This window comes from Triticum aestivum, chromosome 1B, assembly GCF_018294505.1.
Source record: "Triticum aestivum cultivar Chinese Spring chromosome 1B, IWGSC CS RefSeq v2.1, whole genome shotgun sequence".
In the NCBI taxonomy this organism is placed as follows: domain Eukaryota; kingdom Viridiplantae; phylum Streptophyta; class Magnoliopsida; order Poales; family Poaceae; genus Triticum; species Triticum aestivum.
The window spans coordinates 258,999,341-259,071,429 of NC_057795.1; positions in this window are offsets into that span (position 1 = coordinate 258,999,341).

Below are 72,089 nucleotides of genomic sequence, written 5' to 3' on the forward strand. Positions count from 1 at the left end.
TTTCTACTCTGAGGGAGAAGCTGATCAACTCACCACCAGTAAGATGCATGCGGGCAAAGAAACGGGCCCATCCATCTCCTCCAATCTACAACATATTGCGTCCTTTCTTGGCCTCCATAGTGTACGGCCCCCAGGAGCCTCAAATGTCACAGTGTCTCCTATCAGCATGTTGAATTTCAACCTCACATTGCATGGGACGATCTATGTAAAAAAAGCAAAATGACACAATGCAGTAATGCCAACACTAAAAATAAAATTGTTGTTACATTTCATATAATTTCTTACCGCCGCATGACGAAAACTCGGCTGGAAGTAGATGCTGAACAGCTTGCTAGTTGCAAGGTTGTTGATGCACCTTGACTTTCACAATCAACATGGTGGTGGTGATGGTGGCGCCATTTTCCTAAAGCAATATGAGCAAAGGATTAACGATCCACTTCACAGGAAAGAAAAACAGTAGCATGTGATTTTTTTGGTTCTTCTTCAGTTATATTTTCATAGCTTACTAACACCTTCTAGAATAGAACCAACAGCTAGCAGGCAAATTAACTAGCCTGTTAAATCAACTTGCTTACTAAATGAACTTGCCTACTAAATCAACTAAATCAAAATGTTCTATAAATCAACTAAATGAACTAGCCTACTAGATCAACTTGCCTACTAAATCAACTAAATCAAGATGTTCTAAATCAACTAAATCCACTAGCCTACTAAATCAACTAAATCATATGAACTAGATCAAAATGTTGCATATGAACTAGCCTACTAAATCAAAATGTAGCAGGAAGGAGGGGTTGTGGATGGAGGAGGGAGGAGGGAGAAGGAGGGGCGACTGGAGGAGGGATGAGAGAGTAGGACGGAGGCGGAAGGGCTGGGCGAGGAGGGCACTACCGAGTCCAGCAAGGAGGAGGAGGTGACGGCGGTGCAGAGGGAGGAGGGGTAGGCGACGGCGACTGGTGGGGGCGACGACGGCCGGCGGGGGAGGACTGGCGCGGGGGTGGGGGGTTGAGTGGGATATCGAGTGAGTGTGAGTGTGAGTGTGGATCGGATAGAGGAGAGCGTGGGTGGTGGGAGATAGCTAGTTTTAACAGTAGCGCGCTATAGGTAAAGGCGCTACTGCTAAACTACCTAGCAGTAGCGCACTTCGAACTAGCACGCTGCTGCTATAACTAGCTTTGCGGCGGGGTCATGGGAATTATAACAAATGCAGCTTAGAGGAGGTGTGCTACTGCTATGTTTATTTCAGCAGCGAGTTCTGATGGAGCACGCTAGTGCTACATTGCAGCAGCGCCTTATTTTAAAACGCGTTGCTGGTAAGATCCTGTGTATAGGCTTTTCCCTAGTAGTGTATATTAGTATCATTGTTAGTGGCCAACCAGTGCAAGTTCTAGCCCCGGGTGTTTTAACCTTTTTTTAGTAATGATATCTTGCGATTGTTTAGCACAAGTGCAATCCTGGTGAATGCGCACATAACCGTCAGATTTCCATCCGACGGTGGCCTTTTTTTAAGCCACAGTATTTAACAAAACTGCCACCCTTACACATGTACTATAACTGCGACGCGTGCGTTTGCAACTGCCATGTCTCCTAGCAAACGTTTGTTGGGGATTGGCGTTAGCATAGATGGATGTTCGTAGTTGTTCCACGCTCCAATGCTAATTGTAGAGCAGAGTCCTACTCCACTGTACTACTCGGGCATATAGTGGTAGGTACTGTAGTTTATTGTACTAGTACTATGATCACTCAAGTTGTCTAGCATCGATATGACCCTACGTTGCTGGGATGTGTCTCTTAAGCCAAGCGGCGTGCTGCTGCTACATTCTCATCATCACCTGTCTACTTCCCGTAGCATATCTTCGCTTCTCCATCCTTGTCCACACATAATCGCCCAATCTTCCATCCCCGCTAGGCGCCTCCCCCCTCTTCCGAAACCCAGGCACTAACGATGGCAAAACCGAGCAGCGTGCGCCGAAAGAGTGGCTGGAATTCGCTCCCCACAGAGGTAATCAAACTCATCGTTTCGCATGTGGACAATCTCAGTACCATGCCGCTTGCCATGTGCTCATCGGGGCTATACCGTTTACTCAAAGACCCCTTAGGCTGGAGCTTTTTAAGCCAACTCCCTACTTGCCGATGCCGCCCGATCTTAAAAAATGGCGTGGTCCACAGCATAATGATCTTAGGTTGGCAAGCATCAACCCCCTCCACTGCGATTCAATCCCCATCACTTTCAACTACATTAATGGTATGTACTGGGCTGACATGAACACGTCTTGGATGGTGCTCATCGACGGTCGCGGCAACTGGATGCTCGTGGAGGTCTACACCCGGTGATTGATCCCCCTTCCTTCGATTAACACTACACTACTTTGGAACCACGGTCGAGAATACTCGAATCTTACAGTAGCCAACATGATACCAACTTTGATTTGCTCAAGGTTGTAATCTGCCAAGTACCCACAAGATCTTCGAATTATAAAGACTTCAGGCTAATTGCATTCTTCAACCATGGTCTTGCCTATCTGACAGGTCACTGCGGTAAGTGGATAAATCTGCACATCCATCGCAGGATCATGCATCCTCCATGGCTCTCTCATGCCATTGAACACAAGGGCTTCATTTACACTGTGGACTCCTTCTATGGCTGGACGTATTGCTGGCCTACTCCAGTCATCGCTACAAACTGCTGTTACAGCAGTATGTTACTTTCCTATGATATCATGATGGCTTGCTTATATTACTATCAACATTTACTGAAAAAATCTTTATGCTCATAAAATGTTGTTCTTCATATTGACTACAGTATGAGCCCTTTTTTATTTGACTCCAACTTGATATGATGTTGTAGGCCGCTTGGTGTCCCTACCCTTCCTAATCCTAGAACCTTTTAAAGAAAAGCGGCACGACAGTTGCAGGTGGTTCCTGGCTCGATCAGACGACGGCAAACGATTGATGATCGTTCGCACGTACCATACATGTTGTTTCGCGGAATACAATCACATTCACTGCATGGTCTTTGAGCAGGATCCCAGTTTCTCTCGGCCTTCAGGAACTTTTCATTTGAGGCCGGTAAGTAGCCTTGGTACACACTCTCTGTTTCCCGGACTGAATTAGCTGATTAACCAGGAGATAACCGATGACAAGGATCATGATGGCAGTGTGGTTTCATTCATCGGGCAAAACTGTGTCTACACAACGTACCATGCATCTCTCCATGCACCATACCCTTATATGTGCCGCCATGCTCTGCAGCCCAAAGTAGGAGAGAGGTCCCAAGTATCAGACTGTGACCTGCTGGCTAGAGTTTCCCTCGTCAGGCACCCATATGGTTCAAGCCGTCAGCCCATCTTTGCATCTTAATAAATAGTAACGTCTAACCGAGCCAGTTAGTTAGATGCGTACACTTGGTGTAGTTGAATCTTTAGTTAGTTTGATGCATACACTTGTTCTTTTTTGGTAGCCCTTTTGTAATGTTGGATGATGTTTGGTTTGGAAGAGAGAGAGTTGTATCTTTACTCTTTTGGCCTGCTTACTGCTTCTATTGCACACCCAGCCCTGGTTGCCGCTACCGTTGTTTTCGATGTACAATCAGTAATATATTTTGTCTGTTGGTTGAATAAATGTGTTGTTGGAACGATAAACACAATGTTTTGGAAGTCTTTGCATGGTCCAATTCTTTAGTGTCAAGTACGTAGCGCATACTATTTGGCACGCAATACATTTTCTACTTGTCGATCTCATGCAGCCCAGTGACGACGGCCCAATAGAGGAGCCCATAATTAACTGGGAGGGAGGCTCTCACATGAACCCGGCCCAGGTACATGTTCATGGTCCCCTAAACATAAATAAATAAATAAATCTATATGCTCACGCACCGCTTCTTTAAATTTATGATTTAAAAAGTCAAATTTTAACAGGAGGATATTATTTCCTATGAGAGTGTCGTTACATTTAGTCGATATTATTCTTAGGCAAAGATAGCGACCAGTCCTTATTCTCCCACCATTTTCTTCCTACAACCAGCGGACCCATGCAAATCGTAGTCAACATGGTAAATAGTTCCGATCCATTATTATTTTTCCATAAGAATGCCCAACCCAGCCCAACACATTGGCAACATCACTTTATCCCAGGGCTTATGAATGTGCTCGGCTTCACACCTTAGAAAGAAAAATGATTTTAAAAACCTCAAGAATAAAAAGGTGCTCCACAACATTTTACAATAAGTTGTAGCCATATAAAATTAATTCTTGTAATCCAACATAATGAGTTTTTGGGTCTGACCGGTCCAACTGCCAAAACCAAACCTGCTCCTGTTCCCGCCTTCTATGGTTGGTTGCCCTGCCGTGCATGCATCTCCGCCCCGTCATACCCCAAAATGCTAGCCAGGCCATCCCTCCACTCCCCCCGACATCATATTCTTCTCCGACGACGGCATCCCACCCCGCACCAGAACCAGTGAACCCTCGTACTCCCCTCCGCCTACGAGCACAATGTCGCATCTTCCTCGACTCCTGTCCATTCCCGTCCGAGGCCTCGCCATTGTCCTCCATCTTGGTGCGCTCATAGCGCCGCCGCCGTCCGACCTTATCAACATAGTGAATCGGGAGAGGACTGTAGTTGTGAGTATGATAGTATGGACCCACCAGGTCCACTCTCGAATGCAAGCAACTGCCTCTTTACTATGCAGATGCACCCCTTGATTATTTTTACTCTAACCCACCCTGATGATATCTGGGACCCACATCATTGTCAATGTATAGTCAATCAACAAGAGAATTTCACAGTGTACAATCAATTAACAACAGAATTGCATAACGCATTTTTTTAGGATTTGTTTAGACGGAATAGGGTATAAACTGGTTTGTGCGGTCTCTGTGGCCCGTCTAACAACATGACCAGCCCATCACTGTTTTCTTTGGGAAAATGGCAGCCCACCATTTCTTTTTGAAGAATACCCAACCTAGGCCTATTTGTTTTCTCTGACTTATTGGGCTGCAAATCTTTCAAGACGAGGAGGGATGCATTCCGGCCTGGCCAGAATATGGGTAGTAAATATTAAAACTAATATGAAATGGGCCGCAAATTCCAAAAAAAACATATAGCAAATGGGCAATTAGTTTTGTCTTTTGTTTCCGTTCTTCACTGATATTTTATATTTCATTAGATTTTGACATAACATATTATTACTTTATTTTTAAACTAGTTTTAGTATGGTTCCAAATTTTGGGATTAAAAATATTTCATACCGCAGCAAAAATATGCGAAGTTTTAAAATTTCACATATTTTGTAGTTCAAAATTTTAATCCTGGTACTGACGAGAAAATGGGCAACAATTCTAAAAATGGAAAATGGGCTACAATAAATTCCATATGAATTAGCGAATGGACTGTAAATTATAAAAATAATAGCAAATCGGATGTACACGCCATAGATTTTGAGACTGGCTTGTTTATGCAAGGCTTTGTCAACCTATAGTCACCACACGATTCTAGTAGAAGTGACTGTTGGATGTCCATCCAATGGCCGACATGCTTCTTCAATCGCTGATCTTCCTGCTCCAGCCGCCTAAACCAGCAGCGACAGGACTGCTTGTTCTCTCCTCTTGTGGTCGGTTGTGATGTCGCGCAGGCTTCACCGGCCCACCCTATTCCATCCGCTTGCATGGCCATCCCTCTACCCACCCGCACCTCCTGTTATTCTCCAGTGGCGGTAGCATCATGCCGTAGCCGAACCAGTCAACTGTCATACTCCCCAGCATGGGCATCCACTGTTGTGTCTTCGTCGGCTCCCGGTCGTTCCATTCCAAGGCCTCATCATCATCTACTGCATTGGTGCTCTAGGCGCGGCATGCTCAACATGGTGAACATTCAACAAACGACAACCATTGAAATAGGGATGTACGTGGAGAGGCTGGCAGTAGGGACCCCCATGGTCCATGGCCGCACACAAGCAACTTCCTCCTTATTACGCTAAAAAAATGATTCCTCCCCTTGACATCTGGGGTGAACCGGTTTGGAGGCTGACCTTTGGGCCTACTAAGTTGATGCGTACTTAGGGCATTGTCAACTTAGTCAACAAACGATTCTAGCAGCAGAGACCGTTGGATGTTAATCGGACAGCCCTGGTGCTTTTCAATCTCTGATCGTCTTGCACCAGCCAAAATCAGCACCGGCGGGACCGCATGCTCGTGCCTCCAGTGGTCGGCTGTGCTGCCACGCAAGCCTCCCCGCTCCGCCCTAATCCCACTGCTGGCCAGGCCTTCTCTCTACTCACCCACACCCCCTGTTATTCTCTGGCGACGGCAGCCTCAAACTGTAGCCGAACCAGTCAACCCTCGTACCCCCCCCCTCCACGTGGGCATCCACTTCCGCATATTCCCTGGCTCCGGGTCGTTCCCTTCCTAGGTCGCGCTGTTGTCCGCCACCTTGGTGCTCTCGGACGGTACGACATCATCAACGTGGTCAATGAACGAAAACCATTAGAAAGAGGACTGTACGGTGAAGGCTGACAGTTGGATCCATGGCCACACGCAAAGAAGTGCCTCCTTATTACGTGCAAAATATGATTCCTCCACCTGACAGTGGGGACCCACCGTAAGGGCATCTGTATTTCATGAAAAATGTTCCTCCAGCTGACAGCTCGGACCCACCAGCTATTCGCACGCAAGGAAGTGCCTCCTTATTCCTGCCCCTGACACCTCGGACCCACCAACAACATCTTTGCACGCAAGGAAGTGCCTCCTTAGTATGAAAAAATTATGATTCTTCCCCCTGACAGTTGGGACCCACCAGCTATATCTTCGCACGCAAGGAAGTGCCTCCTTATCCTTCCTTACAACTGGGACCCACCAGATCAAAGCATACGTAGTGTTATCTATCTGGTCGCGACCGTGTATGTACATATTGGTCGATTGGTCTCTCACCATGGCCAAGTAAGGAGAGGCACGTGTCATAGTAAAGGCGCGGACGTAACATGTCACGCAGTCCCGTCTATATCGTCTACACGTACGTACAACCACGCTACAAGAAAGGAAATACGACTGTGTACGTACATACAGGCGGGGTCTCGAACGCGTACTCGTGCATATTTACGGCCAGGGCTCACGAACATGGAGAGGCAATGGATGGCAGCAACGGTGTCCTATTCATCGGCAGCCAACCGGCTGGGTCGAAACAGAGGAAACAACATTGTGTTCATTGGGAGGCAACCGACTAGGTCAGAATATATCCTATTCATCAAGAACCAACCAGCTTGAACAGAACAGCCGAAACGAGGTCAGGCATACCGCAGAACAAAGGAAATGGCCTTTTGTTCAAGTGCCTACGGTCAAAATGGGGTCCTGTTGATCGGGAGGGGTGTGGCGTACCGCAAAATGGAGAAAACAAACTTGTGTTGGAGCGCCTACGGTCGAAACGGGGTCCTGTTGATCGGGAGGAGTGTGGCATACCGCAAAACGGAGGAAACGAACTTGTGTTGGAGCGCCTATGGTCAAAACGGGGTCCTGTTGATCGGGAGGGGTGTGGTGTACCGCAAAACGAGACTCCATGGGCTACTATTCATCCATCGTCTACTGCCTCGCTCCAGCCTCCACCTGCTACTGTTCATCCACCGTTGACTTCCTCCAGCCTCCACCTGCTACTGTTCATCCATAGTGTCTTCCTCCTGCCTCCACCAGCTACTGTTCATCCACAGTCTACTGTTCATCCAGCCTCCACCGACTACTGTTCAACCAGCCCTCCACGGGGCCTGTTCATCCACCCCCAACCGGCTCGGGTGTGGCGGCCTTCTTGATCGGGGTCATGTTCATCCAATGACAATAGCCTCTACTACCACGGGGTCCTGTTCATCCAACCCCCACAAGGAACTATTCGTCCAACCCCCAACAACGATCAGTGTTCATCACAAGAGGCTGGTTCGGTCTGCTTCAGTTCGCAGTAGTAGCGAAGGAGTTGATCAGGTTCAGTTAATAGCCAAGTGATCGATCGCTCGGGTTCAATAGCGTAGCTAGTGCAATCGCTTGGGTTCAGTAAGTGAACGCCTCACTCGGGTTCAGTTAGAGCCCAATGCCTCGCGCACATGCGTGTACATGTACGAGAGAAACACGCAAACCTCCATGCATCACTCGACCATGACCACCCACCATAACCAGGAACTCCCTGAAATTTTCCTTGCCCTCGCTTCTACCACAATTTTTTCTGTCATGGACGGGCCAAAGAATGTCATGGAGGTGCGTCCCTGGCCCACCCAGGATGAAAAGCCCACTTTCTGTCATGATTTTTTGTCATAGAAACAAGAGCCCACCACATCTCTGATGATACGTGGTTTTGTCACAATTATCGTCATATAAGTGTCATAAGCATGCAGATTTTTTTTGTTCGAGCCAAAATGTCACGCATGTGTCTTTTTTAGTAGTGGATGGTACAGCTGCAGCCAGTTGGCATTTCAATGTTGTGTATCAGGACTTGGGAGAACCTGTTGATGGTGATCTATCTACTGGAGGATTTACGGGTCAAAATAGTGTAAATCCAGCCTAATTCAGGACATAAGGAGGCATGATGGTGCTGAGAACATCTTGGGGAAGAGGACAACAAATGATACTCTTGTTGATAGGAATGGTGCAACATCTGGTCTAGGATACGGTGCAAACTCAGCACTTGTCCCTGTACCGTCATGCATGCCTAACCATGATAGTACATCAAATGTTTTGGCAAAAGTGGACAAAATTGAGGCAAGCCAGACAGGCCAAGATGAAGGCAGTGGCTCAACTAATGGTCAGGATGTCACTCCTCAGAACTCAAAGAATAAAAACAAGCAGAGAACAGGTGAAAGTGATGTTGTAAGAAGCCTCAATGATAAGATATCGACGGCCTGTGATGTGGAGGTCGGCCGGACACACTAAAAATACTACCTTGCAACTCTTGGGGTCTTAGAATGAACTGAGAGTTCGTGCTTTGCTGAACGTCTAGAAAAGAGTGCATCATGATGAATTGTTTTTGTCGGAGACACACTTGGATAGCTATCCGGCTGAGTGCTTGAGGAGAGCGATTGAAAAAGGATAAAAAATGGTTTGTACTAGTAATGGAAGAAAGGGTGGGTTGGGGAAATGCATTGGAGCACCCGGGTGCGACACACCCATATATGAAAATAGCATTAGTAAATATCAGGAAATTTTAGCATTAGTAAATATCAAGAAATTTCAATAAATTCTAAGATTTTGGGATATCAGACATGGGAGCCCATTGTACACTCGTGCTCATTTTCATGGGTAATGGGTGCCCATGGTATCCGCGGCGCAGGAATTATGGCCTGACATACGATACATCCATTTTTTTATACATACAATTTTTTTACTGACATTACCACGGGGACCCATATTCCCCATGGAACTTAATAGGGATGTACAACGGGCACCCAGGTTTCATATCCCAAAATTTCAGAATTTTTGAAATTTACTAATAAGTTTTTAGTGCTATATTCATATAGAGGTGTGTAGCACCCGAGAACCACAAAGATTTTTCCGGGTGGGTTGTAATACTGGAATAATGAAATCACAATCCAACTATTAGAACTTGACCCAATGTTTATGGATGTCAAAATTTCAGATGGCAATGCTACAACATGGAGGTTGACTGGAATGTATGGAGAACTTGGATGGGCGAATAAGCACATGACATGGGAAAGAATGAGGCCTTTACATCAATACCATGATTTTCCTTGGTTACTAATTGGTGATTTAAATGAAATAAAATTGTTGCATGAGAAAGATGGGGGTAATCTGAGACCCGACAATATATGAATGCTTTCCAAGAGCATTGATGACTGTGATTTCAGTGATGTGGGTTTCATTGGAGATCCCTTTACCTGGCATAGGTGGACGATAAGAGAAAGATTGGGCAGAGGGCTTGTTAATCCAGCATGGTCCCAGTTATTTCCTCTAGCTCTATTGGAAAACTTATAGTCTTAATCACTCTGATCATCATACCCTATTGGTTGATACGAAATGCTACACAAATCTACAACAAGGCTCGGTTAAGCAACCTATTAGGTTTGAGGCTCGTTGGCTAAAGGAGAGAAATATTTGTGAGGTGGTCAAAGAGGCATGTGATCAACTAGGAGTTGAATAGGCGAATTTCAATATTTACGAGAACTTGAACCACATGAATAACATCTTCCATGATTAGGACCAACATGTCCTCAAGAAACCCAAAAAATGGCTTAGGGAACTTGAAGAGGTTATGGCTTGATTGATGGTAGATGGAAATGAAGAGAAAAGGAAGGAACTTGTTGAACTTGTAAATTTTCTTTTGGAACTTGATGAAATCTATTGGAATTAGCAAGCACGTGCTAACTGGCTTCAGTTTGGCGATCTTAATAGAGCCTTCTTCTTTGCATATGCTTCGGCTGGGAGGAAACACAACTTTATCAAGAAGCTGAAAGATGAGAATGATATTTGTCTGGAAGGTATAGATTTGTTAAACCCATAAATTCAGGATTTTTTACAAATCAGTTTACTTTCCAAGTTGTACAAACAGATCCTAGTCCCTGGATAAAGTTGAAACAAAAGTAATTGATCATATGAATGACATACTCATGGCCCCGTTTATAGTTGATAATGTTTGGAAAGATGTTTTTAGTATTGGCGATCTCAAGGCTCAAGGGAGAGATCGTCTCCATGTGATCTTTTCTAAATGGTATTGGCATATTTTGAGGGATCGAATCACGCAAGAGGTTCTTTTTGCTATTAACTCAAGGCAGATACCACCTGAATGGAATGATACACCGATTGTTATGATTCTGAAGGTGGACTCTCCGGAATTGGTAACTCAATTTAGACCTATTAGCGTTTGTAATGTTCTTTACAAAATTATCTCAAATAGGTTGGCTGCTAGATGGAAACTTATTTTGTTAGATATTATATGTCCTACTCAAAGTGCATTTTTTCCTGGTAGATTGATTACGTATAATATCCTTGTAGCATATAAATGCATACATTACTCCTATAAAGGATGCTGGAGCACCCGCCTCCTTGTGCTCCTTGTGCCCGAGAGCGACTCTGGGTCATCCGTTTCGGGTTGGCTTGCTACGGGAGCCTCTTAGGGTGGCTATGTGTCGTTTGATCTGCTGGGATAACATGCACCCGAGCGACCTGGCTAGAGTGTCCATGATGGGTGGACCTCTCAAGGTGCATTTCATCCATGCATCATTGGGTAGCATAAGGTGCAACCGTGGGTGAGGTACTGCGTGTTTTCTTATGCGTGAAGCCATGCCCGGACCCGCCTAACGATGTGTATACCCTTTGTTGGGATGAAGCCGCAAGGCTGGGCCGAGTCGCGTCAGGCCCAGGGAATTTCACTGGAAGGTCCATGACGGATGGACCTTTTGCGTGCCTGAGCCACTGACCTAGGGGCTGGGTGATACGTCTCCAACGTATCTATAATTTTTTATTGTTCCATGCTATTATATTACCCCTTTTGGATGTTTATGGGCTTTATTTTACACATTTATATCATTTTTGGGACTAACCTACTAACCGGAGGCCCAGCCCATATTGCTGTTTTTTTGCCTATTTCAGTATTTCGAAGAAAAGGAATATCAAATGGAGTCCAAACGGAATGAAACCTTCGGGAGCGTTATTTTTGGAACAAATCTGATCTGGAGAGCGTGGAGTGCAAGTCAAGAAAGCTCCGAGGGCCCCACGAGATAGTAGGGTGCGCCCCCCTTGTAGGGCGCGCCCCCCTGTCTCGTGGGCCCCTCGGGCGGCCACCGACGTACTTCTTCCTCCTATATATACCTATGTACCCCGAAAACATCCATGAGCACCATGAAACACAATTTCCACCGCCGTAACCTTCTGTATCCGCGAGATCCCATCTTGGAGCCCTTGTCGGCACTCTGCCGGAGGGGGAAGTAACCATGGAGGGCCTCTACATCAACATCCTTGCCCCTCCGATGAGTTGTGAGTAGTTTACCACAGACCTATGGGTCCATAGTTATTAGCTCGATGGCTTCTTCTCTCTTTTTGGATCTCAATACAATGTTCTCCCCCTCTCTTGCGAAGATCTATTCGATGTAATCTCTTTTTGCGGTGTGTTTGTCGAGATCCGATGAATTGTGGGTTTATGATCAAGTTTATCTTTGAATAATATTTGAATCTTCTCTGAATTCTTTTATGTATGATTGAGTTATCTTTGCAAGTCTCTTCGAATTATCAGTTTGGTTTGGCCTACTAGATTGGTCTTTCTTGCCATGGGAGAAGTGCTTAGCTTTGGGTTCAATCTTGCGGTGTTCTTACCCAATGACAGAAAGGGTTGCAAGACACGTATTGTATTGTTGCCATCGAGGATAACAAGATGGGGTTTATATCATATTGCATGTGTTTATCCCTCTACATCATGTCATCTTGCTTAATGTGTTGCTCTGTTCTTATGAACTTAATACTCTAGATGCATGCTGGATAGCGGTTGATGTGTGGAGTAATAGTAGTAGATGCAGGCAGGAGTCGGTCTAGTTGTTATGGACGTGATGCCTATATACATGATCATGCCTAGATAATCTCATAACTATGCGCTTTTCTATCAATTGATCGACAGTAATTTGTTCACCCACCGTAATACTTATGCTATCCTGAGAGAAGCCTCTAGTGAAACCTATGGCCCCCGGGTCTATCTCTTATCATATTTTCTTTCCATCTACTTTTATTTGCATCTTTACTTTTCGCATCTATATCAAAAATACCAAAAATATATTTATCTTATCATACTATCTTTATTAGATCTCACTTCCGCAAGTGGCCGTGAAGGGATTGACAACCCCTTTATTGCGTTGGTTGCGAGTTCTTAGTTTGTTTGTGTAGGTGCGTGGGACTTTTGAGGAGCCTCCTACTGGATTGATACCTTGGTTCTCAAAACTGAGGGAAATACTTACGCTACACTTTGCTGCATCACCCTCTCCTCTTCGAGGAAAACCAACGCACGCTCAAGACATAACAAGAAGGATTTCTAGCGCTGTTGCCGGGGAGGTCTTCGCTCAAGTCAAGACATACCAAGTACCCATCACAAACCCATCTCCCTCGCATTTACATTATTTGCCATTTGCCTCTCATTTTCCTCTCCCCCACTTCACCCTTGCCGTTTCATTCGCCCTCTCTTTCCCAATCTCCTCCTCTCTTTTGCTTGCCCTTTTGTTTGCTCGTTTGGTTGGATTATATGCTTATTTATTGCTAAACAGAGAGCCTAAGATCTATGGATCCTCATCCTCTTGCTAATCGTTTTAAGAGATCCAATTATGATGAACCAATTTCTAGTGAGTTTTGTGCACTAGATTATCTTTATGAAGTTTTGCTTGAAATTCGTGAATCTGAAAATTGTGATGAAGAACTTTATGAAGTGATTCACGATAGATCTTTGAATAAAAAGCATGATTGCAATGATTTTCCTATAAATTCTCTTGATGTCAATTGTGCTAATAATTTGCAAAACCCTAAGCTTGGGGATGCTAGTTTTGCTATGTCTACTACTTGTTTCAATGATCATGATTAGGGTGATTCTTCTTATAACCTAGAAAATTTATTTAAGCCCCATGATGAACATGAGATTGATAATAATGTTTGCAATAATATTAAAAGTGGGTTTGGAAGAGTGTCAACTTTAGATCCCACATATTTGGAGTATGTTCAATCTTATGATATTTTTGATAAAAGTGGGTTCGGAAAGGTCATGACTTTAGCTAGTGTTAATCCCACTATCTTGGAAGAGTGTCAACTTTTCATGCATGTGGATCATGTTAAGAATATGTTTGGTGATAGATATTTTGTTTAATTTTCCTATGATCCTACATGTAATTATTATTAGAGAGGAAAATATGGTTGTAGAAATTTTTATCTTGTTAAATTACCTCTCGTTATGTTGAGATTGCTATCGTCTCTTTCTTCTTCCTTGCTTATGCTAGTTTTTGCTTGCCTTGCAAATTTGTTTGCTTATAATATGCCTATGCATAGGAAGTATGTTAGACTTAGATGTGTTTGTCACGTGTTTTATGATGCTCTCTTTGTGCTTCAATTCTTGTCTTTCATGTGAGCATCATTGAAATCTCAATGCCTAGCTAAAAAGGCTTTAAAGAAAAGCGCTTGTTGGGAGGCAACCCAATATTTTTCCTTGCTGTTATTTAATAAATCTTGCATCTACCTTCTGGTTAGATGTGTTTTAATCTTTTAATTAGTGTTTGTGCCAAGTAGAACCTATAGGATAACCTACGATGATAGTTGATTTGATTCTGCTGAAAAACAAAAACTTTGCGCGCACGAATATAATTTTGTTAAATCACAGGGACGTGCTTTTGTGTTGATTCTTTTTGCTGCTATTCAATAGAAAAATTGAACAGGACTTCCTATGTTGGTAGGATTTTTAGAGTTCCAGAAGTTTTCGTTTGTTACAGATTGATACAGACTGTTCTGTTTTTGACAGATTCTGTTTTTCGAGTGTTGTTTGCTTATTTCAATGCATCTATGGCTAGTAAATTAGTTTATAAACCATAAACAAGTTGGAATACAATAGGTTTAACACCAATATAAATAAAGAATGAGTTCATTACAGTACCTTATGTGGTGGTTTTGTTTTCTTTCACTAACGGAGCTTATAAGATTTCCTGTTGAGTTTTGTGTTGTGAAGTTTTCAAGTTTTGGGTAAAGCTTTTATGGACTATGGAATAAAGGGTGGCAAGAGCCTAAGCTTGGGGATGCCCATGGCACCCCAAGATATTCAAGAATAGCCAAAAGCCTAAGCTTGGGATGCCCCGGGAAGGCTTCCCCTCTTTCGCCTTCGTTCATTGGTAACTTTACTTGGAGCTATATTTTTATTCGCTACATGATATGTGTTTTGCTTGGAGCGTCGTGTATTATATTAGTCTTTGCTTTTTAGTTTACCACAATCATACTTGTTGTACACACCTTTTGGGATAAGCCTATTTGATTAGAATTTGCTAGAATACTCTATGTACTTCACTTATATCTTTTGAGCTTGATAGTTTTTGCTCTAGTGCTTCACTTATATCTTTTAGAGCACGGTGGTGCCTTAATTTTGAAGAAATTGCTAGTCTCTCATGCTTCACTTATATCATTTTGAGAGTCTTTTAGAACAGCATGGTATTTGCTATGATCATAATGTTGGTCCTAGAATGATGAGCATCCAAGTTGGGTATAATAAAAACTATCATCGAAAGTGAATTGGATGCTATGATCAATTTGATGCTTGATAATTGTTTTGAGATATGGAGGTAGTGATATTAAAGTCATGCTAGTTGGGTGATTATGAATTTAAAGAATGCTTGTGTTGAAGCTTGTGATTCCCGTAGCATGCACGTATGGTGAACCGCTTTGTGATGAAGTTGGAGCACAATTTTATTTATTGATTGTCTTCCTTATGAGTGGCGGTCGGGGACGAGCGATGGTCTTTTCCTACCAATCTATCCCCCTAGGAGCATGCGCGTAGTACTTTGGTTTTTGATGACTTCTAAATTTTTGCAACAAGTATATGAGTTCTTTTGATTAATGTTGAGTCCATGGATTATACGCACTCTTTCACCTTTCCACCATTGCTAGCCTCTCTTGTACCGCGCAACTTTCGCCGGTACCATCCACCCACTATTTACCTTCCTCAAAATAGCCACCATACCTACCTATTATGGCATTTCCATAACCATTCCGAGATATATTGCCATGCAACTTTCCACCGTTCCGTTCATATGACACGCATTACTTTTGTCATATTGCTTTTTGCATGATCATGTAGTTGACATTGTATTTGTGGCAAGGCCACCTTCATAATTTTCATACATGTCGCTCTTGATTCATTGCATATCCCGGTACACCGTCGGAGGCATTCATATAGAGTCATATCTTGTTCTAGCTTTGAGTTGTAAATCCATAGAAGTGTGATGATCTTCATTATTAGAGCATTGTCCTAGTGAGGAAAGGATGATGAAGACTATGATTCCCCCACAAGTCGGGATGAGACTTCGGACTTTACAAAAAGAAAAAAAGGGAAAAAAAGAGAAAGGCCAAAGAAAAAAAAGATAGGCCAAAGAAAAAAAAAGAGAAAAAGGAAAAAAAATGAGAGAAAAAGAGAGAAAGGACAATGCTACTATCTCTTTTTCCACACTTGTGCTTCAAAATAGCACCATGATCTTCATGATAGAGAGTCTCATATGTTGTCACTTTCATATACTAGTGGGAATTTTTCATTATAGAACTTGGCTTGTATATTCCAATGATGGGCTTCCTCAAGAGTGCCCTAGGTCTTCGTGAGCAAGCAAGTTGGATGCACCCCACTTAGTTTCTTTTGATTGAGCTTTCATATATTTATAGCTCTAGTGCATCCGTTGCATGGCAATCCCTACTCACTCACATTAATATCTATTAATGGGCATCTCCATAGCCTGTTGATACGCCTAGTTGATGTGAGACTATCTTCTCCTTTTTGTCTTCTCCACAACCACCCTTCTATTCCACACATAGTGCTATGTCCATGGCTCACGCTCATGTATTGCGTGAAAGTTGAAAAAGTTTGAGATTATTAAAGTATGAAACAATTTCTTGGCTTGTCATCGGGGTTGTGCATGATTAAATACTTTGTGTGATGAAGATAGAGCATAGCTAGACTATATGATTTTGTAGGGATAACTTTCTTTAGCCATGTTATTTTGAGAAGACATGATTCCTTTGATTAGTATGCTTGAAGTATTACTATTTCTTATGTCAATATGAACTTTTATTTTGTATTCATTTGGGTCTGAACATTCATGCCACAATAAAGAAAATTGCATTATGAATTATACTAGGTAGCATTCCACATCAAAAAAAATTATCATTTACCTACTCGAGGACGAGCAGGAATTAAGCTTGGGGATGCTTGATACATCTCCAACGTATCTATAATTTTTGATTGTTCCATGCAATTATATTACCCCTTTTAGATGTTTATGGGCTTTATTTTACACATTTATATCATTTTTGGGACTAACCTACTAACCGGAGGCCCATCCCATATTGCTGTTTTTTTGCCTATTTAAGTATTTCGAAGAAAAGGAATATCAAACGGAGTCCAAACGGAATGAAACCTTCGGGAGCGTTATTTTTGGAACAAATCTGATTTGGAGAGCGTGGAGTGCAAGTCAAGAAAGCTCCGAGGGCCCCACGAGATAGGAGGGCACGCCCCCCTTGTAGGGCGTGCCCCCTTGTCTTGTGGGCCCCTCGGGCGGCCACCGACGTACTTCTTCCTCCTATATATATACCTACGTACCCCGAAAACATCCAAGAGCACTACGAAACACAATTTCCACCATCGTAACCTTCTGTATCCGCGAGATCCCATCTTGGAGCCCTTGCCGGCACTCTACCGGAGGGGGGAGCAACCACGGAGGGCCTCTACATCAACATCCTTGCCCCTCCGATGAGTTGTGACTAGTTTACCACAGACCTACGGGTCCATAGTTATTAGCTAGATGGCTTCTTCTCTCTTTTTGGATCTCAATACAATGGTCTCCCCCTCTCTTGTGGAGATCTATTCGATGTAATATCTTTTTGCGGTGTGTTTGTCAAGATCCAATGAATTGTGGGTTTATGATCAAGTTTATCTTTGAATAATATTTGAATCTTCTCTGAATTCTTTTATGTATGATTGAGTTATCTTTGCAAGTCTCTTCGAATTATCAGTTTGGTTTGGCCTACTAGATTGGTCTTTCTTGCCATGGGAGAAGTGCTTAGCTTTGGGTTCAATCTTGTGGTGTTCTTACCCAGTGACAGAAAGGGTTGCAAGACACGTATTGTATTGTTGCCATCGAGGATAACAAGATGGGGTTTATATCATATTGCATGTGTTTATCCCTCTACATCATGTCGTCTTGCTTAATGCGTTGCTCTGTTCTTATGAACTTAATACTCTAGATGCATGCTGGATAGCGGTCAATGTGTGGAGTAATAGTAGTAGATGCAGGCAGGAGTCGGTCTACTTGTTATGGACGTGATGCCTATATACATGATCATGCCTAGATAATCTCATAACTATGCGCTTTTCTATCAATTGCTCGACAGTAATTTGTTCACCCACCGTAATACTTATGCTATCTTGAGAGAAGCCTCTAGTGAAACCAATGGCCCCCGGGTCTATCTCTTATCATATTTGCTTCCCATCTACTTTTATTTGCATCTTTACTTTTCGCATCTATATCAAAAATACCAAAAATATATTTATCTTATCATACTATCTTTATTAGATCTCACTTCCGCAAGTGGCCGTGAAGGGATTGACAACCCCTTTATTGTGTTGGTTGCGAGTTCTCAGTTTGTTTGTGTAGGTGCGTGGGACTTTTGAGGAGCCTCCTACTGGATTGATACCTTGGTTCTCAAAACTGAGGGAAATACTTACGCTACACTTTGCTGCATCACCCTCTCCTCTTCGAGGAAAACCAACGCAAGCTCAAGACGTAGCACTGGGCCATGTGAGCGACCTGACCATTGACCAACTGGTGCGACCAGACCGGGCTAAGAGCCCCTCTGACCCATCAGATGCGCACTTGCTACTTGTGAACTGCGTTGGGATTTCCTCGAAGAGGAGAGGATGATGCATTACAGTAGATATAAGTATTTCCCTCAGTTGTGATACCAAGGTTATCAATCCAGTAGGAGAACCAACCAACGACTCATGAACAACACCTACATGCAAACAACAAATACTTGTAACCCAACGCGAACAAGGGGTTGTCAGTCCCTTGACGGTTATGAGAAAGATTAAATTGTGTAGTTTTTGATAGATAGATTGGAAAAAATCAAAATAAAGTAAAATTGCAGCATGATTTTGAATATATGATAAAAGATATACCCGGGGACCATAGTTTTCACTAGAGGCTTCTCTCTTGAATATAGCATACTGTGGGTAAACAAATTACTCTTGGGCAATTGATAGAAAAGAAAATAATGATGAAGACAAGTAGACCTAAACGATTCGGCATCTACTACTATTACTCCACACATCGACCACTATCCAACATGCATCTAGTGTATTAAGTTCATGGAAAAACGGAGTAACGCCTTAAGCAAGATGACATGATGTAGACAAGATAAACTCATGTGTGAATAAACCCCATCTTTTTACCCTTAATAGCAATGATACATGTGTGTCATGTCCCTTTTAATCACTGGGATTGAGCACCGCACGATCGAACCACAAAGCACCTCTTACCATGTCAACATAAATCAATCTAGTTGGCCAAACCAAACCAATAAATCAGACAAGAAATATGAGGCTATAAAATCATCCATAAAAGAGTTCAGAGAAAACTCAAATAATATTCATGGATTGATCATAAACTCACAATTCATCGAATCCCAACAAACACACCGCAAAAAGTCATTACATCAAATAAATCTCCAAGACACCGCGGAGAACATTGTATTGAAGAAAAAATAGAGAGAACAAGCCATCTAGCTACTAACTATGGACCCGTAGGTCCGTGGTAAACTACTCACACATCATCGAAGGGAAGCAAGGATGATGAAGGGCCACCTCTGTGATCGAATCCCCCTCTGGCAGAGTGCCAGAAAAGGCCTCCAGATGGGATCTTCTGGTTCTGGAACTTGCGGCGGCAAAAAAAGTATTTTGTGGACTCCTCTGTTGGTTTCATGATTTTAGAGAATTTATAGAGGCGGAGTTAGGTCAAATGGAGCTACGTGGGCCGTACCACCCACCAGGGCGCACACTACTGCAAGATGCTGCTAACGCGACACTACAATTAGAGACCCTTCGACGAAACTGTGTGCGGTGCAATAATCACAAACGGTGATGTAAAAAATCAAAAAAGATGCAAAACGTTCGCGGTGGCGGATACATCAAACATGGTTTGGATTTTAGTTGCATGTGCATTGTGGGGCATACGCTTTAGTACAATGAACCATTTGTGATGAGGCAGAACAACAGAAATGGGTAGCCAGATGGAGGTGTGTGCGATATACGGCATACAGTTCACTCGGATGAACTGTTTGTGATTAGGCAGAACAAAATAAATGGTCAGCCAGATCAAGGTGTGTGCAATAGAGGGCAAACAGTTCACTCAGATGAACTTTTTGTGTTGAGCCAAGAGAAATGAAATGGTTCAATTTAACAAGATGTGTGTGATATGCGGCAAACAAGCCTATAAACATAAATGTGTGCGAAGACCGATAATAACACAGGCGATTGCTGCTAATAAGACGTGTGTGTGGTTCGATGGGATTGCATGTAGAACAACATATAGGGTGGGACTATTTAGAAAACCCCCTCTAGAGTTCCTAAATAAGCTTATTTAGGAATCACCCCTCCTAATCTGTTTCTTTTCCCGAAGGGAGCGAGCGAGGGAGCGAGCGACACGGTAGCGACGCGAGGGAGCGAGCGAGCTCGGGTCTGCAGGCCATGGCCCGAACCCGCCGCTGCGCGCTGCCACCTAACCCGGCCGCCTCGCTTGCGACCAACCACGATCGCCTGCGGGATAAAAATCGCTAGAAAAGTAAACCAAATCCCCAAATCTAGCACCATCGCCACCCATCTTCTTCCTTGCCACCACTCTCTCTTCCCTCTGCATGCTAGGCGCACCACCGCCCATCCTTTCACCCCACCGCCTACCACCATAGCCCCGCACCACCACCCAACCCGACGACCGTGGTATTTGGCAACCTTGAGCACTGCTACCCCGGCGAGCAGAGCAGCCACAACTCCTCCCTGAGCACATCGACCCCGCTGCTCGCCTTGGCACTCCTACCATACTTGGTCTTCCCAATGGCGCAGGAAGTGGGCGCCATGGATTCCAGCAAAAGGCCTCCCTGGGCGCCCCATGCCTTCCCTCTCCTCACCTCCTTCCTCATCGGGCAGCCATCCATGGGATTCGAAGGTCCCCGCCATCGATTGGATCCAGTGGAGACTCGTGGGATCCATTGGAGGCCATGTGCCCTGCGGCACTGTCCCCCTTTCCAGTCGACGGCCACGACCACATCTCTAGTGCCTCTTCACCGGCAGACGAGAAAAGCACCTGTCGTTCCCCTCCTTTCCTCATGTAGGTGCTGGTCGCGGTTACCCATGGCCGTTGCAGTAGTTACCAGATAGGTGGGCGGGAGGGGGGCTGTTGGGTAGTGCACACGGCGGAGGTTGCTGGTGGCGGCACTCCGACGGGGTGGGTCGGGGTGGCGCACAGGCAGCCATTGTCGGCAGGCCCAGGGACTCAGCGCGGGCTCTCCCGCCCGAAACCTCATCACCTTGTCTGCTCCACCCATCTCTTCCTCTGCCATCGGTCGTGGTAACCTGATTCATGGCAAGCACGGCCGGATCTACACCAACGCATCTTGTCTGGTCCACAAGTGCTCTCCTCCACATCGTGTGCCACCCGTCGTGAGCCATCACCGTCGGCTTCGCCAACCACGGTCTCCCCTGCATCATCTCCCAACATCGCCTTCGACTAGGGACTCATCACCTGCGGCGGATCCGCTGCCCACCAATGCCTCCAGGATTGGCCAGCCCTCGCCCTCCGCCTCCCATGAGGCCTACTCCTCCGGCTTCCAGCTCAAGCGGCAATTAATTTTGCTAAACAAAACCATTGTTGCCTTCGGGTGCGTGGGTTTGCAAAGTTAGTGAACTAAAACTATAGCAGTTGAGTTGTGCTTAGATTAGCAGTTGACTTATGTTACTGTAGCCGTTAGTTTCTTTAGAAGTTACTATCATTTTTAGGTGGAGCGGTTAATCCATGATACTAGAGCAGTTAATCCATGATACTGGAGAAGTTATCTATTAAAAAGGTGAAAAAAGCTTTTACTTAAGTACAGGGAAGTTAGTGTTTTGTGACGTGTTAGTGAAGTGCACAAAGTGCAACAGTTAAGTGTTTCAAAACTGTAACAGTATAAGAATGTTTTTATACTATTAGTCCAATTTTTATTGCATATGGCAGTTAAGTGGGCGAGATGTGGAAGTTAACTTGAACACTTAAATGCCATGCGTACTCGAGCAGTTTGCGTGACCTTGGCAAAAAAAATGAAAGAAAAAAGTTGATATCTTCAGTCAAGCAGTTCACTAGTTATTAACTGTTGCAGTCCCGACAGTTAGCTATTTCAGGCCCCACAGTTGGAATGACCCAGGGAAAAAAATAAAAAATAAAAATGTTAGTACCTTCAGTTATGCAGTTAGCTTGTTGTTAACTACCGCAATCCCCAACAGTTAGCTATTTCAATACCGGCAGTTAGCTTGATCAGGGAAAATCAGGAAAAAACTAAAAAAAGTGTCTTAAGTCACGACAGTTAGCTTTGTCGTCATACGTCAGTTAGATATTCTGGTTGGGCAGTTAGCTTGTTCATAGCAGTTAACTAGGTGTAATTAACTTTCACAATCTGTGGAGTTAACTTCAGGAAAATTGCGGCAATTAATGTGACCCGTGCAAAAAAAGAATGATTTTTTTTGCATATTCAGTCCGGCAGTTAACTTGGTGTACTGTCGCAATCCCGACAGTTAGCTATTTCAATCCCTGCGGTTAGCTCGACCCCAAAAAAACGAAAAAAAAACTAGGTCCAACAGTTAACTTGGTGTGCAATCCCAACAGTTAGCTATTTCAGCCCTGGCGCTTAGCTCGACCCGGGAAAAATGAATGAATTTCTTTTAGTATTTTTGGTCCGGCAGTTAACTAGGTATTAACTGCCCCAATCTTCGGCAGTTAGCTATGTTAGTCCTAGCAGTTAACTTGAACCGGGAAAAAAGAATAAAAGAAACAAATAGTTTATTTGGTACGGCAGTTAGCTTGCTCAGCATGGGGCAGTTAGGTATTTTGCTCGAGCAGTTAGTGTGTACTGTAGCAGTCGGGCAAAAAATGTCGAAAAATGATGTTAGTTTTTAGAAAACTGCTCTTAAACCGTAGCAAATTTGAGAATGTGTTATATATGCCAAAGTTCGGGCTAATCGGTAACTTTCTAACGGTATATCATACGCATCGTTCCAATAAAAAATTTAAAAATTCCTTTCACAAAAACATTAAAACTCGTTTGATGGATTTTCCGTTTTGTTAATTTTGTTTAAAACCTGAATCGATTTTGGGGAAACGGTCACCATGAGTTTTCTGCTCCTTTTCAATACATATCCAACGATATATCATATGCATCATTCTGATGAACGGTTCAATATACGACTAAAAGACAATGTGAAAAAATGGTGTCAGAAAAAGTCCATCCAGCAGTTAACTAGTATAGGTTGCACAGTTAGTTGTTTGTTCTCGGGCAGTTAGGAAGGCTTCCTGAATAAGCTTATTTAGAAACCACCTCCCCCCAACTACCTTGTTTCTATTCTCGAAGGGGGCGAGCGAGCTCTGGTCTGCCGCCGGTTGCTGCGTCGCCGTGTAGGTCCCGAACAAAACCTGGACCGCACCCACCTCTCCCGCTTTGTCTCTCTCTCTCTCAACCCCAGAAATTTGTTCCCTTCCGTGCCTGATCCAGATCGGGCGATGCGCCGCTCCTGTTCCAGCCTCCTCCCCGTCGGCGGCCATGCGCGTATCTCCCCAGCCTCCTTTCCCATCCATGGTCGTGCGTCCCTCCCTGAAGCCTCCTTCCCCGCTAGCCGCTACACGCCGCCCCAGTATCCTCCCCCATCGGGGGCCTCGAGCACCTCCCCCACCGACGACCTAGCTCGCGCCCGTCCCCATCCTTCTTCCTTACATGTGGCACCGCCCCACCATCCGTCAGCCATCTACCAGGCTCCTATTTCGCGCGTGGTGGCCGCGCCCCTCACCCTAGGTAACTACAGCAAATTCCCTCCTCCCCGCTCATTCCACTGCCCCTCTCTCATGAATCTACCTCCACGCACGAAGGGGCGAGCTGCTCATGGCCGACTCCTCCGTATTCCATGGCGAGCATGAAGGCAGCCGGTGCTACTTTGACGCTACAGTGCAGCTACAGCCTAACTACACTACTAATTCTTTTAACTTCTCCTAACTTCTAATTTACTGTTAACTTCTTAAATGATGTTAACTTCAAATTTGTTATTAACCGGTGATGTTGCTTGTTGTTAACTGCTCTGCTTTGTTTTGTTAACTGATGTTCGGGTCAAGGGTGTGCGCATGAGCTTGTGTTTGATGTTTCAGCCATTGTCTCTTCTCAAAACTGGTGGTGCGTGCACTGCTCATAGTGGTGATTACGAGATTGGGGCAAGGAGCAAAGACATACAAAGACAGCAGTTAACTTCAGTTAAGTTTTTTACATTCATGAAGAATACAAAGATGGGAAAAAAGAACAGTTAACTTCAATAACTTTCTTTTATTAAAGTTCTGCAGTTTTTAACGTGGTTCAGGTAACTTCCCATTTTTTGGTTGGTTTACTTAACTTGTTTAGCTTTTATCGCCACCACTAAATCTACTACGAACACGAGTGGCTTGTGGTGGTCCTGCTTGAGAAGAAACAAGTGTGCAGAGGGTGAGAGGGAGTTAACAAGGTTGTAGGAGCTCATGCTACATGTGTTCAAAGCTACATGGAGAAGTGGTTCTTCTCTACCCTGGTTTCCTTCCCCGTCTCCTGCTGTGGACTATGCTCCATCAACGGCAGCGCCCGCTCCATGTTGCCCGCGACTGCAGTTAACTCCGAGTGCACTGTGCTGCCCATCCCAAGCTCCCGCTTCAACGAGACTACATGGGAGATGGGAGAGGGCCGGTGGTGCCTGCAAATTCGCTGCGCAGTAATATACTAGGTGTGGATGTAGTTAGCTCGTCCCTCATGTGATAAGAGCAAAACATAGTGCGTTTTTGCAGTTATCTGTACTCAAACATAATAATTCACTTTTTGAGATGTGGCAGTTCTTTTGCACTTATTTATGAAAAAAATACACATAAATTATGTCAGTTAACTCTGCAATTTGCAGCAGTTATCTGAAGCCGATCAGAACCCTGGTTCGATGGTGATCGATCACCTCCCTGAAGATTGAGTGAGGTTAAGCTAGTTAGCCCAGCTCGATTAACTTGGATCGATCCAACCTAACATCTAGTGCATTCATGTTGGTTCTAGTACATACCACCACTCCCTGGAAGATGGATGAATGGATGGATGGCCAAAGCTAGCCCGTGTCTCACGGGAGCATAGTATGATGGAATTTTTGTGAAGCATCAGTACTAGCTAGCTTGTGGATGTCTCCTCCTGTTTTCTCTTTTATCCTCTGTCTCATTTTAGTTTACACTGCTAACTGCATGCTGCCGACTGTGCTAGTTGCTTCTGCTTTTTTAGAAACAACATGTTGTTGCTTTCATTTGTGGTCGTCACTCGTACTGCTTCTGCTTCTCTTTTGTTTCGTTGTCTTCTTTGTTTTGACATTATTCTTTGCCTCGCGAGAACAACAATTAGCATCTTTAGTCGGGGAGTTAACTTGTTCTTAACTGTGGCAGACCTAGAAGTTAGCAATTTTGGGCCTCGTATTTAGCATGGACCAGGCGAAAAAAATAAAAATTAAAAAATTAGTACTTTCAGTCCTGCAGTTAGCTTGTTGTTAACTGCCGTAATCCCTAACAGTTAGCTATTTCAATACCGGTAGTTAGCTTGATCCGGGAAAAACCAGGAAAAAACAAAAATAAAGTGTCTTAAGTCACGACAGTTAGCTTGGTCGTCATATGTTAGTTAGCTATTCTGGTCGAGCAGTTAGCTTGTTCATAGCAGTTAACTAGGTGTAATTAACTGTCACAATTTGTGGAGTTAACTTTTGATAAATTGCGGCAGTTATTGTGACACGTGCAAAAAAATATTACTTTTGCATATTCGGTCCAGCAGTTATTGTACTGTCACAATCTCGACAGTTAACAATTTCAATCCCGGCGGTTAGCTCGACCCACAAAATGAAAAAAAACTAGGTCTGAAAGTTAACTTGGTGTGCAATCCTGATAGTTAGCCATTTCAGTCCTGCCGGTTAGCTCGGCCCGGAAAAAAAGGATGATTTTTTTAGTATTTTTGGTCCGGCAGTTAACTAGGTATTAGCTGGCCCGCAGTTAGCTACTTCAGTCCTAGAAGTTAACATGAACTGGGAAAAAGAATAAAAAGAAAACAAAATAGTTTATTCAGTACAACAGTTAGCTTGCTCAGCATGGGGTAGTTAGGTATTCTGCTCAAGCAGTTAGCGTGTACAATAGCAGTTCGGGCAAGAAATGTCGAAAATGATCTTAGTTTTTAGAAAACTGCTCCTAAACCATAGAAAATCTGAGAATGTGTTATATATGCCAAAGTTCGGGCAAATCGGTAACTTTCTAACGGTATATCATATACATTGTATGGATAATTTTTTAAAAAATTCCTTTCACAAAAACATTGAAAACTCGTTTGATGGATTTTCAGTTTTTTTAGTTTTGTTTATAAACCGAATCGATTTTGGGAAAACGGTTAACATGAGTTTTTTTGTTCCTTTCGATATCTATCCAACGGTATATCGTATGCATCATTCCTTTGAATGGTTAAATAATTATGACTAACAAACAATGCGAAAAAAATGGTGCCAGAAATAGTCCGCCTGTCAGTTAACTTGTATAATACGCGCAGTTAGCTGTCTGTACTCAGGCAGTTAGGAAGGGTTCCTGAATAGCTTATTCAGGAATAGGTTGAAGAATATATATATATATAGGGCTGGACTATTCTGTTACCCATAACAGAATATTATTCTGTTACCCCCCCCCTCCCCCTATAGGCGCGACGCGCACAACACCGTAGGATCCCCCCGACCCCAACGCGCCTTCTTCCACCGGAGGCTAGCGTCGTGGGCGAGCGAGCAACGGCGGCAGCCGGAGCTAGGGAGCCTGCGGCGCCGTGAGTGGCCGGCGACGGATCCGCTGCCGCCTCCTCCATCCTTTTGTCGCCGGATCCAGCAACGGGGTCGTGATCCCCACCTCCTGCCTCCCTCCGTTGCCGTATTCATCGACAGGTCCGTGATCCCCGCCTCCTGCATCCCTCCGTCGCCGGATCCATCATCGAGGTCGTGATCCTCCTCCTGTCTCCCTCCGCCGCAGGATCCATCAACAGGGTCGTGATCCCCGCCTCCTGCCTCCCTCCGTCGCCGGATCCATCGACGAGGCCGTCATCCCCGCCTCCTGCCTCCCTCCATCGCCGGATCCATCGACGGGGCCGTCATCCCCACCTCCTGCCTCCCTCCATCGCCGGGGCTCCTTCTCCGGGGCAGTGATCCCTCCAAGGTGCTGCCTCAACGAACCTCTTCGCCAGACGTCCACCACAAGCAGGAGTTGCGTCAATGGCGCCGCCTCCCAAGAACATGCCAGTAAGACGCCCACAAGAGGTAGAAGAAGAAGTCAGTACACTGGAGGTAATGTCTGCTTCCCACGTTGGTGTCAGTCCATCAGTTCATCAGTCCTGCTATGAAGAAGAACCCGATGGTACATTGCTAATGCTTGCATCAGTTCATTGACACCCCTGTCACTTGATGCACAATTAGGATGTCGAGGTTACTGTCAGTACATCTAATATGCTAGCTTCAGTACAAGTAAAAAAACTTAAACATATGCATCAGTCCAAGTAGATAGTGATAAGGTACAGCTCCCACTGAAAGTTGTATGTTGTTATTTCTAAGAGTACAAGTCATGTAGTTGCGTCAGTTCGAACGAGTAACAAAATTGTTACTGAAAAAAAATATAAAACTGCTACACAGTAAGTTCAATGATACATAAACTAGCAGTACTTGTAATGTAGATGCATTGATGCACGATTAGGATGTCAAGGTTACTGTCGGTACATCTAATATGATAGCTTCAGTTCAAGTAAAAAAACTTATACATATGCATTAGTCCAAGTAGATAGTGATAAGCTTCAGCTCCCACTGAAAGTTGTATGTTGTTATTTCTAAGAGTACAAGTCATGTAGTTGCGTCAGTTCGAACGAGTAACAAAACTGTTACTGACAAAAAAATTGCTACATGGTAAGTTCAATGATACATAAACTAGCAGTACTTGTAATGTAGATGCATTGATGCACGATTAGGATGTCGAGGTTACTGTCAGTACATCTAATATGCTAGCTTCAGTTCAAGTAAAAAAACTTAAACATATGCATCAGCCCAAGTAGATTGTGATATGGTTCAGCTACCACTGAAAGTTGTATGTTGTTATTTCTATGAGTACAAGTCATGTAGTTGCGTCAGTTCGAACGAGTAACAAAACTGTTACTGAAAAAATTGCTACACGGTAAGTTCAATGATACATAAACTAGCAGTACTTGTAATGTAGATGCATTAATGCACGATTAGGATGTCGAGGTTACTGTCAGTACATCTAATATGCTAGCTTCAGTTCAAGTAAAAAAAACTTAAACATATGCATCAGTCCAAGTAGATAGTGATATGGTTCAGCTACCACTGAAAGTTGTATGTTGTTATTTCTAAGAGTACAAGTCATGTAGTTGCGTCAGTTTGAAGAGTAACAAAATTATTACTGAAAAAATATAAAATTGCTACATAGTAAGTTCAATGATACATAAACTAGCAGTACTTCTAATGTAGATGCATTGATGCACGATTAGGATGTCGAGGTTATTGTTAGTACATCTAATATTCTAGCTTCAGTTCAAGTAAAAAAACTTACACATATGCATCAGTCCAAGTAGATAGTGATAAGGTTCAGCTCCCACTAAAAGTTGTATGTTGTTATTTCTAAGAGTACAAGTCATGTAGGTGCGTCAGTTCGAACGAGTAACAAAACTGTTACTGAAAAAATATAAAATTGCTACACAGTAAGTTCAATGATACATAAACTAGCAGTACTTGTAATGTAGATGCATTTATGCACGATTAGGATGTCGAGGTTACTGTCAGTACATCTAATATGCTAGCTTCAGTTCAAGTAAAAAAACTTAAACATATGCATCAGTCCAAGTAGATAGTGATAAGGTTCAGCTACCACTGAAAGTTGTATGTTGTTATTTCTAAGAGTACAAGTCATGTAGTTGCGTCAGTTCGAATGAGTAACAAAACTATTACTGAAAAAATATAAAATTGCTACACAGTAAGTTCAATGATACATAAACTAGCAGTACTTGTAATGTAGATGCATTGATGCACGATTAGGATGGCGAGGTTACTGTCAGTACATCTAATATGCTAGCTTCAGTTCAAGTAAAAAAACTTAAACATATGCATCAGTCCAAGTAGATAGTGATAAGAGAGTGCCACAGTTACACAGTAAGTTCAATGATACATAAACTAGGAGTACTTCTAGTGTAGTTGCATAAGTTATAGACGAATAAAAGAGAAGTCATGCATGAGTTCAATGTCCAGTTTACAAGCAGTGCTAAAAAACAGTACATCAGTGTTGAACATGAACGTTCATCAGTTCGACTGAAAATGAAACCAGATTAATCCCAAAACTATTGAATGTCATTTGCAGAAGCATGCAAGGCGGCGCACGTAGCGAGCATTTCATGAGCCAAACAGATATGGGCCACCACCTGGTTGGGTAACACCAGAAATACCACCTGGATATTTCAACAATACCGGCAGATTTGAAGATACACTGCAATCATCAGAAGCACGGACAGGTTCTTCTATACAGCAAACACCAATATCTGGGAGTGCAAGCTTTGCCGCTGCTGGGTTGCAACAAGGCCAACAATATCACCAACAACAAATGTTTTCCTTCCCCAGCGCATGCAAAAAGCCAAGGACAGGAAGCCATGGATGGGTTGCAACAAGGCTTCCACCAGTCGCTCCGTCAACATCAATCATCCGTGTTGCAAAACCGGTTGCGACGGGAAGACCAGGGCAAAGAGATAGAAATTTTGGCCACTCTAGCAGGTTCAAAAGTACAAGATATGAGCCATATAGACAGGAGCAACCTCACAATGAATCTGAGGGGAGACGGTCGTACAATGAGAGACGGAGATCTTCGTCAATGTTGCTCCCTCCAAGAGATGCATTGCTGCATGTGCCAAGGGTGACACCACCCGCGCCCATAAACTAGGGAGAACAACAAACACCAGAGGCAGCGCAGAGCTATACACATGTAAGTATCCATATAGAAAAAAAACATACAAGCACAGTCCATATCATGGTGCTGTGACCACCCCATCTAACATTTTCATAACTACGTTTTTGTTTGGTCACTGTTGCGTGCAGCCACCTGACATTGAAGCTTACGTTCTGCCAAGGCTAGAGATGAGGTTTGAAACTTTCGAAGAAACAAAGAACTTCTACAATGTATATGCGAAGCACGCGGGTTTTGCTGTCAGGGAAGGTCCCAAGTTTAAGACCAGAGCCTACATTTATTGCACATGCCATGGAGTTTATGAATCAAAGGTGTCTGAAGCAAATAGACAGTGTAACAAGACGACAGCCAGAACTAACTGCGGGGCTAAAATGAGGCTGAAGAAGGAAAAGGATGGAACATTTGTCGTAAAAGAGATAGTCTGGGAACACAACCACATGCTACAGCTCACCGCAGAAATGCTTGTCTTCTTGCACTCCCACAAAAACTTTGACAAAACAATCTTGGAGTACATCAAGTACCTGCAGTTCAAAGTCGTTGAACACGCGCAAATCATGAGCATACTGGGCGGTGATGACCCTGGTAGCTACTTCCTCGAAATGAATGCCAAAGACCTGATTAACCTGTAAGTACAAACTTGTTCTCCTCCCATAAACCGCCTCCGTCTTTTTTCCTCTGTCAGTACAAACATATTACACAACGCATGACCTGACACCAGTTCAACATGCATTTTCAATGAACTTTTAGTATGCAGGAAAGCAAAGAATTCAAGGATTGATGATGTGGACGATGTCCTAAAGACTGTCAGCTTCTTTAGGGAGATGAAAGCTATAAACAGGGAATTCTTCTGTGACATGCAACTCGATGAGTCCGACAGAGTTAAGAACATATTCTGGGCGAACGCAAGCTGCCGAGGGGCGTATCAGGACTTCAGGGACTACGTAACGTTTGACACAACATATAAGACCAACAAGTACCATATGCCACTTGGGGTGTTTGTCGGAACTAACAACCACTTACAGACTACATTCTTTGGTTTTGCCCTGATAAGAGATGAGGATGCAAATTCATTCAAGTGGTTGTTCAAGACATTTTTAAGGTGCATGAGAAGGAAGGCTCCTACATGCATCCCCACAGGTACAACCGCTAAAACCACCCTCAACCACCACCCCCCATCCAAAAAAGAAAAGGAAAATAATACAGTAAAAATGTTGTGTCAGTTCTATTGGTAGATATGCACAGCCATCTACTGACCACTCCGAGTCTATTTTCTCATTACCAGACCAGTGCCCGACAATGGCTTTGGCGATCGCAGATGTTTTCAAGAACACAGTACATAAGCTATGTCGCTGGCACATTATGAAGAAGTACAGGAACACCTCGCGTACATGTATTACCTGCACAATGACTTTAAGGATTAATTCACATCAGTTCTCAACTGGCCCCTCATGCCAACTGAGTTTGAGGATGCCTGGAAAAGACTCATGGATAAGTACAACCTCCACGATGATGCCACAATGGTGGGCATGTGGAATGAGCGTGAGAAATGGATATCAGCCTACTTCAAAGAAATTTTCTGCGCCAAAGTGACATCCACACAGCAAAGTGAGAGCATGAACTATATGCTCAAGAAGAACTATGTAAGTGAGAGACATAACCTACACCGGTTTGTCAGCCAAGTAAACTCCTGCGTCAAAACCAGGAGGCAGACAGAGAACCAGGAGACAATGGGTAACTGGGTATAGCTCTATCACTTGTCGTAAGACAAAAAATTACATGCTTACTAAACTAAAACTTTATTAGAAGTTTTTGATGCGAGAAAACTAACAATTTGGTTATCATTCTTGCATGTGCAGAAGGAACAAAACACGCTGACCTTCTATGGGTTTGACACCCAGATGGCAAAGTTGTACACACGAGCTGTGTACAGCGAGATCAGAAATAGGCTAAAACTAAGCACACTCTTCACGGCGACAGAGATGGAAGAGCCCACAAAGTACCTCGTGGGCTACAACCACCCGCAAAAACTGTCTATGTGGGCTCAGCACGCATTCCAGGTGGTTGCAGACCTCGTGGGAGAAACATATGAGTGCGAGTGTAGGCTATGGGACCACATAGGTGGGGACTACAAAAAAGATGTTACATACTATACTACTTTTTTTTGCAAAGTTTTTGTTCGAATGAAATGACAAAAAACATGCACCTCTTCCAGAAACAATACAGGTCTTTTCTGCGTGCATGTCCTATGCATGATGCAGACAATTAAGGCTGCCAGCATTCCAGAGAAATACATCCTTAGGAGATACACCAAACGCCCGAACATCCAGCCAACATTTGGCAGAAATGACTTGAGGACAGTAGCGTCAAACAAGGCATCCCAATACTGCATGGAAAGCTCACTACTGACGCTGAACATGAGGGTGCACAGAAAAAGCTTGAGAAGCCAAGAGCAAATGGCGAGGTCACGGGTCGTCATGAACAAACTTGAACAAGAACTCGACTCCATGCATTCTGCTGAAAATGGAGGTGTCGCGGACAATGAAGCCATTGAGCAGGATATTGCTACAATGTTATCCAAGATGAACCATCTGGGAGCTATTGACTTGTTTGACAACAAGGAAGAGGAGGAGCAGCAACCGGAGCTTGCCCATGTGCACACTCAAGAGCACCAACAAGCTCACATGCGAGATCATGAGCTTGATGGTGATGTAGGCGAACAACATGACAATAGCACATCCTACCAGCAGCAGCAGGAAAGGGTGATTAAACCACCCATATTCTCAAACACAAAGGGGAGGAAGAGCAAGACGCAAGCAGCGAAAGTTGCGAAAGCAGCAGCCAAAAAGCCACCACGCCCCATCAAGCGCGCGGAATTTGTCCTGGACGGCAAACCTTTCGGGATAAGGGCATGCGGATTCTGCAACGTCGTGAGCAACCATAACTACCGCACATGCCCACTCCGCACAGATGCCACTTTCAACAAGAACAAGCAGATTGGACCACCTAGCTTTCTACCAATGGAGACAACACATGTAACAGCTACACTTGCCGCAAGTGTGGGGGAGCTGACGGACATAATGCCCGCATGTGCAAAGTGGACAAGGAGGTCAGTGGAGCTGAACAGAAACAGGGCAAGGTACAGAGTTCGAAGCAATCAAATGAAGACGATGAAGAAGAAGAGTTTGACGATAATGACAGCCAATCAGACGAAGACAATGAAGATGACCGTGTCGGGGGCGAGGAAACTGAAACTGACGATGAAGCTGCCAAGGCTCAACCTAGAAAGAGCGCCGGTAAGGCACAACATTCGGGGACAGTTAGGAGAAGCTCAAGACTGAACAATACATAGTGGTTATCCTGCTGCGTCAACAAAAAATAACCTTGTTGTCTTAGTTGCATCGGCACACAATGAGGAAGCATTTCAGAAACACTATCGTTACCAAAACTTATTTAGCTTTATCGTCGATTTCTTGATCAGTACTGTAGTTAAGATATAATTTCTGATTTGTGCCCGCTGGAGCAGTGACATTATTATGTAAACCATTTGATAATCATTTCGAATGCAGTCACAAATACGTTTGAAAAACTTATCTGGATATCTCTGACGCAAAACGCTACTGTCAACCAGTAACTCAGCAAAAAATATGTCAAGGAAAAATTTAAACTCTTGTAGTACATCAGTACTGATAACTCTCAGTCGTCAGTACAAGGCAGAGTACACATTAGTACTGATATAATTTCTGATTTGTGCCCGCTAGAGCAGTGACATTATTATTAAACCATTTGATAATCCTTTTGATTGCAGTCACAAATAAATTTGAAAAAACTTATCTCGATATATATGATGCAAACGCTACTGTCGACTAGTAACTCAGCAAAAAAATGTCAAGGAAAAATTTAAACTCTTGTAGTACATCAGTACTAATAATTCTCAGTCGTCAGTACAAAGGCATAGTAAAACAAACACACCTGTGAACGACTCAAAAAACATCATTTTGAAAAAACAAAGCTATGCCTGCTTCTGCCAGTCCCAATTCAGAAAGACCATCAGTACATAAAAATAATTACCTCAAGCAAAATGCGAATATAATACATCATGTACTGATGAAAATCTAATTTATCTGTAAAAAGTACTCACAGATTATCTTGATATAAACAATCCATTAAAAAAATATGAAAATTGTTTTTAAAAAACATTAGCACCACACATAGTCTCACTGGTATTTGGTACGTTAAATTACACTTCAATCACCAGTCCAAGTACGACAGTAGTGGAGTTCAGACCTCCATCAACACCGACCCTGACATGTGCAAGTGGGATAAGCAGCTGACAAGTACAACTTGACTATACGAATCAGTGCAACAGTAAAATGCCATCATCACCATCGCAGAGACGTGCAAGTGGGATTTAGCAGGTCATAAGTACAGCTTGACAAGACTAGGCAGTTCAACAGTAAAAACCATTTAACTTGGACGGTTAGTTCTTCCACGCCTCCACCCGCGCCACCCACTGAGCGGTTGCCACAAGGGCCTGCAAACGGTGACCCCACGCCACAACACCCACTACACCCACGCCCCCGACGAACCGCCTCCCACAAATCCCCGTCCACGCACTGCAAAAAGAACCATTCTCTTCCATCTCTCCCTCGTTCCCATAAACCACCATTGCCGCTTCCATCTCCACTGCACACAAACCAAAAACTTCTCTCTCCCAAGCCCACAGTCGCCGAATGAAGGCGATGGCAGAGGAACCGTCTGCCAAGCGTCATCATGCCGAGACGTCGGACAAGAGCAGCAACCTCGTCGACATTCACGTCCCCAGCGAGAAGCGCGAGTACACAACAACCCTCAAAGGGGTTGAGCTCCACGGCAACAAACGCTGGAGATCGTCTGCACCAGCGTACCAGAAAAGGCCGACGAGGTGATCTCCAGGCTCTGGAGGAAGCTTGGCGGCAGGAGTCGTAGGATCGTCGGCGTTGGTGTGCACTACACCAACAAAGATGAACCTCCCCAGATGGCAGCAGTCCTGCAGTTGTGCATCGACGAACTCTGCTTGGTGTACCACATCACAGCGCTACAAAATGGTGAGCAATCCTACTCATTTGTCCTGTATATGGTTTATCTGTTTTATTAGTACTGTATCCTGAAAATTTAATCAGACTTGTTTCCCAACTAGATGTACTAGTGTGGTTTGTGAAAAGTGGATGCACTACTGCATTTTCTGAAGTAGATATACTATAAATGTACTTTTGAACCTGATGCACTGGATTACTATTTGGAAAATCTTGCGGAAGATTAAATTCTGAAGTTGATCGACTAGTGTATTTTCTGAAGTTGATCAAATAGAGTAGTCTATGTACTCGATGTATTAAAAAGATGTTTCTGAACTTGATGTAGTGAAATATTTTCTGAATTTGATCTAATGCTATTTTCATAAGAAAATAAACTAAGGACTTGGTGAAGCACTGGTTATGTGTTATTATTCAACAAAAGTAGACTAAACTAGTACCAATGCAGAACATACAACATTGACTGAAACTATGTATAATCCAAAAAGAAGAATAACATGATGCACTTAATTTAATTTCAGAACTTTCTTTACTAGTTTTTGAAGTACATTCATCCATTGTTTATCCTACATAAACAACTACTTCATGGATTCATCGCTTGTAAAACAAAACAAAAATGAATAATTCAAACATCAAAGTAATGCTAATATTCAAAATGTCTCTCCCCTTGCAGGCCCAAGTGCCTGACCGAGATGCTGCAGCATGAGAAGTTGTTCACATTTGCCAGTTTCAGCATTGAAAGCAACAAAGAGAAGCTGAAGTTGTCCGGTATGGAGATCAACCCCAACAAGTTCATCGACATTCAGCGCAAGTGGAGATTTCCATACACCGGAAAAGAGTACGACTCCCTGACTGATGTTGCAGCCAGCGTCATCCACCCATTCTACAAAGGCATGAAGAAGAAGATCAACACGCAGGAAGACTACAAACTGTGGGGGGCCAGCCCGCTGCCAGACAACCTCATCGAGTACACAGGAGTAGATGCGTACGCCACGTACAAGTCATGGTTCATAATCGACTACATCACAGATGGTTCGGAATATGCGAAAGAGCGGGAGGCTGAAAACTACTAAGACCACCCCTACTGCCCCTTTACGGGATGAAGATACATTAGAGCCTGCCTTCGTTTTACTTCCGCTTGTGCTTGCCTTTTATCTTGTTGTTTCAAATTAGTAGTTTTCTCTTGTTGGGTTGAACCAGTATGATTATGTCGTGCTTGTCATGTTTGAAAACGTTTAGTTATGTCATCAAGTGCAATGTTTTGCTTATCTCATTATATAAGTTTGGTTTGGTAGCTTCGTATGTTGTTAATCCATCATTTCAAAATTGAAAAGTAGCTTCTGAATTGAACATTATCGCTGCTCTAAAGTACTAGTTATGATGCAACTAATCACACAACGTTGCTCCATGTCAGTACAACTCAGTACACTTGATCGGATAGTACATACTTACTACAATAAAAAAATACAAAGAAGCATCAGTCCGTAAGCGCTACTATGAATGCACTATCAGTACAACTCAGTCTACACGCAAGTACCATAGTTCTGAAAATGACACCAGAAGACACTTGAGAATAATCACAAAAACAAACACAAAAAGAAGGCAAAAAACTCAAATGAAAAAGATTACACTCACACAAAACTGACAAGAACTAGAACAAAAAGTATCAGTCCAAGTTTCTGGTGGAGTCAAGTACTAGATTCAAACAAACAAAAAAACAAAAAAATTGACCGCCCAAGGTCAGGCGCAGGACCTGACAATGCTAGATACTTGAACTCGAGCCCATGGGTGAATCCCTAGTAATCCGCACAACGCAGGACCCCCCGACCAGGGCCCACAGGTCAGCGAGCGCCGTGTATAAGCGCTCAGGTAAGTGTTCAGAGGAGTTCGACTGGTGAGCCTCGGCTGCGCATATAAACAGGTCTGGAGCCCCCTCGATTAGCGAGGTGGGACTAAACCTAGAGCGCATGCGCACACGCACTGCACAAGCGCGCGGACGTGCTATCTAGGCCGAAAAACGGCCCAATAGCCTCCATCGTCAAGAAAACACCCCACCAATAAGCCCAGGTATACAAACCAGAGGGCGGGACAAAAGAAATATAAACTACAAGAAAAATGTTTGTCAATTAACCTAAAAAGGAAAACATATCATACAAAAACAATGAACCTCTAAAAAGAACATAACTTAATAGCCTATTTGTTAAATGTACATAATTTAAAAAACCGAATTAAATATTACTTTCAAGTTCAACTACTAAAACTCAAAAAGTTCAAACATATAATGTTTGTCAATTATGCTAAATTTCTTATTTATAGAAAAACTGACAAGTTCAACTACTACAACTCAAAAAGTTCAAACATATAATGTTTGTCAATTATGCTAAATTTCTTATTTATATAAAATCTAACAAGTTCAACTACTAAAACTCAAAAAGTTCAAACATTATTTAAAAAACCGAATTAAATATTACTTTCAAGTTCAACTACTAAAACTCTAAAAGTTCAAACATATAATGTTTGTCAATTATGCTAAATTTCTTATTTATATAAAATCTGACAAGTTCAACTACTAAAATGCAAAAAGTTCAAATAGAATTTATTTGTCAATTCTGCTAAATTTCTTATTTATATAAAATTTGTCCACACCACAACGAATGATCTGGTCGTAAAATAATCTCAAACCCACACCCCCATCCAAAAAACAAAAAAAAAATCAATTCAAACATACATATGACATCAGTACTAAAACAGCAGGATCAGTCAGGCCACTCGCACCACTGTGACATCAAATTTCAAACCCGTGCGTTGTATGAAATTACAATTCAGTTCACACAGTACTAAACCATAAGTGCACTAAAATGAGAAATACAAAAACTATAAAGGCCTAACTTAGGTTGGTACAGATGAAAATAAAATAAGTACAAGTTTTGAGCAACAACTCCCAGGGCACTGAAAAAATGTTTTGAGATAAACTAGTGTATAAGACTTCAATAGAAAAACAATACTTAAACATCCACACGGAAAAACATCACAGAGCATACGTCACCTAAACAGTGCAAAATGCCATCATCACCACCGCAGAGACCTGCAAGTGGGATTTAACAGATCGTAAGTACAACTTGACAAGACTAATCAGTGCAGCAGTAAAAACATTTGTCTTGGACGGTTAGTTCTTCCAGCCACCACCTGCGCCACCCACTAGGCGGTTGCCACGACGCACTACAAACGGCGACCCCCATGACCACTACACCCACGCCCCCGACGAACCGCCTCCCACACACCACGTCGACGCACTGCAAAATACCCCATTGTCTTCCATCTCTGCCTCATTCACAGAACCACCATTGCTGCTTCCATCTCCACTGCACACAAACCAAAAACTTCTATCTCCCAAGCCCACAGTCGCCAGAGGAAGGCGATGGCAGAGGAACCGTTCGCCAAGCGTCACCATGGCGAGACGTCGAACAAGAGCAACAACCTCGTCGACATTCACGTCCCCGGCGAGAAGCACGAGTACACCAAAATGCTCAAAGGGGTTGAGCTCCGCGGCAAGGAGACGCTAGAGATCGTCTGCACCAGCATACCAAACAAGGCCGATGAGGTGATGAGCAGGCTCAGGATGAAGGGCGGTGTCTTGTATCCGAGCTTCATCGGAGTTGATGTGGAGTACACCAACCAAGAAGAACCTCCACAGATGGTGGTAGTCCTGCAGTTGTGCATCGAGGAACTCTGCTTAGTATACCACATCGCAGCAGCCACAAGATGGTAACCCATACTACTGTTCATTCATCTGTTGTACTAGTACTACTCACTAAAAACTTAATTAAACTTGTTTCCCAACTAGATGAACTACTAAAGTTTATGAAGTGGATGCACGAGTACATGTTTCTCAAGTTACATGCATTTTTGAAACTGTGAAGTGGATTGTTTCACCAGATTAGTATCTGAAAAAATGTTTATAGCATTCTGAACTTGATGCACCAAATTAATTTATGAACTTGATGTACTAGCATAGATTCTGATCTTGATGCACTAGTATAGTTTATAGAATTTATGTATTAAAAGATCTTTGGTGAAGTGGTATAGGTCCATATATTGATGCACATATTTCTCAAATTAATTTATGAACTTGATATAGAATTAATGCACAAAGATGTATCAAGCACTTGTATAGGTCTTTTATTCAACAAAAAAGAAAACTAAACTTGAATCAAGCTGCACATATATCATTGACTCTGGTAAAATGATTCTTGAATTTGGTGAAGCATTTGGTGAAGCAATGAAGATAGCAAAAAAGAAAAAATAACACGGTGTAGTTGAATTAATTTCAGGACTTTGTGTACTAGTTCCTGAACTACATTCATGCATGACTCATAATATATAAGCATCTACCTCATGGATTATCACTTGTAAAACAAAAAAAGCAGAAGAATTAAATTTCAAAAAAGAAGACTAATCTTTAAATGTGTGTCTCCCCCCTTGCAGGCCCAAGTGCCTCAAAGACTTCCTGCAGGAGGAGAAATTGTACACATTTGTCGGTTTCAGCATTGGAGGTGACAAGCAGATGCTGGAGAAGTCTGGTTTGGAAATCAACCCCAACAACTTCATCAATATGCAGCGCAAGTGGAAAGATCCAAAGACCACCAAATACTATGACTCCTTGGCTGATGTTGTAGGCGGCATCATCCACCCATTCTACAAAGGCATGAAGAAGAAGATGTACAGGGCGGACCACAAACTATGGGGGACCAGCCCACTGCCAGACAACCTCATCACGTACGCAAGAATAGATGTGTACGCAACGTACAAGTCATGGAAGACAATCGAAAACATCGTGACAGGTTGGGATATTTCAAAAGAGCAGGAGACTGACCCCTACTACCACTACAACTTCATGGATGAGGATGCATGAAAGTCTGCATTCGTGTTGCTCGCGCTTCTGCCTGTCCTTAGTCTTGTTGTTTCAGATTTGTAGTTTGCTTTCGTTATGTTGAACCAGCTACCTTATGTTATGTGTGTCAGGGTTTGAACAAGTTTGCCTATGTCTATCAAGTACATCGTTTGCTTATGTCATCCAACAAGTTTGCTAGCTTCCTATTTTGTTGATCCATCATTTAAAGTTGAAGTAGGTTGAAGTTGAAACTTGATGGCTGCCACGCAGCACTAGTCATGGAGAAATAAAAATAACACATAAATATTTTCGCAAAAAAAACAGTGGCAGACTAACTAAGGACAAGAGCAAGTAGTAGCCTTGGACGCTCAGTACAGCTTAGACATGAACGGTAGTACTAACACTAAAAAAATCAGTTTTTAGTTTCAGAAGAACACTAAAAAGACTAAGTTTCAGCCGAGGACAACATTCAGTACTAAAAGCATCATGCTAATAGTAGTTAGAAATTCACTAAGTACTACAACAGGAAAAGCAAAGAAACACCAGTACGTATTTCCTAGTCACTAGCATGCTAGGACTGAAAGTTCTGGTACACTTGAACACACGGTACATTCATTCTACAAAATATAAAAAGGAATGGGAAGCTTCAGTTCGCATTCCCTAAAACAGTGACACACTAAGAATAACAGTAATAATACAACTGAAATCTCAGTACAACTTAGTCTATACGGCAAGTGCTATGATTATACCAAACATTGCCTGGAGAAGAACCACAGCCTAGAAAAAAGAAGGCCAAAACTAAATCAAAAATATATCAGTACGACAAAGGAGAAAAATCACAAGAAACACAAGAGAAGACGTACTAGCCTCAAACAACACAAAAAATAAATAATTAATCAAAGTACTAGCACAATTGAATCTCAGTACAACTTAGTTTATTCGGTAAGTGCTATGATGATACCAATTAATGCCTTGAGAAAGAAGTAGTTTTGAACTTAACAGGGATATCTCTTAAACGTAGCTAATTTAAACCAGTGCTTTAACTTTTACTATGAAGTTCAACTACTAAAGTTCAAGAAGTTCAAACAAAAATTTGGCACCAAATTTTAAAAGCCTTACGCTGAATGAGATTACAAATCAGTACTAACAGAACTATATCATAAGTATAAGAAAACGAGAGTATAGAAACTATAAAGGTCCAACTTAGGTTGGAATCAGATAAAAATAAAATAAATCTCACTTTCTCGGCAACAACTCATAAATACACTTGAAAAAAAGGTGTTTTCTGTTCAACTAGTATATAAGTCTTCAGTACAAAAAATAAAACTTAACCAAAACGAATTCCCGATGAAACATACACAAGTGAAACAGCTATTCAACCACACAATCATCATGGAAAAAAAGTTTGTTAAACATTGTGCCACACTTGAACACAACACAAAATATACTAGTTATTACATAGTACTCGACAAGACATCAAACACTACAAATAGAGCCTACAATGTTTTCAAGAGATATATCACACAACTATCCCATTTACTACGCAAATTATGACCATTTCTCCTATGCATCAAGAGCCAAAGCCTGAACCTCCTTGGGAAGCTCCATCACCACAAGCTGGCTATTCTGGTTGAACACAACTCTATACACATCCTCAGCGTTCCAATCAACAATGCATGGCTGCAAAACAATAAAACAAATTATCAAAAATCATGACACATAAATAAAGGATACACAATAAGCCAAAAACAGAAAGTGAAAAGCTCAACAAGAACCCACATCATTATCTCGAATGTTCTCAATGATATTTTCACCATCATAGCATCCCACGTACTTCAGAGTATAATGGCCACATTCATTTTCCCCTTGAAGTGGAACCTTGACAAACGTTGGTTTCTTTGCAAATAGCTCCCAATTGGGCTGCTTGCTCGCATTGTACTGAGCATCACCATACACAGCCTTCATTACTTTGACCAGTCTAGAAATCTGTTAAAAAACAAAAGAAACCACATAGTTTTAGGTCTTAGAAAAAGTAGAAACAAAGATGCAGAAAAATTAATCCAGTACAGATAATAAATGTCACTCACAATCTTCTCGTAGTCTTTATGATAGGTGTTCTTTGAAGGACGGCGGTTCTTTGGATAAGGTAAAGAGTCAAGGATGTCAACGCTACTTCGGTACCGATTCATGACATATAAGGAATAGTGGTTCACTTTCTTATCCTTTGCTAAAACCATAGGCTTGAATAGAGGCATCATGATCTAAAAACAAATGCCCAAAAAAGAGATGTTAAATATTCAAAATAAAAACCAGCATCACAACAAACAAATAAAACCAAAAATTAGCTAGTAGATCTCACAAGGTCGGCACTAATCAAGTCTTCCTTATCTTTAACATAGCTCTTGAAATCTCTCTCTACACTCTCCACATTAAACACTTTATTTTCATCACCATAAAACGAACAGTCAAGCACAACCTGCAAAAAAGCCAAAAGAGAAATAGACAGCGGAAAAGGATCAACAAGCAAAGTATTATTAAAACTCATAAAAACAATAGGCGGTCTTGTTCAACAAAAAGAAATCGATCTGATTGATTACCGTGATGAAATATGGACTCAGCAATATCCTTTTCCCAGATGCAAAATCAGCATTTCTCTCGGGATCTTGCTTCCAATCATCAATGAGGAAGTCCATTATATCACCCTCCATCATTTGCCCAGGTGAAAAAACTACCCAGATGCGATTCCTAGTGAAGCTAGTTACGCTTTCATCAAGCTGAGGTATCATTGAGAATGTATTCCTGCAGCACACACAAGAACAAAAAGAAGGAGAAGCAAGATAAGGCATTCATAACAGTTCAAGTTGTATAAAAAGAAACAGTTCAGGTCATATTTATCTAGCAGTTACAAACAACAGAAGAAAAAGAAGAGGAAAAATAATGAGAGATACTCACTCGGCATACTTCTCACGCCATTCATCACTAAGCAACAGATTATACAACCTGCGAGCCTTGTCCAGGTGAGGGAATTTATGAGGGTGAAGCTGCTGCACAGGGGAGCAAAACTTTATAGGAGCTCTGGGCGCACGCTTCGTGCTTACAACATTGCCAGAATCCAAAGCAGGATCTTTCCTAGCACCACCAGCTCTACGAGCCACTATTCCAGCAAGGGGAGATAAACCTTTGGCAGCAGCGCTCCTCGTGACTCTTCCAACGCCAGCAATCTTGTCAAACACATCATCATCGCTGTCTATCAATTCCACAATGGGATTCTTGGGTGTAGTAGGGCTCTCTGCACAAGCAGCCGTAGAACCTCTCAGAGCTCCCAACCACCCCTTCATAACACCAGATCTTATCTTTTCGGGAGAACGCCCCTGGCTAAGATCAATAGCTACGCGCTCGAGCTCCGAGAACTGGCTGCCAAAGAACCTCTAGTCATGCTCACCAAGATCCAGCCACTCACCTGAAAAAACAAAAACAAAAAAAGAAGAAGACCGCACAAAGGGTAAGTTCAAATAAATATTTCATGACAGTACTAATAGAGAAGTACAAGCTACAAAAAAATTACAAAAGTCCATGCACACGTACAGGGTTCGATGACAAACAAACCCCGGAAGTCAACATCAAACACATCACTAGTTGCACATGTATACAACAAAGTCTTCCTAATGTCAAGAATGTCTTCATGGCTATAATCGACCATTTCAATTACACCATCCTCCCGGCAATGATAGGTCTTGCATTTTTGTAGCATAAAGAATCCACAATCATGCCTGTAAACAAAGGAAAAAACAAATATGGTACAACACAAATCCGAAAATACAGGAACAACATCCTCCCGGCAACAAAAACAACCAGCAAAAATCATTAAAAACGGATACTCACGTGTTTTCCTGCTGCGGCAACCGCACAAACTCGCAAGAGAAACCATCAATATGCACCAGCGAGAACGGTTTGTCCCTATCTACACTCGATTCCCTCCAAAGCTTCTTTATATTATCTGTCATATTCCTTAAGAATCTAACTGCATCACCCCAGGTTTCATCATAGAGTGAGTCAAGACACTTGAAACGATGGAACCTCAAATTCAGAACAATCAAGCACCAATGCCCAGATTCTTTGCTAGGCTTCATGGTAGCCACAAATGATGGCGGATCAAATGTAGGGAAAAGAAGCTGGAAAAAAATTGCAAAGGAAAAATGAATTTACCAAATCATAATGAAACAAAAAGTTCAGCCTCCAAACAATAAAATAAAAGAGGGAAATTGAAATTCAGAAGTACAAACAAAAAATTAGATAATCATAAGAGTTTATATCCACCGCCCAAAATTGAGGAACAATCATATCAGTTCAATTTCCTTGCGACAATAAGTGCAGCTTTAAAAAAGAAGCACGCATCATTCATAAGTACAGTTGTAAAAGCAGGCTAATCAAGTTCATTCCCCCACCTCCCAAAACTGCAAAGAAAACATGACAGTTCTAGTTAATGAGTACAAAAAGTCCAAGTTCACCTACTTGGTCAAAACCATCAGCACCTGATCTCGTGAACCAATTTAGCACATTGGAATCAATATTTCCATCATGGATCTTGGTCTGTTGTACAAAAAGAACAACAACAGTTAGAAAATTGGCAAAACAAGTTATCATCCTATTTACAAAAAGCAAAATACTGACCGTCACCCATCTGGGAACTATCAACTTGTTAGTGTCTCGGTACTTCTGACATAGAGAATATAAAACAACGTCAGCACTGTCTGAGTTGAGCATGCCAGTGGGGACAAACGCTTTAGCAATAGAACCAACACTGGCATCACATTCTTTATTTTGAAACATCGGCTTGTGACTAGAAAAACACAAAAGATTACATGAATTAAAACTACTGCAACAACAACAATAATCATACGAGAGAAAGAAAAAGAGACAAAAATGGTACGGGCAAAATCCCAAACTAACCATTTCGTACGGTTCGTGCGCAACCTCGTAACAGCGAAGAAAAACGTATCAACCTTAACAACATTACCACTTTCTGCTTGCAGAAAAAGAAGAAAAATAATAAGTTCAACCACTACAAGAGAACATGTCCAAAATGCCAAAATTGAGAAGTACGCCTCATTTACAAGTCCTTACCTAGACTATCAGGGTTTGACGATGACGGTAGTTCCTGTGATGAGACCATTATGCCTCTAGTTTCAGGGTTTGACAATGGGACATCTTGAGAGGACACCAATATTGCTGCGCTTTCAGGGTCTGTAGAAAGAAAATCCTGGGACGACAAGAGCGCCTCCTGCGTCGAGGGGTCAGAAGAAATTGACAGAAGTAAATCATCATCCTCGGATGGCACCTCCTCCATGCTAGAAGCATCTTGCAATGCATCACCGTAATCAAGACCTCCATGCAGGAAATTCTCCGGCGGCAAATCTTCACAATCAGGAACATTTTCATTCCCAGCAATACCAACACCAGGCGATTTGGCATCAAGTATGCTGGCAGCGCCAGCATCCTCATCAGCAAATTTGTTACCAACATTGCGCCCACTACTCAATGGAACACCACGAGCATCATCTCCACCACTAAGGACAACCTCACGCTCAACATCAGTAATCTGACGAAAATAAAAATTCAGAAAAAGTGAATAATATGAACAAAACTAACAATAAAAAATAAGCTACCAAGAGGTGCACAGAAAAACAAACCTTGGAAGCATTCACAGCAACATCATCGATCTTGCTACTGCTAACATTCAAAGCAACATCACCAACGGGCAAACAAGGCTCATCGCCAGCAAGAGGACCCTGATTCAAATGTAATGAGGCAAAAAAACAATGCTATTATGAGGAACAATAAACACAAGGAATTAAAACAACAGTAACAAAAAAGGTAGCTACCCCTTGCAAACTCTAAACGGTGTGGGATAGAAAAATGAACAAGCAAGACACATTGGTGCGCATGAAAATTCAAGAAAATATGAATAAACACAATAAAAATAAAATAACCTTGCACTTATCAGTGGATGGATCATTAACTCCATGGTCAACAGCAGCCTCAACATTATGACTGGCCTCCTGCATGAAAAGAAAAATTAATAAACGGATGTAGATCAGGAAGTTCAACTACAATACTGACAGCAGAACAACATAGTAAAAACATACAACAATGAGGACTGACTCACATCAACAAGAGGGTGCTGCATGCCAACATCGTTCGTATGCTGATCAGAAACATTAGCCTCAGTACCATCATCAGCCCTGCTAACGGTGCCAACAGCCTCATCCTGATCAATCTGCATGAAAGAAAATTATTAATAAATAGATGAAGATGAGGAAGTTCAACTATAACACTGACAGCAGAACAACAAAGTAAAAATTGCAAACACCGAGGACTGACTCACATCAACATCAGGACGCTCCAAGCCAACATCATTCGTTTCGTGATCAGAAACATTAGCCTCAGTACCATCACCAGCCCTGTTGTCGGTGGCAGCAACCTCATCCTGCTCAAACTGCTTGATAACAACATTTGCACTTTCTTCATATGGCTTGCAGCGAGAGTTTTGTGTAGTTCTGAAATGCTTCATGTTGTTCAACAGACGAACCAAGCTCTAAACTAGATCAGCGGCACCGTCACGCATATCACCAATTAAAATTCTCTCCATCTCAATGTAGTCAACAGCTTCCTCAGCATTAAATTGATGACCTTCAGGAAGGATACCATTGATACAGCTCAGATGCTCAACTGTCGTTGGGACCTTTTGCAGCTCAGAACACACATTACTTAAGATATGCTCAGCGCGCTCCAACGCTGAAACAGCAACATCAATACCAAAACCCTGCCTCTGTGAAGCACTAGCATTACTAGGGCCAGGGGGACATAACCAGCACCCTCAACACCACGGCCATCCCTCAACTCATCGGGCAGAGATGAAAACTTCGGAACCTGAGACGACGGCATCTCCAGGACTGGCCATTTATACACTCGGAAAAAAACAACCTCCTCATGAGTTTTCCACTACAAACAAGGGGGAAAATAGTTAATCAATCAATGCAACACATAGGGAAAAATAAAACATGATATTAACAGATTTAAAATCAACACCACTAATAAACTTTAACTGTCATTGCCAATTTGTTAGTATTTACCAACAGGCCAGTTGAACAAAGTTATTCAGTTCAACCACACATGAAACAACAGTACTAAAAAACCATACCTAAACCTCACAAAGCTTAAGAAATGACAAAATCTAAACAGATAACTCTGCAGTACACATGTCCACTACAGCAAAAAATAGCTATACCTAAAATAAAAAAAGGTCTACAAGACACAAAAGAAATAAAACTCACCGGAAGCTTCCCAAACACCCAAGTCTTTGGATCTGCATTGCCTTTTTTATCAAATCTGCATCAACCAGATCAGAAAGCTTGGCAGGATCCATGAAACATATGCGGGGGACTCGCATGTCAGGCTCCGCAGTCTTGCCATGGATAAGGCAGTCAAGGTACATTAGTACAGGCCCTATGGCACAGCCTGTGATTGCCTTCCCCATGGTATCACCATCTTGGTACTTGGCAACAGCCCTTCTAAGCTCATCAACCATCAGCTGGCAATAATCCATTTTAGCCATGTCCTCAAAGACGAGACCCTCAAACATTGCTGCCTCTCTGGAAACACGCGGGGCAGAACCAGGCAACACAACCTTCATAAACACAATAATGAAGAACACTTTCAGAGCAAGGTCATCTTTGCTAGGATCCTTGACGAGCACCTTGAGCTTATTCCTCAAATCCTTTGTCTTTGTATCTTTGTTCCTGCTAATGTCAAGCTCTGATCTTAACTTCATCAGAGTGTTGTCATATCCGTCCTCTGACGGCCTTGGCGCAGAACGACCACCATGAGGGAAACCAAATAATTGATGTATACCATCGCTAGTGATGTGAAGCTTCTTATTAGCCTCACCCATGTCAAGAGTCATTGTATCAAAATCTATCCTCAGGTACAAAACTCCCATCAGAGGGCGGGAAATGTTAGACTTCACCCTCCACTTGAAGATAGAACCAAAACCAGATGCATGAACCCTAGCCACATGCTGACTCTCGAGCAATTTAGCACAAGCTTCAACCTCTCTCAACGAACATCGCACAGTTAAGTTCAATTTCCGTTGGTCACCTTCATCCAAGGCAAATTTTCCAGCATTGCCTCCCACCGGCTTGACCGGACTCATAACGCTAACAGGCTGTAAATGAAAATAAAGAAGCCACACCGTAAATAAATGAATATAGAAAACAAAACAAGCATATGAAGGCAAGTAAAAGAAAAGAAAAGATTGCACTAGTTCAACTATTAAAACAACATCAGTACCACCCTCAATTGATGCAAACAATGACCAGCCTCACCTGGCTACAATACCAGCCCAAACACAATTAAATCATTGCAAGTACAACTAGTAAGTCACATGCAGTACAAAACACATACCACTGCAAAAAATGAATATAGAAAACAAAACAAGCATATGAAGGCAAGTAAAAAAATAAAAGTTTGCACAAGTTCAACTATTAAAACAACATCAGTACCACCCTCAATTGATGCAAACAATGACCAGCCTCACCTGGCCAGCATACCAGCCCAAACACAAATTAAAATCATTGCAAGTACAACTAGTAAGTCACATGCAGAACAAAACACATACCACTGCAAACAATGAATATAGAAAACAAAACAAGCATATGAAGGCAAGTAAAACAAAGAAAAGTTTGCACAAGTTCAACTATTAAAACAACATCAGTACCACCCTCAAATAGATGCAAACAATGACCAACCTCACCTGGCTAGCATACCAGCCCAAACACAATTAAATCATTGCAAGTACAACTAGTAAGTCACATGCGGTACAAAACACATACCACTGCAAATTCATCTTCTGAATCAACTTCAATATCATCTTTTTCAGATACAGCATCTTGAGCTTCGACACGAGCACGCTTCTTCACACCTTTGTAGGATGAACTTTACGCTTCTTATTTTCTTTCAACAAAGACCGCTCTTGAAGAGGAGACGAAGAAGGCTTCTTATTTGTCAAACCTCGTGGACTCTGACGAACAGGGGAGCCACCAAGTTTGCTTGGACCAATTTTCACAGCAACACTATCCGCATCAGCTTTGCTATTACCAGGTCGGGAACCAGCTTTCACACGTGGGCTATGCCTCTGTGTGCCATCAGGATTTCGATCTGACATCTTCCTCTTCAAAACAGCTTTCTTCTCCTTAACTGCATCATGATCAAACACTTGCGTCAAACGAGTTTGCATCAAGTTTGTCTTCACAGGCATGTCACTTCCATGAGATCCGGCATCAACAGTTGAAAAAGCCGCGTCACCACCTTCATCGCCTACACATTTAGGAGCTTGAGCAACATCAACATCACTTTCTTGCACACAGGCAGCCTTTTAACGCCGTTCCAAATCCTTTCTCTTCTGGAAATCATACTTCTTCTTTCTTATCCTTTCATCCTCGAGCTGTAACTACATAGGAACATCCTCAGCCTGGGTAACAGGCTCAGTGCCATTAACACTTTGAGACTGAGTAACAGACAACTGCAAGCTGCCATCACCATCATCAACGTTAAGAGAATACATTCCATCATTAATAACTTTAACAACATCAGCAATGTCCTCTGGAACACCATGGCTGTCATTAACTGCATAAACAATAAACATAAGCACGCACATATAAAATTAAAACACAATTAACATTGCAGACACAAGATAAATAAAGCGGCATTAGCATAGACACAAACAAAAGGAACAACTGATGTAACTAAGCATATATATGTATTAAAGGCTGATAAAAAAGCAGCAAAATATAAGGGAAACACCAGCAACATTCGGCAAGTTCTTCTAGAGGATTTGGTGTCTCCAAAAATAACATTCACAAGATCTTGAAAGCGTTTCTGATTTGTCCATAATCAGGAGGCACCGGCACTCCAACATCTGCAACAACATCATAATTACCAAAAGTACATGAACAAGAAATAGTTCAACTTGTGAACACTACAAGTTCACCAACAAACAAATGACACACGCAATCCGTCAACTAGAACATCGAGCTGTAACTGCATAGGAACATCCTCAGCCTGGGTAACAGGCTCAGTGCCATTAACACTTTGAGACTGAGTAACAGACAACTGCAAGCTGCCATCACCATCATCAACATTAAGAGAATACATTCCATCATTAATAACTTTAACAACATCAGCAATGTCCTCAGGAACACCATGGCTGTTATTAACTACATAAACCAATAACATAAGCACGCACATATAAAATTAAAACACAATTAACATTGCAGACATAAGATAAATAAAGCGCATAGCATCAGACACAAACAAAAGGAACAACTGATGTAACTAAGCATATATATGTATTAAAGGCTGATAAAAAAAGAGCAAATATAAGGGAAACACCAGCAACATTCGCAAGTTCTTCTAGAGGATTTGGTGTCTCAAAAATAACATTCACAAGATCTTGAAAGCGTTCTGATTTGTCAGAATCAGGAGGCACAGGCACTCCAACATCTGCAACAACATCATAATTAGCAAAAAAGTACATGAACAAGCAATCAGTTCAACTATGTGAACACTACAAGTTCACCCAACAAAACAAATTTGAACCCACCACTGGCATAACAAACTTTAGAAAAGACAACTCTTTCAACACCATACTAGTTCTTCACTGACTACTACAACCTATTCAAATGCCAGGACAGAAGTTCAAACTACACATGGTGATAAGTACTACAACCTGTCTGCAGGTCGCATCAACTGCCAAAACCATACACACCATACATTCTAGGGCAAAATTAACAGATATCAAAATACATACAACTTATAAAGTCGATACGGCAACAACTGTACTACCTAAAAACCAGATCTGTTAAAACATCATCCAAAATACAGGGAAAATCACCTGCATTCAATTTGTCCGGACTGTATGATGTACCCATTGAGATCCACAGTCCTAAAATCTGCCGAACCAGATCTGCAAGACACATGAACAAAAATTAGGGCTCTGAACTATTTCAGAAACGAAGCACGACATACAAAAGCAAAACTCTTACCAGCAAACACAAAATCCGCCACACAATCCAGTATCACTACCGCCAAACGCTCGTTCAATAGCAAAGAAACCCTAGCGAGTGCACCCTGGGATAGCAATAGAGCAATAGATTAGAAATAGAGAGAAAATCTGTACATAAGAGGACGCAAGCAAAGTCAATGGCAAAGCAAAAGGAACAAACAGAGCACCCGGACCTCCACCCCTAGGGTTGAACCCTCCGGCCGACGCTCCCGCGGTGAAACAGGAGTAGCAACTTCCCCTACGAGAAGAGAAGAAGAGGGGAACAAAGACGGAATCGATTAGGGGACGGGAGAGGAGCGGAACGGGGAAGATCGGAGGTTAAAAGGTGAGTGGGAGGGTTAAAAGGTGAGTGGGAGAAAACGGACGGCTAAAGCCCACAACCGTGGCGAAGCCCACTATCTCTGGGCAGTTACAAAAGATAATACCAAAAATAAAATACAATAAAAAAAATTAATATAGAGGGAGAAAACAAACGGCTAAAGTACAAATAATAACTCACAACAGTACAATAAAAATTATCAAAAAAGTACAAATGAAAAAATAATTCATAACGGTGCTGGTTTTTCCCCTAAAAAACAAGATAAGATAACGGGGGCAAGTCATGTTACGGACTCGCTTCCGCATGCGACGCCGCGGCACGCCGCGTCGTCGCCTGCTACGGCTCGTTCCTGGCTCGGCCTCGCCGGGCCTCCCCAACCCCGGCTCGGCCTCGCGCTAACGCGGTAGTGCGCTCGTTTGACAGGCGCAGTGCGGTTATTCTGTCCCCCCCCCCCCCCGCACCCACACCCCTAAGATAGATAATGGGGCAAAGTCCATACAAGGAAGATGTGTCAGTACAACCATGCCCCTCGGTACGGTGCAGTGCGGGGGCAAGTCATGTTACGGACTCGCCTCCGCATGCGACGCCGCGGCACACCGCGTCGTCGCCTGCTACGGCTCATTCTTGGCTCGGCCTCACCGGGAAGGGGGGGGGTCCCGACCCCCCCTCCCCCCGGCTCGGCCTCGCGCTAACGCGGCAGTGCGCTCGTTTGACAGGCGCAGTGCGGTTATTCTGTTCCCCCCCCCCACACGCACCCACACACACCCTAAGATAGATAATGGGGCAAAGTCCATACAAGGAAGATGTGTCAGTACAACTATGCCCCTCGGTACGGTGCGGTGCGGGGGCAAGTCATGTTACGGACTCGCCTCCGCATGCGACGCCGCGGCACGCCGCGTCGTCGCCTGCTACGGCTCGTTCCTGGCTCGGCCTCGCCGGGATGGGGGAGGGGGGTCCCGACCCCCCTCCCCCCGGCTCGGCCTCGCGCTAACGCGGCAGTGCGCTCGTTTGACAGGCGCAGTGCGGTTATTCTGTTCCCCCCCCCCACACGCACCCACACACACCCCTAAGATAGATAATGGGGCAAGTCCATACAAGGAAGATGTGTCAGTACAACTATGCCCCTCGGTACGGTGCGGTGCGGGGGCAAGTCATGTTACGGACTCGCCTCCGCATGCGACGCCGCGGCACGCCGCGTCGTCGCCTGCTACGGCTCGTTCCTGGCTCGGCCTCGCCGGGATGGGGGAGGGGGTCCCGACCCCCCTCCCCCGGCTCGGCCTCGCGCTAACGCGGCAGTGCGCTCGTTTGACAGGCGCAGTGCGGTTATTCTGTTTCCCCCCCCCACACGCACCACACACACCCTAAGATAGATAATGGGGCAAGTCCATACAAGGAAGATGTGTCAGTACAACTATGCCCCTCGGTGCGGTGCGGGGGCAAGTCATGTTACGGACTCGCCTCCGCATTGCGATGCCGCGGCACGCCGTGTCGTCGCCTGCTACGGCTCGTTCCTGCTTGGCCTCGCCGGGATGGGGGAGGGGGGTCCCCGACCCCCCTCCCCCCGGCTCAGGCTCGCGCTAACGCGGCAGTGCGCTCGTTTGACAGGCAGTGCGGTTATTCTGTTCCCCCCCCCCACCCCACGCACACACACCCCTAAGATAAATAATGGGGCAAGTCCATACAAGGAAGATGTGTCAGTACAACTATGCCCCTCGGTACGGTGCGGTGCGGGGCAAGTCATGTTACGGACTCGCCTCCACATGCGACACAGCGGCACGCCGCGTCGTCGCCTGTTACGGCTCGTTCCTAGCTCGGCCTCGCTGGGATGGGGGAGGAGGGGCCCCGACCCCCCTCCCCCCGGCTCGGCCTCGCGCTAACGCGGCTGTGCGCTCGTTTGACAGGCGCAGTGCGGTTATTCTGCCCCCCCCACACGCACACACACACACCCTAAGATAGATAATGGGGCTAGTCCATACAAGGAAGATGTGTCAGTACAACTACGCCCCTCGGTATGGTGCTGTGGGCGGCGGCAAGTCATGTTACGGACTCGCCTCCGCATGCGGCACGCCGCGTCGTCGCCTGCTATGGCTCGTTCCTGGCTCGGCCTCGCCGGTATGAGGGAGGGGGGGTCCCGACCCCCCTCCCCCCGACTCGACCTCGCGCTAACGCGGCAGTGCGCTCGTTTGACAGGCGCAGTGCGGTTATTCTGTCCCCCCCCCACACACGCACCCACACACACCCCTAAGATAGATAATGTGGCAAGTCCATACAAGGAAGATGTGTCAGTACAACTATGCCCCTCGGTACGGTGCGGTGCGGGGGCAAGTCATGTTACGGACTCGCCTCGCATGCGACGCGCACGCCGCGTCGTCGCCTGCTATGGCTCGTTCCTGGCTCGGCCTCGCCGGATGGGGGAGGGGGGTCCCGACCCCCCTCCCCCCGGCTCGGCCTCGCGCTAACGCGGCAGTGCGCTCTTTGACAGGCGCAGTGCGGTTATTCTGTCCCCCCCCCCAACACGCACCCACACACACCCCTAAGATAGATAATGGGGGCAAAGTCCATACAAGGAAGATGTGTCAGTACAACTATGCCCCTCGGTACGGTGCGGGGGCAAGTCATGTTACGGACTCGCCTCCGCATGCGACGCCGCGGCACGCCGCGTCGTCGCCTGCTACGGCTCGTTCCTGGCTCGGCCTCGCCGGGATGGGGGAGGGGGGCCCGACCCTCCCCTCCCCCCCCCGGCTCGGCCTCGCACTAATGCGGAAGTGTGCTCGTTTGACAGGCGCAGTGCGATTCTTTTGTTTCCCCCCCCCCAACACATACGCACCCAACCCCTAAGATAGATAATGGGGCAAAGTCCATACAAGGAATATGTGTTAGTACAACTATGCCCCTTGGTACGGTGCGGGGGAAAGTCATGTTACGGACTCGCCTCTGCATGCGACGCCGCGGCATGCCGCGTCGTCGCCTGTTACCGCTCGTTCCTGGCTCGGCCTCGCCCGGGAAGGGGGAGGGGGTCCCGACCCGCCTCCCCCCCCCCCGGCACGGCCTCGCGCTAACGCGGCAGTGCGCTCGTTTGACAGGCGCAGTGCGGTTATTCTGTTCCCCCCCCCATGCACCCATACCCCAAGATAGATAATGGGGCAAAGTCCATACAAGGAAGATGTGTCAGTACAACTATGCCCCTAGGTACGGTGCGGGGGCAAGTCATGTTACGGACTCGCCTTCGCATGCGACGTCGCGGCACGCCTCGTCGTCGCCTGCTACGGCTCGTTCCTGGCTCGGCCTTGCCGGGATGGGGGAGGGGGATCTCGACCCCCCTCCCCCCCCCCCCCGGCTCGGACTCGCGCTAACGCGGAAGTACGCTCATTTGGTAGGTGCAGTGCGGTTATTCTGTTCCCCCCCCCCATGCACCCACACCCCTAAGATAGATAATGGGGCAAAGTCCATACAAAGAAGATGTGTCAGTACAACTATGCCCCTCGGTACGGTACGGGGGCAAGTCATGTTACGGACTCGCCTCCGCATGCAACGCCGCGGCACGCCGCGTCGTCGCCTGCTACGGCGCATTCCTGGCTCGGCGTCGCCGGGATGGGGGAGGGGGGTCGGGACCCCCTCCCCCCGTCTCGGCCTCGCGCTGACACGGCAGTGCGCTTGTTTGACAGGCGGAGTGTGGTTATTCGTTCCCCCCCACACGCACCCACACACACCCCTAAGATAAGGTAATGGGGAAAGTCCATACAAGGAAGATGTGTTAGTAAAACTATGCCCCTCGGTACGGTGCGGTGCAGGGGCAAGTCATGTTACGGACTCGCCTCCACATGCGACGCCGCAGGCACGCCGCGTCGTTGCCTGCTACGGCTCGTTCCTAGCTCGGCCTCGCTGGGATGGGGGGAGGGGGGTCCCGACCCCCTCCCCCCTGGCTCGGCCTCGCGCTAATGCGGACAGTGCGCTCGTTTGACAGGCGTTGTGCGGTTATTCTGTCCCCCCTCCCCACACGCACCCACACACACCCCTAAGATAGATAATGGGGCAAGGTCCATCCAAGGAAGATGTGTCAGTTACAGCTATGGCCGCTCGGTACGGTGCGGTGCGGCGGGCAAGTCATGTTACGGGACTCGCCTCGCATGCGACGCCGCGGCACGCCGCGTCGTCGCCTGTTATGGCTCGTTCCTGGCTCGGCCTCGCCGGGATGGGGTAGGGGGGGTCCCGACCCCCTCCCCCCGGCTTGGCCTCGCGCTAACGCGGCAGTGCGCTCGTTTGATAGGTGCAGTGCGGTTATTCTGTTCCCCGCCCCCACGCACCCACACCCCTAAGATAGATAATGGGGAAAGTCCATACAAGGAAGATGTGTAAGTACAACTATGCTCCTCGGTACGGTGCGGGGGCAAGTCATCTTACGGACTCGCCTCCGCATGTGACGCCGCGGCACGCCGCGTCGTCGCCTGCTACGGCTCGTTCCTGGCTCGGCCTCGCTGGGATGGGGGAGGGGGGTCCCGACCCCCCCCCCCCCCCAGCTCGGCCTCGCGCTAACGCGGTAGTACGCTTGTTTGACAGGCGCAGTGCGGTTATTCTGTCCCCCCCCCACGCACCCACACCCCTAAGATAGATAATGGGGCAAAGTCCATACAAGGAAGATGTGCCAGTACAACTATGCCCCTCGGTACAGTGCGGGGGCAAGTCATGTTACGGACTTGCCTCCGCATGCGACGCCGCGGCATGCCATGTCGTTGCCTGCTACGGCTCGTTCCTGGCTCGGCCTCACCGGGATGGGGGAGGGGGCCTGACCCCCTCCCCCCCGGCTCGGCCTCGCGCTAACGCGGCAGTGCCCTCGTTTGACAGGCGCAGTGCGGTTATATTGTCCCCCCCCCCACGCACCCACACCTCTAAGATAGATAATGGGGCAAAGTCCATACAAGGAAGATGTGCCAGTGCAACTATGCCCCTCGGTACGGTGCGGGCGCAAGTCATGTTACGGACTCGCCTCCGCATGCGATGCCACGGCATGCCGCGTCGTCGCCTGCTACGGCTCATTCCTAGATCGGCCTCGCCGGGATGGGGGAGGGGGGTCCCGACCCTCCTCCCCCCCCCCCCGGCTCGGCCTGGCGCTAACGCGGCAGTGCTCGTTTGACAGGTGCAGTGTGGTTATTCTGTCCCCCCCTACACGCACCCACACACACCCCTAAGATAGATAATGGGGAAAAGTCCATTCAAGGAAGATGGGTCCAAGTCACTAGTGGAGTCAAGTACTAGATTCAAACAAACAAAAAAAGAAAAGAAAAAATTTTGACCGCCCAAGGACAAAAAAGTACCAGTCCAAGTAACTGGTGTAGTCAAGTATTAGATTCAAACAACAAAAAAAATGAAAAAATTGACCGCCCAAGGACAGGCGCAGGCCCTGGCAATGCTAGATACTTGAACTCGAGCCCATGGGCGAATCCCTAGTAATCCGCACAAACGCAGGACCTGCCGTCCAGGACCCACAGGTCAAGAGAGAGAGAGAGAGCATAGTGTATAACCGCTCTGGTAAGTGTTCAAAGGAGTTCGACTCGTGAGCATCGGTTGCGCTTATAAACAGGTCTAGAACCCCCTCGACTAGCGAGGTGGGACTAAACCCATAGCGCACGCACATGCCGTGCTGCACAGCCGCGCGGGACGAGCTATCCGGGCCGAAAACAACGACCCAGGCCGATGGCCCAACACAGTACTTCGCCCCATTACAAAAATCCAGCAGATCACACACGACATAAAAACAAAATGCAGATAATTTTTTAAAAACCTCACAAGAAAAATCAGTTAATAAACAAAAATATTGTAAAAAGTTTAAACACATCTTAATGGTAAGAAGTAAAAAAATAAAAAATATATAAGACTGTAAATAAAAATTTCAGAAACGAATTTATAAAAAGTTCAACTACTACAACTCATAAGGTTCAAGTACAAAAAAAATAGTACTGTGCAGCGAAGATTAAAAATTTTAATTTTAAAAAAATACTAAAACTATCATTATTCAACTATAAAAAAGAAAAATGTGCTCCAAAATTCATGTAAAAAAGTAAGAAAAAAATGTTATACAACAAACAAATTTGATTGGTAATTGACAACCTAAAATAGATCAGTACTATCATTAACAGAATGTAAGTTCAGCAAACTCAATAACAAAAGGGGGTTCTAAAAACATCATCAGCGTATAGCACCGTCTGCGAGTTATGAACATGAAAATATACCAGTCAAAACAAAGGATGCCCATCAGTTCAAGAATTGTTCCAGTACTAATATAAAGAATGTATAAATAAAACAGTTATACTTGAGCAGAACAATAGGAAAAACATTACATAACTTGTTTCAAATCATTCTGATAATACCATACAATTCAACCATCTCACATGCAAATGTTTTAAAAGAAAAAATACTGCAACATAATCAACCACACACAAATCTCACAACCGGCGTCATTTGCCACATTTAAACCTACATCACATAAATTCTGAACGTCAGAGAGTCGTCTTCTCTGGAGAACATAACCATAACCACATCACCATCCTCAAATCCAGACTCTGCCACAAACTCCTTCCACCCAGTAGTTAGGTTGATGCAACCGTCAAAGTCGATGTGGTAGGCAACATCCATCAACTGATGCCCATTCTTGTCTGAAGTCTCCATCTTCAGAACACCGGAACTAGGAGCAACAATCCTGATCCTGGGTGACATTTTCTGCAAATGGGCATGGGAGTACAAAACAAATTGAACACCTGACATAACTGAATTTTTACACAGATATAGGAACGATTTGCATAACAAACTAAAATGGAAAAAATCTGAACCAAAACAATAACACAAAACTAACTAGACATGTGAACTGACTAAACTGAAGAAATATACATATCAATACACCTATAGCAAAAACATCTATTCATAAACAGATCAAGGATTATACAAAAATGGATAAAATACTGTTAAGTAATGAACAAATACACACAGAAATCCCTACTGTTAAATTCTGACAAAACCAAATTAAAAAAATATAGACAAACTATTCATAAGACAAAACTGCAGATCCAGTCCATGGGGTTCAAACAGAGACCAACAAAAAAGTAGAAAAGAAAATGAATAGAAACACATACCCATGATTCCTTCAAGTCACCATCCGTCAGGCGACAAACATAGGGTGTACGAAACCCATGGTTGTTGTACAGCAGACAAGAAAGTTGCCCACGGCGCTGAGTCTGAGTGAGCTCCAAACCAGACTCATACACACAGTCGTCAGCTATGCGCGCCATCTTTGCCAGGCATCCGCATGAACAATCCTCCATGGAACACACAGGAACAGAGAAAAAGGCAACGAAGAGAAGAGGAAGGAACCTAGATCTGATTCTGGAAGAAGGAAGAAAAAGGAGGGGGAAGACTTGGCCACACACCACACATAGATGGATAGAGTTATAGTCAGGGAGACTCACAGATTATAAAAATAATAAATAGGCAGGTGGGCAGCCAGCTAGTAGGAAATAGTTATTACACAAGCCATGCAACATTTGACCGCAAATCAGTTCAACTTCAGATAAACAAGCAGTTCAAAGGTGCACATGTCGAACATATGCAGACAAAACAACACATTCAGAGACAAAACAGTTGAATTCATTTAGTCATTCAAACATCTGCCCCCTCACAACAAAAATCTTAAAAACATAATATTCACTACTTCAGTCATAATGATCAAAGAAACGACGCCATTTGGCCCTGGTGGATGGATGTGGAGTCGTGGCTGCTATCGCCCTAGCCCAACTAATGATCTGAATATGATTCCTTCGCCTGCCCTCTAGGAAAAGAAGCTCCAATTCATTGGAGTTGCATGTATCCATCACCTCACGTGCAAGCCGTCTGTTGAACTCTGCCTCCAGTTCCTCCTCGGCAGCACGTCGCGCCATCTGCCTGCGCCTGCGCCTCCTCGTCCTCTGCTCCGCTACTACAGCCCTCACATCTATGGCGTCCCCCTCCTCCTTTGTGAACTCTCCTAGCTCAGGATCCATCTCGCTTTTCTTTGGTTGCAGCTCGTAGAATGAAACTGACGGAGGGCACGGGCTTTATGATCAAAGTGCAGAGCTATCGGTGTGAATCCAGTCCCAATGTCAATGCACAGTAATACAACTTTGACACGCAGCAGTCCAACTACACATACGGCAACAATTCAAACAACACTGAAAAACACGCAACTTAATTACACAGTTTGACCAGATTACAAGAAATCGCAGCATACAGTCAGCCGCCATACACCACCTCCGCCAACGACAAAATAACATGGGAATCCAGGGTAGAAACAACTCAAAGAAGCAAAATTGACAACGCAAATCTTTTCATACAATCCTCATATCTCTCCCTGCAACGCCAATTCGAAAGTAAAACAACAGAAAAAGAAGAACATATTTCCATGGCGGGCGTGGAAAACGACCAAGAACACCAAAACTTGTAATCATAAATTACAGATGAAATTAATCTCCAAAAACTCTAACAAAATTAATCTCCAAAAACTCTAACATACCGATAATTCTCACATCAAAAACAACAAACACGACATAAATTGAGGCCCACGAACACCACAGTAAACACCGACGCCCAAAACATGTCCGTCGCCAAAATGCCCACACCGTCACCTCCGGTGACTACAGATCGCAAAACACATCCAGCTGAGCGCGCGCACGTGCGGAACCCCTTACATGTCTCCTCTAGCAACGAATGGCCCGCAACATCGCGTCGGAGAATGACCGGAAGCTCCACGTTGCATCCCCTGTTTCTGTCCGTCGTGCACGTAGGAAGATCAATTCAGGTGGAACACCACGTCAGTCCAAACTGTGAACCACGTCAGTTCAGAGAAGGTAACAGAATAATATTCTGTTACGCATAACAGAATAGCCCAGATGTATATATGTGTGTGTGTGTATGTGTGTGTGTGTGTGTGTGTGTCATAAACCTCGCTCCATGTGGGGACTTTCTGGTTCCTGAGGCAGGTGCAACCTCAAAGTTGTGCATTGGTATTCAAACATCATACGATACCTTGAAGGTTGTGGTGTCCCTATATATAGGAACTCACTCGCGTGCGGCGGTTCCTTCTATGGGCCCGCGAGGTCGTCCTCCATCACTTTGACCCAACGAGAGAAAGACACATTTGACGAACAAGGATGATTAATTCTTTTAGGGTTGTGTTAAGGTAGGAGTATATATAGTACGTGTCGAAGGGGAGATGGGACCAACATATACTAGGTGTCACACATGAACCTCACTTTGTGTGGGGACTTTGCGGTTTTTGAGGCAAATGCCACATCAAAGGTTGTGCATTAGGTATTCAAAACATCACAACCACACACCTCTCCATATATATGTTTTGGCACACATGCAAGCGATGGTGGTTGTCCTGTGGCACTAACTCACGTGGTTATCGACGATGCTTCCATCTGCCGGCCCGCTTGGTCCATCACTTTCACCGACAATGAGAGAGGTTAATTATTTTGACTTAGGGGGGAGGTTAATTTTTTTATTTGTCTCGCGATACAGGAGACATTACATATATAATAACGCATGTGTACACATGAATCCATCCTGCTGGATCGAAGGGGGGGGCGGGCGAGCACACAACACATCACGAACCTCTTGCTCTGTGTGGGGACCTGTGCAATTTTGAACGCATGCACCACATCAATGTTGTGCATTAGGTATTAATTCAACACATATGCATGCATCACGCACCTTGATAAATATGTTTTTGACACATGCATGCAATGTTTGTCTTCGCACACTCTCACTCACTTGGTTATAAATGGGCGACAAGCCTATATATATATATTTGTGGGCCACGTAGACGTCCATCATTTCGACCGACGACGAGAAAGGTTACCAGGGTGGATTCTTCTTCTCTGGTTTGTGTTATCGTATAGTAGGTCGATCATTCTAGGCCTAATTAAGTTTGAGTGCATGCATGTTTTGCATCATGAACCCTCGATCAGTGTGGGGATTTTATGGTTCCAAAGCATGGTGCCACATCAAATTTGCGCATTGCATATTCAAACACCACACACACCACTTCCATATACATAATTGGGCCACATGCACAGAGTGCGTTTTGTCTTCGGACAGTACTCCCTTGCGAGTTTATCGACAACAAACTAGCCCATTTTGCGGGGCCGCATGGACGTCCATCACTTTGACCACCAACGAGCGAGAGAGGTTGTACGATCAAGTTGGATTATGTTTGGTCCGTGTTACAACATGTCTTGGTGAGATGCCCTCCCCCGACACGTGTGTGTGTGTGTGTGGGGGGGGGGGTACTTCGCACTACTCGCAACCTCCGTCGGGTCGGGAAAGTACGGTTATTTTGCGAGGCACATGTGCCACATCAAAGTTGGCCTCTATACATCCCTATGAGTAGTTGCTATCAATTTTGTGAAGTTTTGTTGACAAAAATTTTGTGGACTAAAAATTTCAGAATTTTCTTCATAGGAAAAAGATGAATATCTTTAGGAAGTTTGCTTCCAAGAAGAACTCCAAGGGGGTTATTGGGCTGTCATCTGACAATGATCTTCATACCTTGAGGTTCGCAGAACTATGACCGTGTTAGTGGCCGGACAATGATTTCATGGGAGAGGCCGGAATCCTCCAAGAGTTCAACCAATATGCTGCTAATGCCGGCCTCACCAACTTCATCGCAGCTGAATGTGAACAGTATCATCTCCTCACAAATTCCTTGTGAAAAACTTTCATTTTAATTCTAGGAATAATCCCCCTGAGGTGTCATTTAATTTATATGCTGAAAACCGCCAGATCCCACTTACTGAATTTTGTGACATATGCATGCTTCCTTCTGATGGGGGTTTGGTAGAGCCTAGGCCCTTAGAGTTTGATGGTTTTTACCATACTCTGACAGTGGGGGTGAGACAGGAGTATCGGGCACCACTGCCACTAGCTTACAGTTTCCTGCCGTGCATTATTTTGCTTTATTTATCGCAAAGTGCTTGCTAGTGAGAGAGAAGGTAGGTTCACTTAGCGCCCCAGACTTTGCTGTTTTGCGTCGCGCACTTTATGGCGACAACACTTTTAGCTTCGGAGCTATTGTGGCACGTCGCCTTCACCTTAACAGATCAAGGGTAAAATACATGGGGTCATTTAAGCTACTCGTTTGGCGACTCACTTCAATGTGCAGATACGCCAACATGATCACCCCTTGCCCAGGTTTACCTAGACAGAGCATCTATGAAGGACCGTCAGTTTCTTGTTGTCGATTGTCCTAATCTTGACTTGCCTTACAATTTAGTTTTTAGTGAGGACACTCGTGATGTTATCGCCTTGCCTGCACCTGCTTTGTTTGATTATGTTGCCAGGAATGGATACAGAGTTATGCCTGAGGACATTGTCGTTTACCAGAACAACCTGGCTGCAGCACAAGCGGAGCCCCAGCAGTGGGAGCCTATGGTGCCTGCTCCCCAACACTTCAACATTGGACCTCACAGCTTCTACGACTCGTGATTACCAAGCTAGGCCAAAAGCCTAAGCTTGGGGGAGTACGTATTCCCACCGACATTACATTCATGTTCACACATTTCATTCCAGTTGTCGGTGTCCACACTTTTTCATTGTATCATCCATGCTGAAATTATTTTTCTCGCTTTCTTCTTATGTGTTTCAAAAACTTTGAGAAAATCCAAAAATATGTTTCTTGCTTCCTTTTGATTTTTGTTTCTAGTTTAAATTATTGTAGCACTAAAAATCAAACCCAAAAATATTTCCTTGTTCTTCTTTTACTTGTTGGGAGCTTTCCCGTGTAAATAGTTTTTTTTAATTTTTTCTTTTCCCTTTTTAATTTGCTTGCTTTCGAAAAAAACAAAAACTCCAAAAATATTTCAATGTGTTTCTCTGAACTTCTTTTTCTTTTATCGAGTCATACCGAGGAGAAGACCACGATGAAAATGTTGAGTGGCTCCCATTTGTATTGTTGATCTAACAAAGAGCATGTATTACCTTGTCTTCTCCTCTTGAATAAAATGTTTGCAAATTCCAGCTTAGTCCACGACACTCTTGCACTATTATTATTTCCAATCGTTCGGCCGTGCAAGTGAAAGGCAATGGTGAGGATATTAGATGAACTGGCCGTGGCAGAGAGAAACGGGTATGAACTCGACTTGTTCTATTTTTGTAAATATGTTTAACCTAGTATCCATGCTTCAGCCTATTATGATCTAACATGTTTGCAATCACAATTAGATATTAGAGTTTCTCATGCCATGCTTAAGTAGCTAGAAGTTAATAATGACTTATCTTGGATATCAACCTTGCGTTAAAATGATTGTGATGTAGTATGATGATATGGTATCCTCCTCTGAATGTTCGAGTGGCTTGACTTGGCACGTGTTCATGCATGTAGTTGAATCAAATCCAACATAGCCTCTATGATATTTATGTTCATGGTGTTCATATCCTACTCATGCTAGTTTCCAATGTTACTTATGCATAATGCATGTTCATGACCGTTGTTGCTCTCTAGCTAGCTGCTTCTCAACCTATCTGCTAGTCTTCGCCTGTACTAAGTGGGAACTCTGTTTGTACATCAAAAACCTGAAATCAAAGTTATTCCAGAAGAGTCCACCATACCTACCTATATGCGGTATTACCCTGCCGTCCTAAGTAAATTTGCATGTGCCACCTCTAAAAACTTCAAATAAATATCCTTTTTGTGTGCCTAGATCGTTCATGAAACGACAGGAGGTAGTCGGTATCTTCCATGCTAACCGGGTTATTCTCAGGTCGAGTGTTTATTCACTCGCCATCGCACGAGAAAAGGGCGGTAGTAGGGATGCCCAGTCCCAAATTGTAAAAAGAAAAGAGCTTACAAATAATCAAACAAAAACTCCCAATGGAGTCATAACCTTTACATTTCCGCTTGGGAACCGCCACTAGCGTGCTTAGCATGGAAGATATTGATAAGTGATGTCGTGAAGTAAATGAGAAGGGTGCATGTCTCAAAATATCATTTACCTCTGTTTTAAAAACTTGAGCTCTGGCACCTCTCCAAATCACTGCTTCCCTCTGCGAAGGGACTATCTATTTACTTTTATGTTGTGTCATAACCTTCTCAAATAAGAGCCAGAACCTGAGAGCATTGCTGTCATGCTGATGCACTGTGTATAGCTAATGTTGGGTGCATCATGACTGGATCTTTTCTACCATGAATTACAATGTTTAGTCGCTGCTTGAACTTTGGGGGTGCTCTGCATTTATGTTTTGCAGTCTCAAAAAGGGCTAGCGAGATATCACTATTGTCATATTATATCATGGTTGTTTTGACAACGTGTTGCTATTTGAGATATCTTATTATTGCTCTCTAGTTGATTATGTCATTCATATGAGTTAATATAATTTTTAAGAGTTATTGTTGACATGGTTAGTTATGATCTTTGCTGAAAACTTGGGTGTTGTTTAAGCTTATTTATGAAACAAGAGCAAAAGAGTTCGTAAAAGTTTTTCTTTTTCACTTTCAGTTTATCAACTGAATTGCTTGAGGACAAGCAAAGGTTTAAGGTTGGGGGAGTTGATACGTCTCCAATATCTACTTTTCCTAATGCTTTTCCTTTTGTTTTGGACTCTAATTTGCATGATTTGAATGAAACTAACCCCGGACTGACGTTGTTTTCAGCAGAACTACCATGGTGTTATTTTTGTGCAGAAATAAAAGTTCTCGCAATGGAACAAAACTTTGCGAGGAATTATTATATCAAATAAGAGAATTTCTGGAGCCGGGAGGGACCTGGGGGGGCACCTGGGTGGGCACAACCCACCAGGGCGCGCCAGCCCCCCAAGCGCGCCCTGGTGGGTGCTTCCCACCTGGTGGCCCCGCTGACCCTCAAACCGACGCTATAAAATCCCATATTTCTAGACAAAACCAGGGAGAAAGAATTATCATGTTTCACGAGACGGAGCCACCACCAAGCCCTGTTCTCCCTCGAGAAGGCAGATTTGGAGTCCGTTTGGGGCTCCAGAGAGGGGGGATCTTCGATCTTCGTCATCACCAACACATCTCCATCGCCAATTCCATAATGCTGCCCACTGGGCGTGAGTAATTCCTTCGTAGGCTCGCTGGTTGGTGAGGAGTTGGATGCGATTCATCATGAATCGAGTTAGTTTTGTTAGGGCTTGATCCATAGTATCCACTATGTTCTGAGATTGATGTTGCTATGACTTTGCCATGCTTAATGCTTGCCACTTTGGGCCCAAGTGCCATGATTTCAGACCTGGACCGTTTATGTTATCACCATTATATCCATGTTCTAGATCTGATCTTGCAAGTTATAGTCACCTACTATGTGTTATGATCCGGCAACCCCGGAGTGACAATAGTCGGGACCACTCCCAGTGATGACCGTAGTTTGAGGAGTTCATGTATTCACTGTGTGTTAATGCTTTGTTCCGGTTCTCTATTAAAAGGAGGCCTTAATATCCCTTAGTTTCCAATAGGACCCCGCTGCCATGGGAGGGTAGGACAAAAGGTGTCATGCAAGTTCTTTCCATAAGCACGTATGACTATTTACGGAATACATGCCTACATTATATTTATGAACTGGAGCTAGTGTTGTATCGCCCTAGGTTATAACTGTCTCATGATGAATATCATCCAACGAGTCACCGATCCAATGCCTACAAATTTATCATATATTGTTCGTGCTAAGTTACTACTGTTGCTACTGCTACCGTTACTGCTTCAATATCACTACTATCATTGTTACTGTTACCGTCACTACTGCTGCTATCATCAAAACTATCATACTACTATGCTACTAATCACTTTGTTGCAGATAATTAATCTCCAAGTGTGGTTGAACTAACAACTCAGCTGCTAATACCTTCAAATATTCTTTGGCTCCCCATGTGTAGAATCTATAAATTTGGGTTGAATACTCTACCCTCGAAAAGTGTTGTGATCCCCTATACTTGTGGGTTATCAAGACCTTTTTCTGGCGCCGTTGCCGGGGAGCATAGCTATACTTGTTGAGTCACTTGGGATTATTATCATATTATCACTATGAAGAATCTGAAGGATGCTAAGACTACGATTTTTTCCTCAAAGACGAGGGGAGGTAAGGAACTGCCATCCAGTTCTGCTTTAGATTCAACTTCTGTTATAAGTAAGCCTGCAACTCCACAACATGCTATTAATTCTGATATGTCGCAAGTTATTGATGATGCTACTTCTGCTATGAATACTACTCATGATGATGCTAGTACCTTGCTTGATGATGATGTGCCACTAGGTGAACTTCTTGATGAACAAATTGCTAGAGTAAGAAAACATGATACTGTTGAATCTGATGATTAACTTGAAACTGAAAATACTGAAACACCTACTAGAACTAGCCCTCCTAGATATGAATTGCCAAAGGTACCGGAGTTTGAAGGAAATATGCCCTAGAGGCAATAATAAAGTTATTGTTTATTTCCTCATATCATGATAAATGTTTATTATTCATGCTAGAATTGTATTAACCGGAAACATATATGATACATGTGTGAATACATAGACAAACTTAATGTCACTAGTATGCCTCTACTTGACTAGCTCATTAATCAAAGATGGTTATGTTTCCTAACCATAGACATGTGTTGTCATTTGATTAACGGGATCACATCATTAGGAGAATGATGTGATTGACTTTACCCATTCCGTTAGCTTAGCACTTGATCGTTTAGTATCTTGCTATTGCTTTCTTCATGACTTATACAAGTTCCTACAACTATGAGATTATGCAACTCCCGTTTACCGGAGGAACACTTTGTGTGCTACCAAACGTCACAACGTAACTGGATGATTATAAAGGAGCTCTACAGGTGTCTCCAAAGGTACATGTTGAGTTGGCGTATTTTGAGATTAGGTTTTGTCACTCCGATTGTCGGAGAGGTATCTCTGGGCCCTCTCGGTAATGCACATCACTATAAGCCTTGCAAGCAATGTAGATAATGAGTTAGTTACGGAATGATGCATTACGTAACGAGTAAAGAGACTTGATGGTAACGAGATTGAACTAGGTATTAGGATACCGACGATCGAATCTCGGGCAAGTAACATACCGATGACAAAGGGAACAATGTATGTTGTTATGAGGTTTGACCGATAAAGATCTTTGTAGAATATGTAGGAGCCAATATGAGCATCCAGGTTCCGCTATTGGTTATTGACTGGAAACGGTTCTCGGTCATGTCTACATAGTTCTCGAACCCATAGGGTCCGCACGCTTAAGGTTTCGATGACAGTTATATTATGAGTTTATGAGTTTTGATGTACCAACGTTTGTTCGGAGTCCCGAATGTGATTACGGACATGAGGAGGAGTCTTGAAATGGTCGAGACATGAAGATTGATATATTGAAAGCCTATATTTGGATGTCGGAAGTGTTCCGGGTGAAATCGGGATTTTACCGGAGTACCGGGAGGTTACCGGAACCCCCCAGGGGCTTAATGGGCCTACATGGGCCTAAGTGGAGAAGAGGAGAGGAGGCAAGGGTTGGGCCGCACGCCCCTCCCCCACTAGTCCGAATAGGACAATGAGAGGGGGGCGGCGCCCCCCTTTCCTTCCTCTCTCTCCCTCCTCTTTCCCCCTTCTCCTAGGTCGGCCGCCCCCTCCCCCCTTGCTCCTTTATATACGGGGGCAGGGGGCACCTCTAGACACAACAATTGATCTCTTGATCTCTTAGCCGTGTGTGGTGCCCCCCTCCACCATAGTCCTCCTCGATAATATTGTAGCGGTGCTTAGGCGAAGCCCTGCGACGGTAGAACATCAAGATCATCACCACGCCGTCATGCTGATGGAACTCTTCCCTGACATTCTGCTGGATCGGAGTACGGGGAACGTCATCGAGCTGAACGTGTGCTAGAACTCGGAGGTGTCGTAGTTTCGGTGCTTGATCGGTCGGGCCGTGAAGACGTACGACTACATCAACCGCGTTGTTCTAACGCTTCCGCTTTCGGTCTACAAGGGTACGTGGACAAAACTCTCCCCTCTTGTTGCTATGCATCACCATGATCTTACATGTGTGCAGGAAATTTTTTGAAATTACTACGTTCCCCAACAGTGGTATCAGAGCCTGGTTTTATGCGTAGATGTTATATACACGAGTAGAACACAAGTGAGTTGTGGGCGATACAAGTCATACTGCTTACCAGCATGTCATACTTTGGGTCGGCGGTATTGTTGGATGAAACAGCCCGGACCGACATTACGCGTACGCTTACGCGAGACTGGTTCTACCGACGTGCTTTGCACACAGATGGCTGGCGGGTGTCTGTTTCTCCAACTTTAGTTGAACGAAGTGTGGCTATGCCCGGTCCTTGCGAAGGTTAAAACATCACTAACTTGACGAACTATCGTTATGGTTTTGATGCGTAGGTAAGAACGGTTCTTGCTCAGCCCGTAGCAGCCACGTAAAATTTGCAACAACAAAGTAGAGGACGTCTAACTTGTTTTTGCAGGGCATGTTGTGATGTGATATGGTCAAGACGTGATGCTATATTTTATTGTATGAGATGATCATGTTTTGTAACCGAAGTTATCGGCAACTGGCAGGAGCCATATGGTTGTCGCTTTATTGTATGAAATGCAAATGCCCTGTAATTGCTTTACTTTATCACTAAGCGGTAGCGACAGTCGTAGAATCAATAGATGGCGTAAACAACAACGATGCTACGATGGAGATCAAGGTGTCGCGCCGGTGACAATGGTGATCACGACGTGCTTCGGAGATGGAGATCACAAGCACAAGATGATGATGGCCATATCATATCACTTATATTGATTGCATGTGATGTTTATCCTTTATGCATCTTATCTTGCTTTGATTTACGGTAGCATTTTAAGATGATCTCTCAATAATTATCAAGAAGTGTTCTCCCTGAGTATGCACCATTGCAAAAGTTTTTCGTGCTGAGACACCACGTGATGATCGGGTGTGATAGGCTCTACGTTCAAATACAACGGGTGCAAAATAGTTGCACACGCGGAATACTCAGGTTAAACTTGATGAGCCTAGCATATACATATATGGCCTCGGAACACAGAGACCGAAAGGTCGAACGTGAATCATATAGTAGATATGATCAACATAGTGATGTTCACCATTGAAAACTACTCCATCTCACGTGATGATCGGACATGGTTTAGTTGATTTGGATCACGTGATCACTTAGATGACTAGAGAGATGTCTGTCTAAGTGGGAGTTCTTTAGTAATATGATTAATTGAACTTCAATTTATCATGAACTTAGTACCTGATAGTATTTTGCTTGTCTATGTTTGTTGTAGATAGATGGCTCATGTTGTGTTCCGTTGAATTTTAATGCGTTCCTTGAGAAAGCTAAGTTGAAAGATGATGGTAGCAATTACATGGACTGGGTCCGTAACTTGAGGATTATCCTCATTGCTGCACAGAAGAATTACGTCCTGGAAGCACCGCTGGGTGCCAGGCCTGCTACAGATGCAACTGACGACGTTAAGAACGTCTGGCAGAGCAAAGCTGATGACTACTCAATAGTTCAGTGTGCCATGCTTTACGGCTTAGAACCGGGTCTTCAACAACGTTTTGAACATCATGGAGCATATGAGATGTTCCAGGAGTTGGAGTTAATATTTCAAGCAAATGCCCGGATTGAGAGATATGAAGTCTCCAATAAGTTCTATAGTTGCAAGATGGAGGAGAATAGTTCTGTCAGTGAACATATACTCAAAATGTCTGGGTATAATAATCACTTGATTCAACTCGGAGTTAATCTTCCTAATGATAGTGTCATTGACAGAATTCTTCAATCACTGCCACCAAGCTACAAGAGCTTCGTGATGAACTATAATATGCAAGGGATGGACAAGACTATTCCCGAGCTCTTCGCAATACTAAAGGCTGCGGAGGTAGAAATCAAGAAGGAGCATCAAGTGTTGATGGTCAATAAGACCACTAGTTTCAAGAAAAAGGGTAAAGGGAAGAAGAAGGGGAACTTCAAATAGAACAGCAAACAAGTTGCTGCTCAAGAGAAGAAACCCAAAACTGGACCTAAGCCTGACACTGAGTGCTTCTACTGCAAGCAGACTGGACACTGGAAGCGGAACTGCCCCAAGTATTTGGCGGATAAGAAGGATGGCAAGGTGAACAAAGGTATATGTGATATACATGTTATTGATGTGTGCCTTACTAATGCTCGCAGTAGCACCTGGGTATTTGATACTGGTTCTGTTGCTAATATTTGCAACTCGAAACAGGGACTACGGATTAAGCAAAGATTGGCTAAGGACGAGGTGACGATGCGCATGGGAAATGGTTCCAAAGTCGATGTGATCGTGGTCGGCATGCTACCTCTACATCTACCATCGGGATTAGTTTTAGACCTGAATAATTGTTATTTGGTGCCAGCGTTGAGCATGAACATTATATCTGGTTCTTGTTTGATGCGAGACGGTTATTCATTTAAATCAGAGAATAATGGTTGTTCTATTTATATGAGTAATATCCTTTATGGTCATGCACCCTTGAAGAGTGGTCTATTTTTATTAAATCTCGATAGTAGTGATACACATATTCATAATGTTGAAGCCAAAAGATGCAGAGTTGATAATGATAGTGCAACTTATTTGTGGCATTGCCGTTTGGGTCATATTGGTGTAAAGCGCATGAAGAAACTCCATACTGATGGACTTCTGGAATCACTTGATTATGAATCACTTGGTACTTGCGGACCGTGCCTCATGGGCAAGATGACTAAAACACCGTTCTCCGGAACTATGGAGCGAGCAACTGATTTGTTGGAAATCAAACATACTAATGTATGTGGTCCAATGAATATTGAGGCTCGCGGCGGGTATCGTTATTTTCTCACCTTCACAGATGATTTGAGCAGATATGGGTATATCTACTTGATGAAACACAAGTCTGAAGCATTTGAAAATCTCAAAGAATTCCAGAGTGAAGTGGAAAATCGTCGTAACAAGAAAATAAAATTTCTATGATCTGATCGTGGAGGAGAATATTTGAGTTACGAGTTTGGTTTACATTTGAAGCAATGCGGAATAGTTTCGCAACTCACGCCACCCGGAACACCACAACGAAATGGTGTGTCCGAACGTCATAATCATACTTTACTAGATATGGTGCGATCTATGATGTCTCTTACTGATTTACCGCTATCGTTTTGGGGTTATGCTTTAGAGACGGACGCATTCGCGTTAAATAGGGAACCATCAAAATCCGTTGAGACGACGCCTTATGAACTATGGTTTGGCAAGAAACCAAAGTTGTCGTTTCTTAAAGTTTGGGGCTGCGACGCTTATGTGAAGAAACTTCAACCAGATAAGCTCGAACCCAAATCGGAGAAATGTGTCTTCATAGGATACCCAAAAGAGACAATTGGGTACACCTTCTATCACAGATCTGAGGGCAAGATTTTTGTTGCTAAATTTGGATCCTTTCAAGAGAAGGAGTTTCTCTCGAAAGAAGTGAGTGGGAGGAAAGTAGAACTTGATGAGGTAACTGTACCTGCTCCCTTATTGGAAAGTAGTTCATCACAAGAATTGGTTTCTATGACAACTACACCAATCAGTGAGGAAGCTAATGATATTAATCATGAAACTTCGGATCAAGTTACTAGCGAACCTCGTAGGTCAACCAGAGTAA